The 72,089-nt window shown below is 42.0% G+C and overlaps 1 non-coding gene and 1 pseudogene across 1 annotated transcript; one reads left to right on the top strand and one right to left on the bottom strand.

Annotated features, from left to right (window-relative positions):
- Nucleotides 1-11,153: 11,153 nt before the first annotated feature.
- Nucleotides 11,154-28,680, bottom strand: LOC129644382 (calpain small subunit 1-like; annotated as a pseudogene).
- Nucleotides 28,681-49,389: 20,709 nt separating this feature from the next.
- TRNAG-CCC (transfer RNA glycine (anticodon CCC)) lies at nucleotides 49,390-49,462 on the top strand. Its single transcript has one exon. It is a non-coding gene; the product is annotated as a tRNA-Gly (tRNA).
- The last annotated feature ends 22,627 nt before the right edge of the window (nucleotides 49,463-72,089 follow it).

Genomic DNA, 72,089 nt, shown 5'->3' on the forward strand with positions numbered 1-72,089 from the left:
GGAAGTCCCATCTGATAATTCTTCTTATGGCTAGAACTTAGTCAAGTTGCCCACACTGGACACAAAAGAAGACTGGGAAATATATTTTTTATTCTGAAAAGGGAAGTTGCTCAGTCGTGCCCGACTCTTTGTGATCCCATGGACAGTAGCCTGCACCAAGCTCCTCCGTCCATGGGATATTCCAGGCAAGAGTAATGGAGTGGGTTGCCATTTCCTTTTCCAGGGAATCTTCCCAACCCAGGGATTGAACCCAGGTCTCCCGCATTGTAGACAAATGCTTTACCGTCTGAGCCACCAGGAAAGTCTTTTTATTCTGAATTGCCATCTAAATAGCTAAAACTCATGAGGTCTCTGACTAAGAAAATAATAAAGAATATAGAGTAAGGGGGGAGAATAGCAGTCTTTTCCACAGCTATGTGTAAAAACCATCTCTATAGCCTTTAAAAACTACAATTAACTGGTGTTTCAAATACCTATTGCTATGTAACAACCACTCCAAAACTTAGTGGTTTTAAATAATAATATTTTCTTATTTCTCATCATTTGTGCTTGGCTGGGCTCATCGGTTCAGTTGCTCGGTCATGTCCAACTCTTTGTGACCTCAAGGACTGCAGCACACCAGGCTTCCCTGTCCATCACACACTCCTAGAGCTTGCTCAAACTCATGTCCATCAAGTTGGTGATGCCATCCAACCATCTCATCCTCTGTTATCCCTTTCTCCTCCTGCCTTCAGTCTTTCCCAGCATCAGGGTCTTTTCCAATGAATCAGTTCTTTGCATCAGGTGGCCAAAGTATTGGAGCTTCAGCTCTAGCATCAGTCCTTCCAATAAACACTCAGGACTGATTTCCTTTAGGATGGACTGGTTGGATTTCCTTGCATTCCAAGGGACTCTCAAGAGTCTTCTCCAACACCACAGTTCAAAAGCATCAATTCTTTGGCACTCAGCTTTCTTTATGGTCCAAATCTCACATCCATACATGCCTACTGGAAAAATCATAGCTTTGACTAGATGGACCTTTGTCGGCAAAGTAACGTCTCTGCTTTTTAATATGCTGTCTTGGTTGGTCATAGCTTTTCTTCCAAGGAGGAAGCTAAGCTCAGTTGGATGGTTTTTCTAATCTACACAGTGTCTGCTGAGATCATGCGTGAGGCTAATTTCAGAGGAGAGCTTGGCCAGCAATATATGACGGCCTTGCTCACAGGTCTGGGGTCCTGGTAGGGAAGACTGGACTATTCAGAAGGCTGCAATTCCTCCTCCATTCTCCATCAGGAGAGCCAGGTCTCTCTATGTGGTGATTGAAGGCTCTTTAAGAAGCCAGGTATAAGATGCCAGGTCTCTGAAAGCCTAGATTCAGAACTGTCATGACGGTACTTCTATTGTATTCTACTGGTCAAAGTAAGTCACAAGGTTATCGTAGACATAAGACTAGGAGAAAGAGACTGCACCTTTGTATGGAAGGTGAGGCAAATGTACAGAATGAGAGGAGGAATTGCTAGTGGCTGTCTTTGGCCATTTCCCAGGTGGCACAGTGGTAAAGAATCTGCCTGCCAATGCAGGAGACACAAGAAATGCAGGTTCGATCCCTGGGTTGGGAAGATCCCTTGGAGAAGGAAATGGCAAAACACTCCAGTGTTCTTGCCTGGGAGATCCCATGGACAGAGGACCCTGGCAGGCTACAGTCCATGGGGTCACAAGAGTCGCTTGAGCAACTGAGCATAAGCACACATACAAGTCTCTGGCTTCGGTCAGATCACGACTTAGAGATTCTCAGTAGGCCAGGTGTTTGCTGAAGTTGTCTGTTTTTAGGGTGAAAGGAAGAAGTGAGGAAACTCACAGGTGGTTGTGTTTCATATGTGATAGTCCGATTCACCAGCTTCCTCTGACATCACTACCAGAATCCCAGCAGACAAAACCTTGGAGGTACACATAGAAGTACCCATAATGGGAACTCCTAGTGGAGAATCCCAGGGAAAGGGAAGCCTGGTGGGCTGCTGTCTATGGGGTTGCACAGAGTCGGACATGACTGAAGCGACTTAGCAGCAGCAGTGGTCCAGTGGTTAAGACTCCATGCTTCCACTGCAGGAGGTGTGGGTTCAGTCCCTGCTTGGGGAACTAAGACCTGGCATGCTGAGTGGCACAGCCAAAAAATAGAGAGAAAAAAAGAAAAACCCATAATTTCTGCACAGAGCAGTTCCTAAAGTGACAAAATTCCTCTCACACAGAGTTGTCAGCCGTGCAAACTGGTGTACGTTTCCCTGATAGCTCAGTTGGTAAAGAATCCGCCTGCAAGGCAGGAGACCCCAGTTCACTTCCTGGGTCAGGAAGAGGTGCTGGAGAAAGGATAGGCTACCCACTCCAATATGCTTGGGCTTCCCTTGTGGCTCAGCTGGTAAAGAATCTGCCTGCAATGTGGGAGGGCTGGGTTTGATCCCTGAGTTGGGAAGATCCCCTGGAGAAGGAAAGGCTACCCACTCCAGTATTCTGCCTGGAGAATTCCCTGGACTGTATAGTCCATGGGGTTGTAAAGTCCACGGGGACACAACTGAGTGACTTTCACTTTCACTTTCTTTCTAATGTGTGTCTTTGTTTTATTTTTTAAGATTTCTTTTGATGTAGACCGGTTTTTGAAAGGCTTTATTGAACTCGTTACAGTACTGCTTCTGTTTTATGTTTTGTTTTGTTTTGGCTGTGAGGCATGTGGGATCTTAACTCCCCACCAGGGATGGAACCAGCACCCCCTACATTGGAAGGTGAAGTATCAACCCTTGGACCGCCAGGGAATTCTGTCTAAAGTGTGTCTTTAAAATACGTGTCCCTTTGACCTAGTAATTCCATTTTTAAAGACTCTATCATAAGGACATAGTTTATCAAGTGTGAACAACGATGTGTAGTGCAGTGCTTTGTACACAGATGAGAAATTGGAAATAATTGAATATTTATTAGAAAAGAGAGCTTTATCTAGAGGCATAATAGAATACACTATAGTTTTGAAGGATAATAAAGTGTGAAAGATCTTCACCATACATGAAGTGGTAAAAGTGGCCTAAAGAGAAGACAAATTTAGACATGTATAAATTAGATATAATTTCCTTTTTTGCAAAATTGTGCACAAGAAAATGTCTAGAAGGATACTTGTTAACAATGGTCATATTATGGTTTCTATTTCTTTTTCTCAGTTGTATTTTCTAAAACATTTTTTACAGTAAATAAGCACTGTTAATGACTAAAATTATATACAACATTTAATACTAAAGCAGTTGCACAGTGCTCACTTGGCTTGGTTTATGTTTTCCAAATATAACCATGTAAGTGAGGTTTATGTGAGTTCTCTTTGTTCTCCCCAAGGAACAGAGAATTATATTTAAGCATTCCCTTTCTGGATATAATTGTAATTTTTGAGCCTTGCCATCTGTGTGGGGCTTCTTGTGTTTCTCCTTACTGGTTCAGCCTTTCAGCTACACTTTGGAATAATTATAACAGAACTAACCTTGAAGTTATCACCTCTGATAGCAAAAGAAGGCAAGATCCTGGGAGTCTGGATTTTTTATTTTATTTTTTTGCTGTGAAGCCCGTGGGATCTTAGTTCCTTGTCCAGGGATCGAACCCACACCCCCTGCATTGGAAGGCAATGTCTTAACTGCTGGACCACTTGGGAAGTCCCGATCTTAATTTTTCTTACTGTAGAAGCATATTCTTTTTAAATTCCACATCTCCTTTACACTTTTTTGTAGGTTGTGTGTAGGTTCCTCAGGGGATCCCAGGTACTATGTCCTGGGGAACCATCGGGGTCTCTATCTTGAGACATTCATGGCTCCATCTGGTCCTTATTCAGAAGGACCACTGTTACTGACAGTGAGGCCTCTCTAGATTTGGGGGCTCTCTTAGCTGCTCCTGCATCCTTCAGAAGTGGATTTAAAATTATCCCACTCTTCACAAACATCCCTTGGGCTCCTAGGAAACCAGGTGGGGCTGCAGAAGAGCCTTCACCACCTATTTCTATTCAAGTGCTCCTGCACCCTCTTGCAGTAGGGGGCGCTCTGAGGCCTTGTCTTAGGAACCCTACCTGGGACGGTCCACGGGGAGCAGATGGTCCATGCGGAGTAGCAGGCTCACTGGCTCCTGGATTCCTCAGATGTTGCTACAGTTTCTACTATTTCTGTTTTCCTTTCCCCTTCATTTCTGATATGATGAAGGGCTCTGTCTCAATGGATATGTAACCAGTTTACTTGATTTCTTTGATGCTTTTATTCTCCCACTTCAGGGGAAAAGTTGCTCTGTGTTCTACCAAATCCTTGAAGCTCAAAAGCCAAGATTTAGAAGACAGTGATAAGGTTTCACCATTACATGAGGGGTTTGTGATAGGATTCTTTTTTGTAATCTTTACCAAGCTGTGTTGGCATCCTTTTACTATATTGAGATGTCTACTGCCATCAAGAATGGACATTGTATTTTATCAATTGCTTTTTAAGTATCTATGGAGATAACCATGTATTTTTCCTTATATACCTTCTAAAGTAGTAAATCACATTAATAGATAAGTATATATTCAGTCTTCTGTATTTCTGAAGGAAGGTCTCCTTTGTCATGAATTATCAGCTTTTTACTATGCTGGTGGCTTATTGAAAGGGTCACTGAAATTCTGAAAACCTATGATTGAATTTGAGCTTTTTGTAGGTGCCTGACTCTGATCAAGTCAGTTAATTTTCATTAACTTTAGTTCCCTCAAGGGTAATATGAGTACATTCCATTTTGTTCACAAAGTAGCTGTTAGGATTAGATGACATAAGATTCTTATTTAATAAAAAGGTTGCATAAATATCATTTATTATCTAAGGTATTGAAGAGAACTGAGTGCTTATACTTATATTCCCCAGTTTGGAAGCATGAGCTATGTAGCACGGCACTAATGAGAGTGAACTAGGGCATTGAATTACTGCTTTGTGCAACTCCCCTTTTTCCAAGTGGCATTGGCTCCATCCCCCAAATGGATGAGGAACCCAAGGCACTCAGGATGATAATTAATTTTCACCAAGACTGCTTTGATGTTAGAAATGCCATCACGGCCTTGTCTGAGAGTCCCGGGATACCAACCAATAGTTCTTGGTTTGTATCTGTAGCTACTTCTTCAAGAATAAAGGCTTTATTTTGATGGGTAGAAAGAAAATGGCCCATGGGATGGTATTTTGAAGGTTGACCACTAGATGGCATTATGAACCTATCAGAATTGGTTTAATGAGGCATTTATTCACCAGTTAAATACTAATTAGTTAAAGTTATTAGTAAATGGGAAATTAGTGATAATAATAGCATCATCTTTGAGAAAGCTGCTTGTACCCATTGTTTCGAATGTCAGCTAAAGGTAGCAGTAATACACGGCTATCTAGGGACACTGTTGTTTAGCTCCACTTCAAAGTAATTACCTCTATAAGGAAAATAATTACATTATAGCAAATAGAATGGATATACTCTCAGAAACAGAAAGTCAGTGAGAAATTCTATCAAAAAACTAAACATATTTTTCATTCTCAATTGAATTGCCTTTGTGAGATAAATGAATTCTAAAAAGGGTTTAGATAAGTATATCAACAACAAGATTAAACTTGGCTTTAAAAGGAAGTGGGTAGGATGACAATGCGGAAATAATTTTAGGTTTAACTCAGTGAAGGCTGCTTATTCTGAGGTTCCTTTTGGCAATGGGACACTCAGATGGAATTTTAGGTAGTAATAATAACAAATGTTATGATGATAGTTTTTAATTATTTTAATTCATATTAAATGTTATGATAGGAAATAACTGAATGTAAGGCTAGGTCCTCTTTGATGGGGACGCTGATAGTAGCATTAACTCACCCTAAACAAACGCTGGCTTTTCTCTTTTTATTTTTGTGTTGTTTTATCTTTTGGCAGCATCTCACACAGCATGTGGGATATTAGTTCCCGGCCCCCTGCACTGGCAGCCTGGAGTCTTAAGCAGTGGACTGCCAGGGAATAAACCTCTGGTTTATTCTTCTGCTTTCCTATAATCTCATTTACCCCCTCCATGCAGCTCTACTTCCTCCAGTACACCTTTACAGGTTTCCCTTGCTATCAGAAAGTAGAGTGTTTCAATGGAACCTTTCACAAGCCACAGCGGTGTAAAGCAAAGAAGCAATTATCTTAGGACATGTCTTGCTAACAGAAGCACAGAATACATGGAGATAAAGCACAGATGCTCAAAGACAGAGTTCAAAGCCACGGCAGCTGGGTGCTGAGCGTGGTTGTGGGGAAGAAGCTTGGTAGGACCACCCTCCTTGTTCCAGGTGCCCCTCTGCCTCTACAATGCAAAACAAACGCTGAACACTTGTTTTGCTTTTTGCCTTTTATGGTCAAAGCAAAAAATCTCCTTCAGACTTCTTTCCATTAGAGAAAATAAGTACTCATGCAGGTCTTCTGTAAAAGCAGAGTGGCTTAGAGTGAACTTTTGAAAATCAGGGGATACGTGCACTGACTCTCGTAGTATTTTAAAGAATATAGCAAATTTCTCTCTCTTTTAAAAAATATTTGCTTATTTATTTAGTTAGTTATTTTTGTGGCTGCGCTAAGTCTCTGTAGCTGTGAGGGCTTTTTTCAGTTGTGATGAGTAGGGGCCCCTCTCTAATTGTGGTATGAAGGCGTCTGTTGTGAACCATGGACTCCAGGCACATGTAGGTGCAGCACGTGGGTTCAGCAGTTGCAGCTCCCGGGCTTTAGAGCACAGGCTCAATAGTTGTGGCACACAGGATTAGTTGCTCCACGGCTTGTGGGATCTTCCTGGGCCAGGGATGAAACCGTGTCTCCTGCATTGACAGGTACATTCTTTACCACTGAGCCACCTGGGAAGCCCTACGTCAATCTCTCTGAAATTTCTTGAGAAAGAAGGAACTACCATCAACTGTAAGCACAGCTCCTAACTTGTGCTCAGTCCTACTCCTAATGTTCTTATGTGCGTGCTAAGTCACTTCAGTCATGTCCATCTCTTTGCAACCCCATGGACTGTAGCCTGCCAGGCTCCTCTGTCTGTGGGATTCTCCAGGCAGGAATACTGGAGTGGGTTACCGTGCCCTTTTCCAGGGGATCCTCCCGACCCAGGAATCAAACCTGCATCTCTTAAGTCTCCTGCATTGGCAGGCAGGTTCTTTACCACTATGGCCACCTGGGAATGTTCTTATTATCATATGTTTGTGATGATGCCTATTAGGGATCTTCTTACAACTATGAAATAACAGACCTGTCATCAACAATTCCATAATTTATATATATGGACATGCTTGATAAAGAAAAGACCAATTTCTAATGGCCAGGAGGTCTGAGGAAAGAAGAAAAAGAAGGAGAAGAAATATCCCAAAGATGTAGTGCATAGCAATTCATTATCTAGAGCTGCAATCCCACAGAAAAGTTCATAAATGTCAAGGATCCTAAGAAAATATGTTTACAGTTTTCCTGGTCAAATTTTTGGCTTCAAACTTTATTTCACGGTTTTGAGGAATTCTGTCTTCACAGTTAATCAGTAAATGGTCAACATTTAAGTCATACCACTCTTCTGAAATCAACCAAAGTTCAAGTAGAATATTCTTAGTCAAGTGTTGTCAAGCTGACTGAGGGCAAGGGTGAGGGAAGGTGGGAGAGGACTGGGGCCATCACAGAAGGCACGTGAACAACAACAACTTCATTCTAGGGCTGGAGAGTTCTCCAAGTCCAGGAGTCAGAGTTCCTAACCAATGGGAGAGGTGGGAGCCTGAACTGCCCCCTTAGGTCAGTGGGAGAAAAATGTTTGGAATGTTATTTGCATAACTGTGACCTCAATTCAATATAACATGCCCGGGCAGGTAGAATCCACTCCCCTGGAGGCTGAAGTCTCAAGGGTATACTTTTACTATTTCAATGAGAGATATTCTTATCATGGGATAATGTTCTCATCTACATAAGGTGAGACTATAAGTTAAAGTGATTCATTTAACAAGAACATGTATAACCGAATGTATGCTCTGTCCCACTCGACTCTTTCTTACACACTCTTCTGTGTAAAAGAATGACTAAAATGCAGCTATCTTTTTCATCAAAAGAAATCAGATTATTTCTATTATAAGCCTCCCTCTCTCCACCAAGTCAATGTCAGTCTCCCGTTTTATCCTAACACAAAGAGCATTCAGGAGCAGGAGTGAAGAGGCCAATGGACAGAGGTACCCTGGAAAGAATCTTGAAATGTGAGGCCCACTACCACCCTTGCCTTGGAGCAACTTTGTGCCTTTGGGCCAATCAGGTGACCTCTTAAGGCCCCAGCTTCCTGGTCTGTAGAATATGGAGCTGAATCAAAGAGCTTCTCGTGCGGTGGGTTTCTACCCATTGAGCACAGTAGAGTCACTGAGAGTCTTTGAAGGAGATGAGTTCCTTGAAATAAGTAATGGTGTTTTAAACCCAGAGCTTACCACAGGCATGACATGTAGTCAGGTTGCCAAAGTAGCAAATAAACACAGGATGTTCAGGAAAACTTGGATTTCAGATAAATGATGAATACATTTTTAACATGAGCATGTCCCAAATATTTCTCTGACAACTCCACACATAACAGGAAGTCCAAGTTTGTATCTGGAATGAATTTACATCATCAAGCCTCTACAGGGGGAAATTTAGATGAAGAAGGTAAAGAGGTAGGAGGTGTGTGTTTCCATAGATTTTCAGTTATACCACATAAGGAGTCCCTTTCTCTTTCTCTCCTTTTCTTCCCCCCAAGCTTAACAGCCTTGACTGGAGTACTTTTTAAACCTTTGACAAGAATTATTATATCAGTTGAAGTGCTTTAGTCTGTGAGTAAAGTATTGTTGCTTAGTCACTGAATTATGTCTGACTTTTTGTGATCTCATGGACTGTAGCTCTCCAGGCTCCCCTGTCCATGGAACTCTCCAGGCAAGAATACTGGAATGGGTGGCCATGCTCTTCTCCAGGGAAACTTCACAACCCGGGGATTGAATCTGGGTCTCCTGCATTGCAGGCAGATTCTTTACCATTGGACCACCAGGGAAGTCCAGGGGTTGTTCTTTGGAAGTCCTTTATATGTTAAACCCTGACTCAAAACAAAGACACATCTATGTTGGTCCTAACATAACCCTTTAAACATGTCATCCTTTAGTCAGAATGATTACAACATCAAAAGTTTATGATCACTTTTCTTTTTGCTCAGAGAAAAAATTTTTTAACTCGAAGAAACCTTTTTCTTTTTCCCATTATTCACTTCAATCTTTCATGCCAAGCATATGGCACAATATCCCATGGAGTATATGTACAACAGACTTAGAAAAGCTGGCAGAATCCTCTTTTCAGAGGGGGGTTTCTTTCCTGGAATTCATCCAAATATACTTTCATTTTTAAGTAGGTTATTAGAAGGAAGGTCAAACAGATAATAATTTTCTTTTGATGCCTGATACTGCCCAAGATTCTTAAAGTGCTCTGTACTCTGGTTTTAACCTCCCATCACTTTGATCAGGCGGAGCAGGCCACCGTGCACGTTTTAGTGTGGGGAATATTTAACTAGTCTCAAGACCTGCAAAAGGGGTTTGGCCCTGATTTTTCACACAGTGTTATACGCTTTTGTTCACCATGTAAATGGGGTGTGTAACTGGGGTAAATTCTTTCACAGTGCTCCTAAAGCACACATATTAAAGAGTATTTTCCCAAAGCTTACATAAAATTCCAAGTGGTATACACAGTAAGTTTTAAATGCTACATATGGAGAAAAGAGAAGAGTAAGAAAACTGGTATTTAACGAATAGCTTTGCTATTCCAGACATGATGCTAAATGTCTGACATGTTTGAATTTATAAAATCTTGCAAACTACTTTTGGGGGATATTTTACAGGCTATTGATTCATCCAAGGTTATCCAATCTAATGAACATCAGAGACAGAATGAGAATGATTGCCAAAGGCTACTCCTGCAAAGGAAGCGATGTGGGTTTCTACAAACATACACTTGATAAGGGAGTTTTTTCTTAGTCTGTATCTTTGCTTGTTTGTTAAAATAGAGTCTCTCTTTAGGGTGGAATTGTAGAGCAGGCTTTAAATCTACAACAGCACTCTTCTGATCACAAGCAGGATATTCAAGCAGAGATCATTTCTTCAGAAAGATGTGTACAGTTTCTCCTGCTCACTGGTAAGGGTAGTCAGAGTCTCTGGAATTCCCTGCATTACACATTCCAAGCACAACAAATCAATCATTAATTATTTTCAGGAAGAGTGTTCAAAGTTCTCTTCCTTCTTTAGGTGATATGACAGAACAAAACAAAAAACAAAAACCCTGGGTACATAGTATTGGCTTGGCCAAAAAGTTCATTCTGGTTTCTCCATAACATCTTACTACCCAAACGAACTTTTTGGCCACCCCGATACTTCGGAAGCATCGGATCCAGGGTCTCCTTTGTTTACAGATCCTTTAATTTCAACACAGCTCCATCATTTCCTGAGGGCAAAGAAGGGGAAGATGATGGATTTTTGTAATGAGCGAGTAAATGGCTTTTGAACTTTCTTGACATAATTATGTAAATCTGAATCATAGTTCAAAATAACACAGGCTTAGAATCTTAAGCTGTATGTGAATTCTTCAAAAAAGGCTTGGAGGTATGCATAAGAGTTTATAGCGACTACATAAGAAAAGTTTGAACTTTTTTTTTCCCTTTTTTTAGAGACAGCAGCAACTGGGGTGCATATATTTCCTCCTGGGCCTGGCAGGCTGCGAGCAGAGCACAGACAAAGGCACTGAGGCACGTGGGCCTGAGACGGCCTGGATTTGGCCTCCCAGGTGGTAATGAAATGGATGTGTAGGGACTGAAGTGATCTTCCCAGAACTGAGAGAAGGTGTGGTGTGGAAGCAGTACAAGCGTTGAGCATGGCACAGGTGCAAGAGAGGGGGTGCAGTGGGTGTGAGATGGGGTGTGCTGGGGTGGGGTGACTCTGGGGGCACGGCCTGTTGAAGCACGTTGGGCCCTGGCTGTTGACTCGAGAAGCTGGGTTCCGGGGGCTAGGAGAATGGAAAGGCCCCTGAAGGTATGTCCGCAGACAGGATCCGCCCTGCGTGAAATGGGGAGAGTCCAAGGTAGCTCCCATAGGAAGGCGATGAGAGGGCAGGTCTCGGGCTCCCGTTCAGGAATCCATGGACAGCTGCAGCCCCTCCTGCATGTCCACCTGGATTTGGCCAGTGCCACCTCTGTCAAGAGTTCTGAAGGCTCGGAACCAGCTGGACCAGAGAGCTGATGAAGCTGTCAACACCCACGTTTTCTCCCTTATCTGAGTGGCTTCGGACGATACTGTCGTGGAGAGCCTCATTCAAGTAGAGTCCTGATGCCTCAAAGGTCCCTGGGGAGTTCCCCGCTGCCCACGGTCCCTAAACCACCAACAGTCAAACTGTATATTTCCTGCCACTTCTGAATGTCATTCCATAAGCACTGCTGCTGCTGCTGCTAAGTCGCTTCAGTCGTGTCCGACTCTGTGCGACTCCATAAACGGCAGCCCACCAGCCCTCCCAACCCTGGGATTCTCCAGGCAAGAACATTGGAGTGGGTTGCCTAATTCCTCAAAGTCCAGCTTGCTGGTCGTGACACTATCGATCACGGCCACCAGGCTGCGACAGGTGTCAATGCCCAAACGATCAGTCTTCAGATCAGGATGTTGGTTTATGATGTGGTTGAGAAGGGCTGAGAGTTCTGTGGCAGTGAGTGCCCTGTGTCTACAGTCAGCTAGGCAAAGAGCCTCGGGAACTGCCGGACTTCCTCACCTTCTGGCCTGGAGGCTGGAGTGAGGCATTCAAGGGGCGGGGTCTGGGCACTGCTGCGCAGGCGCCTCCCGGTCCCGCGCCAATGACGCCGCCCAGGAAGCACGTGGCGGTCCAGCCGGTGGCGCTCCTGCCGTGTTCCCCCAACCCACACGTCTCCTCCCAGTTCTACCCAGGTTCCACCTTCTCCTCCCTTGCCTCTGCCTCCTCTTCCCCCACACCCACCTCCGACGCGCTTGTCACCAGCACTGTGGCTGTGAGTCAAGATTCCCCCATGCTCACCGTCTGCTGCTGCGGTCACCTCTGCATCATCCCCAGGTGTTGGACTTAGGAGGACGTCTGCTTGAGAAACTCTAAAGGAAATTAAGCAACAAACTCCGGTTATCTCCAGCAAAAAGAAGAAAGAATTGAAAGGTGAAAAATATTTGCTGCCTGAAGTTTTTTTTTTTTTTTTTATGAGGCATGTGGGTTTTCATCTTTCGGTTTCCCAATAACTTAGACATCAGAGATCAGATCAGTCACTCAGTCGTGTCCGACTCTTTGCGACCCCATGAATCACAGCACGCCAGGCCTCCCTGTCCATCACCAACTCCCGGAGTTCACTCAGACTCACGTCCATCGAGTCAGTGATGCCATCCTGCCATCTCATCCTTGTCGTCCCCTTCTCCTCCTGCCCCCAATCCCTCCCAGCATCAGAGTCTTTTCCAATGAGTCAACTCTTCGCATGAGGTGGCCAAAGGACTGGAGTTTCAGCTTTAGCATCATTCCTTCCAAAGAAATCCCAGGGCTGATCTTCAGAATGGACTGGTTGGATCTCCTTGCAGTCCAAGGGACTCTCAAGAGTCTTCTCCAACACCACAGTTCAAAAGCATCAATTCTTCGGCGCTCAGCCTTCTTCACAGTCCAACTCTCACATCCATACATGACCACAGGAAAAACCATAGCCTTGACCAGACAAACCTTTGTTGGCAAAGTAATGTCTCTGCTTTTGAATATGCTATCTAGGTTGGTCATAACTTTCCTTCCAAGGAGTAAGTGTCTTTTAATTTCATGGCTGCAGTCACTATCTGGAAAGTTATGACCAACCTAGATAGCATATTCAAAAGCAGAGACATTACTTTGCCAACAAAGGTTTGTCTGGTCAAGGCTATGGTTTTTCCTGTGGTCATGTATGGATGTGAGAGTTGGACTGTGAAGAAGGCTGAGCGCCGAAGAATTGATGCTTTTGAACTGTGGTGTTGGAGAAGACTCTTGAGAGTCCCTTGGACTGCAAGGAGATCCAACCAGTCCATTCTGAAGGAGATCAGCCCTGGGATTTCTTTGGAAGGAATGATGCTAAAGCTGAAACTCCAGTCCTTTGGCCACCTCATGCGAAGAGTTGACTCATTGGAAAAGACTCTGATGCTGGGAGGGATTGGGGGCAGGAGGAGAAGGGGACGACAGAGGATGAGATGGCAGGATGGCATCACTGACTCGATGGACGTAAGTCTGACACTGATTCCACTGTTTCCCCATCTATTTCCCATGAAGTGGTGGGACCGGATGCCATGATCTTCGTTTTCTGAATGTTGAGCTTTAAGCCAACTTTTTCACTCTCCACTTTCACTTTCATCAAGAGGCTTTTGAGTTCCTCTTCACTTTCTGCCATAAGGGTGGTGTCATCTGCATATCTGAGGTTATTGATATTTCTCCCGGCAATCTTGTTTCCAGCTTGTGTTTCTTCCAGTCCAGCATTTCTCATGATGTACTCTGCATATAAGTTAAATAAACAGGGTGACAATATACAGCCTTGACGAACTCCTTTTCCTATTTGGAACCAGTCCGTTGTTCCATGTCCAGTTCTAACTGTTGCTTCCTTACCTGCATACAAATTTCTCAAGAGGCAGATCAGGTGGTCTGGTATTCCCATCTCTTTCAGAATTTTCCACAGTTTATTGTGATCCACACAGTCAAGGGCTTTGGCATAGTCAATAAAGCAGAAATAGATGTTTTTCTGGAACTCTCTTGCTTTTTCCATGATCCAAGTGTTTAATTTGCTGCTTTAAGGTAGAAATTTCCTAGATTCAATGATGATTTGTTCAACAATAACTTCAGCAACTTTGTGGTGAATGCTAGACATGGATATAGGGGGCAGACTAGAACCCTAAACTGGGATAATAGACAGAAGCTGTCACTGCATATGGAGAAGGCAATGGCACCCCACTCCAGTACTCTTGCCTGGAAAATCCCATGGATGGAGGAGCCTGGTAGGCTGCAGTCCATGGGGTCGCTAAGAGTCGGACACGACCGAGCGAATTCCCTTTCACTTTTCACTTTCATGCACTGGAGAAGGAAATGGCAACCCACTCCAGTGTTCTTGCCTGGAGAATCCCAGGGACGGGAGCCTGGTGGGCTGCCGTCTATGGGGTTGCACAGAGTGGGATACGACTGACGTGACTTAGCAGCAGTCACTGCATGAAAGAACCAGGTACCAAAATTTGAGAAAAAAGATGGGAATAAATTCTAAGGGATTTATTCTTTAGTGTGACATGAATGTCAGGTCATCCTTACACTGTCCCACCCACGTATTCTATAACTGAACAGAGAGGCCCAAGGTCCTTGAAAATTCTCCATTTTTTGCACATTTAACAATGTGCAAAGAATCTGTGAGAAACGTGTTTTTGAGTAGAGTTAATAATAACAGAATATTACAAAGTGTGATGTTGGTCCTTTAAAATGGTTTGAGTCAAAGATCATCTGCTAGCATATGGATTTCAGTTTTGCTACCCTAGAGAGATGGCTTCAGATTACAGTATTTAAAAATTTTAGTTTACTCTCTGAACTCTAATTTAATATTAACTTTCACTTAGAGAAATGTCTCTTGAAATCTAACCTGAGCCAAAGGAAAACTTTTGCTGACAATACCTTTTGCCTGGGAACGATTCTTTGCCACTTCCAGTGTTCCTGTCTTGATCCTTCTGATGTCTATTACTATTTTGTTTTTGAACTCGGTGGGAGGAGGGTGTCTCAAAGTGTGATCCATTCTTCCTAGAAAACCTCAGCATCCCCTCGAATCGCAGACAGAAACCTTCAACATCACCTTGAATTGCAGACAAGGCAGGCATACGGTAGACTTGCCTCAGTGTCAGTCTAACTCAGACCAGAGAGGTCCTTCTCTGACTGGGGACAGAGACCATTAAAAGTGTGTAAAAGCTCAGCTTGCACCCTGATTGTGAAGGAATCACCTTTGCTTACACACCTGAAAGAAGAGGGTCCCTGATGGCTCGTGAAACCAGGAAGAAACCTGACCCTGAAAATGCTAAACATATGGATTACAACTGAACACGATATTGTCCCAATATTCAGGAAACTGATGAAAGATTTTCAGTTTTATTTTAGTGTTCGTCTCCTGAAGACACATAGAGTCTCAAATAGTACTGGCCACATCCCTGATTTTTTTTTAAATGAACTTTTAGCCAAACAGCTGGTAAACAGGTTTCCTTGAATATATTCAATATCTTACTGTCTTTTCAAAGATTCCCTTTGATCATTCATTTCTCTGCTAGTCTAACTTCTTATCATTGATTTCTTCCATGGGTGTAAGGCTCATACTCCTTGTTCCCACAATATTATGCAAATCTGTAATACTCTTAAAATGAAAACCATAGTGCTCAACATGCTATTACAATAAAGACTTTTGAATGATAGTCATAAAAAGACTAATTTGGTCTCTCTCTAATTTAAAACAAGACCCTAATACATTTAAGGATTTGAGAAAAGAGGCATTGCTATTTGACTCATTCTCCCTGACCAGTCTTTGAGTTGTTAGTCTTGAGTCTGTTTTCTCTATATTTTCTTAACCAAAGTATATCCTACTAAATCTGAGAAGCAACCATCCTAGGTTAAGATTTTGATTCATGTTTCTCTCTTTTCTTTTCCAGTGTTTCTTTCTGATCGTCCCTGATTTCCCATAGCATTTAATACTCATATAATGCAAAGAGCTAACCATGTTCCCTAATGGATTCGTACGTGTACATATGGTCCATATCTTGAAACAGTTTTTAATTTCATATAGCTGTGCACTCAGCTGCTGGTTTCTACTGCTTCCAGAAACCTTGCCAGACCATCTGCAGACCTCTAATTATACTTCTGACCAGAGGGCAACTGGCAGGAATTAAGTGTTATCATCATATTCAACAAAGTTTCATGATTCCAAAGCCCTCACTCAGAAGCAGTACCAACTGGCCTTCAGAAAGAGACAGAGGTTAGGAAGGCCCCTACTTCAACTGCTGTCTTGCATTCCTGCTTCTCTGAGTCAGCAAGTATTGTTGACACTTAAGAGGAGCCAAACTCATTTGATGAGCGATTTCAGCAGCTGGGGACACAGCTTCAAGTTCAAGTCCCAATGACCATGGCAACCATTTCCAGCTTTTTTTTTTTTTTTTAAACTGGGTTTCCAAAGGACTGTGCAGTAGAAATAAGGGCAAAATTAGAATACATTTTAGCTATTGTAAATTCTCTATAGCAAAATGTGCAAACTATGCCTATTCTTGTAAATAAAGTTTTATTGGACCACAGCCAAAAAAAAAAAAAAAAAGTAGCAGAACTCAGACCCTGTGCAAATATCAATCATCAGCTGGTCAGAACAATAGGGCTGGGATATGTGAACAATAACAAAGATTTTCAAGATGCAGGCATACCTTCTTGAAATCAGGAGGAATAATTATGACAGTTTTTGAGATCACAGCAAATCATAGGATGAGGCTAACTAAATGCAGCTTTAAGGAATCCCCATCAGAAGAAAAGACCCGCTAGACTGAAGGAAGTAAGCTAGTTCAGCAGACCTTCCGTATAGGAGGTGACCTGAAGTGAGGGAGTGCAGGATTCCTGTGAAAGCCTTGCAGACCAGGGTTGATTCAGCTGATCTGAAAATGGTTGTCCCCTTTCTCCTCAATAATCCACCCCAAAGTGGCGTGATTTATCTATAATCGGTTAACTCCTACAATTTTTTTTTTTGGTTGCATGGTTTGTGGGGTCTTAGTCTCCAGCCAGGAATTGAACTCATGCCCCTTGTATTGGAAGCAGGAAAATTTAACCACTGGACCGCCAGAGAAGTCCCTACTCCTACAGTTCTTTATTCATGCCCTTCTAGCTATTTAGTTATCACATCCAGTTCCATCTCTTGCTTCCTTGTTTAACTCCCTGCATGAAGGGATGTTTTTTGGGGAAGGACACACACACACATGCTGTTGTGTTTGTTGTTTCAGGGGAGCCTAAAGCTGTTGTGTTAGTCAGAAGGGAATTTCCTGCTTTTATTTTGTGAGTGGACTGGTAGATAAGAGTGAGATGTAGGGTATGCATGACAGGAAGAAAAGGAAAATTGACAACCAATAGAGCCCTCGTTATATTATGCTGGTAAGTGATCTGATGCTATTTGGCAAGTTCAAGTTCAAATTCCAGAGACAGGTGGTTTTAGGTAGAGATGTAGGTATATGTAAAGACAAAGTATTGGACCAGCCTTCATTTTTATTTGAAAATTAACTTTATTGAGAGGTCATTTATGTACAATGTAATGCATTCATTTAAAATGCATAACTCGGACTTCCCTGGCAATCCAGGCTTCCAATGCAGAGGGTGCAGGTTTGATCTCTGGTCATTGAACTGTGATCCCACATGCTTCACCGTGAGGCCAAAAAAAAAAAAAACAACAACACTCAGTGTGTACACATGTGCAACTACTGCCACAACCATGATAGAGAATATTTTTGCCACCCTCTAAAATTTCTTCTGGCCTCTTTTCTGTCCCTCCCTTGTCCCACCCTTGGTCCCAACCAAAACAGAGCTGCTTTCTTGTCACAGCTTTTTTTGCATTTTCTAGATTTTTATAAAAATGGAATCATTGTCGTATGTTTGGCTTTTACGCTCAGTGATGTTGACATTCATTCGTTTTGTGGATATAATAGCAGTTTGTTTGTTTGTTTTTACTGTTGTATAATATTCCACAGCTTTCAGTTTATCCATAACCTGCCCGTGAACATCTGGATGGGCTTCAGTCTTTGATTGTTGTGCATATAGCTGCTATGGATGATTTCCAATTTGGGGTGATTGTGTGCAAAACTGGTATAAATATTTGTATACAAGTCTTGGTGTGGACATATGTTTTCACTTTTTTTGTGTATATACTTGGGAGTGGAACATCTGGGTCATACGTTTCATTTTTTCAGAAATTACCAAAAAGTTTTTTCTGAGTGATTGAACCATATAACTTTCTCACAAGGTATGAATGAGAATTCCAGTTGCTCAACACCCTCACCTCCATTTGGCTTCATCCATTTTTTTAAAAATTTTATTTTATTTTTAAACTTTACATAATTGTATTAGTTTTGCCAAATATCAAAATGAATCCACCACAGGTATACATGTGTTCCCCATCCTGAACCCTCCTCCCTCCTCCCTCCCCATACCATCCCTCTGGGTCGTCCCAGTGCATCAGCCCCAAGCATCCAGTATCATGCATCGAACCTGGACTGGCAACTCGTTTCATACATGATATTTTACATGTTTCAATGCCATTCTCCCAAATCTTCCCACCCTCTCCATAAGACTGTTCTATACATCAGTGTCTCTTTTGCTGTCTCGTACACAGGGTTACTGTTACCATCTTTCTAAATTCCATATATATGCGTTAGTATACTGTATTGGTGTTTTTCTTTCTGGCTTACTCCAGAAAGAAAAACATCCATTGTTTTAATTATAGCTGTTCTGATGGGTGCATGGGGGAATTTCATGGTAGTTTTAATTTCCATTTCCCTGGTGATTTAATGTAGTTTACATCTTTTCATGCAACTTGTATCCAGTTATTAGTGAAGTATCTGTTCAATTCTTTCTCTCATTTTAAAAAATTGAACAGTTTGCCTTCTTACTATTGAGTTAAAAGTGTTATTGAAATTGTCCAGTTACAAGTCCTTTGTTGAATATATGCTTCAAAACATTTTTCACATTCTTTGGGTTGTCTTTTCATTTTCTTTCGAAGACTCCAATTTTTCTTTTGATAAATTCTGATCTGGTGGTATTTTCTTTTATGCCTCATGGTTTTTGTATCCTATTTAATAAATCTTAACAAAATTGAAGTCAGTAAAAATTTCTCCATTGTTTTCATCTGGAAATTTTGTATAGTACTAAACCTTACATTTAGAGCTTCCCTGGCGGCACGCATGCTCAGTCACTTCAGTCATGTCCGACTCATTGCCACCATATGGACTGTAGCTCGCCAGGCTCCTCGGTCCATGGGGATTCTCTAAGCAAGAATACTGGAGTGGGCTGCCATGCCCTCCCTCACGGGGATCTTCTCAACCTAGGAATTGAACCCACGTCTCTTATGTCTCCAGCATTGGCAGGTGGGTTCTTCACCACTTACACCATCTGGGAAGCCATTCCCTGGTGGCTCAGATGGTAAAGAATCTGTGTGCAGTGCAGAAGACCTGGGTTCAATCCCTGGATCAGGAAGATACCCTGGAAAAGAAAATGGCAACCTGCTCCACTATTCCTGCCTGGAAAATTCCATGGCCAGAGGATCCTGGCGGGTTATAGTCAAGGTGATTATTTAGGTCTATAGTCATTTCAAGTTAATTTTTGTGTATAGTTTGAGTTGACCTTTTTTTTGCATATGGATATCCAATTGTTCTAGTACCCTTAGATATGCAAGGGGAGTTCTTTCTAGACTCTCTTCTGTTTCATTGTTCCTTATGTCTATCTTTTTGTCAATACTGCTCTGTCTTGTTTTTGTAGATAGCATAAGTTCTTCTGACACTATCAAGTTCCATCCTGTTCTTCTTTTTCAAATTGTTTTGGTTATTCTAGAGCCATCAAATTTCCAAATATGATTTAGAATCAGCTTGTCAGTTTTAGTAAAAATGCTGACTGGAATTTTGATGGGGTTTACTTTGAATCCAGAGATCAATTTGGGTAAAACTGACATCTTAACAATTGCATCTGTGAATGAATCTGTGAATTCCAGCTTATTATGAAATGAGAACCTTCCAATAAACCTATGTACCTAGATTATTTCTCTGTGTATGTGATTCTTCCTTAATTTTTTTGAGCAGTGTTCTAGGATTATTTCTCTGTGTATGTGATTTCTTCCTTAATTTTTTTGAGCAGTGTTCTATAATATTCAATGATGAGTTCTCACATATCTCTTGTTAAATATATTCCTAAGTATGTTTTCTTTTTAGGTCCCCTCTTGCAAGTAGAATTTTCATTATTTAAATTTCTGATTGCTTTCTGCTAGTATACAAAGTACAATTAATTTTTGGATGTTTGACTTTGTATTCACCAGCCTTGCTAAATTTACCTATTAACTCTAGTAGTCGTCATGTAGATTCCTTGAGGTTTTCAACACAAATGTAAATGCAGTACATCAAGCCATTTGTAAATGTAGTCCAATTTTCTTCTTCCTTTCTGCCTTTATTTGCTTTTGATGTTTCCTTTGGTTTTTCTTATTTTCATTTTATTATTTTGTAATCCGTTTTTGCCCTCGTTGCTCACTGGGCATAACCCAACACTCTGTTAAAACCCTGACCTGGGGAAATTAAGCAGAGATCTCAAACTGAGGCAGGACCAAGGGCAGGAAAATAGCTGAAAGAAGACAGAAACGCAACCAAAGGAGATACTTTGAAAAAATCTAGCTTGCTCGAGGCAAGCCTGAAGTTTTAGTCTTGCTCTGCGCTTACTGTTATTGATGAGATCAGTCACATAGAGGTCCTTTTGAGCTGGCTGGAATGAAGGAAAACAATGTGTGAGAGCTCTGAGTGGATGGGTATTAGTTGTGGCTGGAGAGCTGTATGGACTTTGAAACTTCTAGGATTTTCAAGTGAGAAGCCAGTATCAGCCATAACTCACATGCCAGTCAGATCCCAGTTCCCCTCCCGTGCATGTCCCCCCAAGCTGGAGAAGCGGTCTCTCTCTCTCTCTCTCCAACAGTATCCTCCTCACTTACCAGAGACCTTTGCTTCTGCCCCTAGCAAAAGCTCCCAGGAAAAATCTGAGCCCCTTTCTGTGATTAAATTCTGCCCATCCCCACATCTTGCCCACTGTTATGTTTTATGAAGGTGTATCTGAAGATGTTTTAAATCCCAAACAAACAGAAGTACAAACACAACAGCAAAACATAAAGGGAAAGGGAAAGTTGCTCAGTCGTGTCCGACTCTTTGCCACCCCATGGGCTATTCTCCAGGCATGGGAATTCTCCAGGCCAGAATACTGGAGTGGGTAGCCTTTCCCTTCTCCAGGGGATCTTCCCAAGCCAGGGATCGAACCCAGGTCTCCCACTTTGAGGCGGATTCTTTACCAGCTGAGCCACAAGGGAGGCCCTGTAAAGGGGAGACCATAGCATTTATTAATAGGTAGTGCTAGTGGGTAGATAAGAGAGATAATAAAAGTAAAATTAATAGAATTTGGAGACTGATTAATTTGGGGAGTAATGGAGAAAACATTGATGAGGATGATTCTTAGGTTTGGGGTTTGGGAAAATGGTGGCCAGCCAGGCTGTTTATGAGCTCTTGAACCCAAGTGGAGTACTCCTCTGTAGAAGAATAGCTCCATAAATATCCTCCCAAATGGTATACTTAGTCCTTTAATCCATCTTAACCATTTCACGAAATGATTAGCCTCCCCCTCTGCAGCTAATTTGCCACATCCTGTATAACGCCATCATTTTCTGAGTCACTAAGGCTGCAGACCTCGTGGGCACCATTGGTTCCTCCTCTCCTCACCCCTCCCTACACTTCCAATTAGTCACTGAGGCCCGTTGTCATCCTTACCAACATCTCATGAGTCGGTCCGGTCCTTCCCTTCCCCCTGTCATGACTCTTGTCTGAGCCCCATCACTTCATGCCTGAACTATTTCTTAGCTTGAATAGTTCCCTAACTTGTCTTCATACCTCCAGTTGCTCCCAGATGCAGTCCATCTGGGACCCCATGGCCAGAGTGACTTTCTGTAAACACTGCTTTCATCAGCTCTCCCAGCTCAGACATGTTCAGTGTACTCTTTTCTGGACCGATGAGTCATGCAGCATCTCCCCAGCATGTCTTTGGCATTTCCACCTAGGGAAGCTTTGCTGGGATGAGACTTTCTCCTAACATCTTCCTCTACCTCCCTAAACAGTCTTCATCCTGTTGGGCTCAGCTCTGCTCCCAGCCTCCATGAGTCTTCTGGGACCACCTGCAGCCATCTCTCTGAGCTCTGAAAGCCTCTGGCACGTCATACCAGCTTTGTTCACTTTCTTGTGTTCTTCTCTGTGTGAATCTCATCTGCCTATCTGAGCAGTTGGCTTCGTGATGCTGAGTCAATGGGCCTCTTGTCCAGCCCGTGATGCACAGGCAGTGGAGAGAGAATCAGGTTCTGATCAGCTCACTATCACTGTTACTATTATTTTTTTAATGTTTATTTATTTACCAGGTTGTGGTTGTGGCATGTGGACTCTAGTTCCCTGACCAGGGATCGAACCTAGGCGCCTTGCAGTGGCAGAGTGGAGTCTTAGGCACTGGGCCACCAGGAAAGTACCTGCTTTTATTTCTTGCTGCCTCTTGAGTTTGTGGTTGAAGATGGGTTATGCCAGTTGAGTGAAGATTTGTCTGCAGTTGCTGGTAATATCTGCGCTGTGGTAGGTCCCAGTAGTGATTTGTGCTGGGTGCAGAGATCACACTCTTTTTGACTCATGTTCCCACACCCAGACATTTTTCCTCAAGTATGTTTCTGGCTCAGAGTGACAGGATCTGGAATATCTTCGACATTAGCCATGGGTGGTGCAGAAATCAGCTGTCCTATCAGAACCTCCAAGAAGCCCTTGTTTTTAGTCTTTGTCACCAGCCCAGGTACCTCCTATGCTCTTGGTTAGCCCAGCTTTGGGAGGCTTTCAGTGCTTTTTAGAATTAGTGTGTTTCCTCTCTGGAAACTACATTTCTGGGACTTCCTTGGTGGTCCAGTAGTTAAGATTCCATGCTCCCATTGCAGAGGGCATGGGTTCGATACCTGGTTGGGCAATTAAGATCCCTCATGCCACATGGTAAAGCCAAGAAACCACATTTCCATAGCCCGAATCAGCTCCTATATGTACTGCAATAGGGAGCTTCCATATTGTCCTCCCCTCTTCCCAGCAGGGAACACCCGTTCACCCTGCATTTATGTTACCTAAATGCATTACAGCTCATAGAGTGAGCATGTGTGGGGGGACAGTGAACCCCACAAGTGACCCTATGCAGAGCGAAAGTGCTTCAGTCCAAGATGACCTGTGGTTGCACCTTATACAAAGGAGAGGCCTGTTCCGTTTTTCGGTGCCTGTGCCAAAAATTACTTTCTGTTTGCCTCTCCTTCATCCACCAATTCATTCTCCAGTCTTCTGTCCTTCTCTGTGGCTAAGGAGGGCTGCGTGGAGGTTGGACTAAAGGAGAGTACCTCCAGAGACTGCAGCTGGGAAGAGAAAGGAGCCACCTGTTCATTTCCTAGTTCCTTCCGGCTTCATCGCAGGTGTAGCAGCAGCTCCATCGTTTACGGCAAAAGGACTTGTGAGGCCTCCCGCGGCTCTAATGCTCTGGGCTTTGAGAACGCCCCCCGCTCTGTGTGTCCTTTCAGACTCCAGGTGGTGACAGGTTTCTGGTGTTGCTCCTCCTGGCATGTCAACAAGGCTTGATGGCTCCCTTCACCCCGTTTCTTCACTCAACTTCCTTAAACTCTTAATGCACCATCTGTCTGCCTCATGGCCCCTAATTGATACAATGCCCTCTCCAAGAGCACCAAGGTTCATCTTTCTTTGCCTTTATCCAGATGCATCTGGGTATATTGATCTCTCCCAGGGTGCTAACCATGGTGACTGACCCTAGAAAAATCACTTGTTATCTCAGATGAAGAAAGATTATTCATAAGCCAGACCTTAGTTCTTGATGTGAATCCAGGGTTCCTGTTGACAAACCCTGGATTGTCAGGGTTGCTGGATGTGATCCCTGTGAGCACCAGCCCCGTGAGCTTGACCCTACACCCTATGGGGTTCCCAACTAACAATAAACGATCAGGACCACATAATCTTATTTATTGACAGGGGTCCCATTGAACAGACTCAACGGCCCATCTAAAGCTCAGTGGAATATGTCTGCCATCTTCCAGTTCTGAGTTTCAGGACGTTATGACGATACCATTCTTATGATGCTAGCTAGCTTGCCACTGTCCTAGAGGGTGGCTCTGGCCGGAGTTATTCCAAGGGGAGTGATGCTTTTACACCACCACCTTCAGTGTCTTTCAGATATGATTTGTTCACAGTCCTCTTTCTGCTCAATCAGGGTGACATTCGCTCAGAAGTGTAAGAGCCACTAATGGCCTGTTTCATCAAAGAGAAGCCCTCACCAGCAAACCCTTAGCGGAGTTTGCTTGCTTTGACGCTTCCTAGCGGCCTCAGCGATGTTTTGATTATCCTTTCTGCACACATCATGTTTTTGAAATTCCCAACATATTTCCAAGTTATTTTAGCTGGGTATTTTCCTGCCAATCTTAAAATCGGCGTTCCTACTCTTGGCTTCTTCATGACGCTTGCTGATGGGAGAAAAAAGAAAAAAAAGGAGAGAAAGGATCTATCTTAAGATCTTTTCCCTCAGGAGGTAGCATAACCATCTCTTGCAGAGGGGTTTTTTTCATTCAAGTGCAGGATGTAGAAGGGCCAACACATGCAAATTTGAAGTGTTTCCAGAGCATCAGTCTTGTGACGCATGCGTAAAACAAATTAGCCAATGGGAGCAGTGCGTAAATCACTCAACAGAGCATGCCAAAAAATTCCGTTGCACTCCTTCCAGGATCTAAAACCCAAACATGTTAGCGTTCCAAGCCCTTACCTAAAATATTCTGAAGGGAAAATGAACTGTGAATAACTGGAGAAAGGAGAAGCAATTCATCCACCTGATGTGACCACCTGCTAATCAACGTTCCCACAGTGTTTCGTATCCAGCTATGAATCAGAACTCTTGAGCTAAGTTTATGGCTTAAAAAGCCAAAGATTCCTGTCATCATCATCACTGTTCTTTACCAGCGACTGGAGCCAGAATCTGCGTGAGTTGTGATGCGTCTTAAAGGATATTTGTCTACGTGGGTTGTGTCTGATTTGGGGGAGGAGCGTGGCCTGGTTCCAGAAGCTGGGGCCAATGGGAAGTGCGGTAATTCACAGTTAAAGAAAGGAAAGGCCTTACAGAGTACGGATGCGAGTTTTAGTGTCTTAACCCACTGCGCACCCATGGAAGAAAGAACTCGACATGTGTTAGGAATGTATAAGAAAAGGTAGTTCCACTCACTTTTTTCGTAAAGTGCTCTTGTACAAGACACAGCACTTTGTGCAACACGGTTCAAAAAGCATTTATTGAGGTAGACAGGAAACAATTCTTCAGCAAAATGACTGCCCTCCACATGCAGAAAGTAAGGTCAAACAGGAGGAGCCCCTGAAAACTGGAAAAAGAGAAATGGGTTCATCTATAAAAACCAGTGCCTTGAAATAGATTAGGGGGCACACAGTCTGGCACTGAGCTGCAAGATTCAACATAGTGCTTTATCAGTTTGCTAAGGCTGCTGTAACAAAGCACCTGGACTGGGTGACCTAAAACAACAAGCATGTATCGTCTCAGAGTATTGGAAGCCAGAAGTCTGCAATCAAGATGATAGTGGGGCCACGCTGCCTTTGAAATGTGTAGGGACATCCTTCCTGGACTCTCCCTAACTCCTGCTGTTTGCCCACCATCACTGGCATGCCCCAGTCTGCATCACCCCGATTCTTCCTCTGTGGTTGGATGGTGTTCTCTGAGGGTCTTTCCTCTTATAAGGACACCAGTCATATTGGGTCAGGGGCCCACCATACTTCAGTATGACTTGATCTTAAATCTGCAACAACACTGTTTGGAAATGAGGTCATGTTCTGAGATACAGGCACTTAGAATGTCAACATCTTTTTTTTTTTTTTTTTTTTTTTTGTGGTGGGGGGACACAATTCAGCTCACAACAATTTATATATGGAAATATGGCGGGAATAAAATTTCCAAATTAGGAATTTTCATCTTTGTTTCTTTTCTCCTTTTTTCCTTCCCTTCCTCCCTTTCATTGTCTTTTTCTTCCTCCTGTTTCCTTTCTCCCTCCTTCCTTCCCTCCGTCTTTCCTTTCTTTCTCATCTTCTCCTCATCGCTCCCTTTTTTTCTTTTCTTGTTTCCTTAGCTATAGCATCTTGATGAGGAGGGACGAACAGAACTAGAAGACACTGAGTTGGTGTATATAAGAAAAGGCTTGTCCATCAGTTCAGTCGCTCAGTCATGTCCGACCCTTTGTGACCCCATGAACTGCAGCACGCCAGGCCTCCCTGTCCATCACCAACTCCCAGAGTTCACTCAAACTCACGTCCATGGAGTTGGTGATGCTATCCAGCCATCTCATCCTCTGTCATCCCCTTCTCCTCCTGCCCCCAATCCCTCCCAGCATCAGAGTCTTTTCTAGTGAGTCAACTCTTTGCATGAGGTGGCCAAAGTACTGGAGTTTCAGCTTTAGCATCATTGGCTTGTCCATAGCCAGAGTAATATGACTCACAATAAGGACAGCCTGTCCGTGTTATTAGGAAATCTCACACACAGCATAATGGAATTTTGAAGATGGAGAAAGAAGATTTGGAAGTGTAATGTGGGTGAGAGGGCTAAATGTGATTTTCAGAAATTGGCTGTGCTTCTAGGAACAGCCATCCTTTACCACCAGTGAGAGCATCCTGAGTCCATAGCTGTGTTACACTTCACGAGTTCGGAGTCACATCTGTATTCCATCCAGATGTGTCACTGATGAGGCAGGCTCTGTGCAGGGAGGAAACAGGACTGATTTGGCTCATGCTATGTGAAGCCTGGGGATTAGCATGCTACATAAATCTGATGGGGGTTCTCCAGTAATGGAGGCATGATAACAAAAGACAGGAAAAACTAAATAGTGGTCAGGTTTCTTCAGGCACAGCCCAGAGGACAGACAAGCTTTTCTGATGGATTTTAGAATCATGGCTCCCTGAGATTTCACTGCTGGTCCAATAGTTGAGAGTTCGTCTTCTAATGCAGGGCCTACGGGTTTGATCTGTGGTCAGGGAGCTGAGACCCTACCTGCCTCTTGGCCAAAAGACCTAAACTTAACACAGTAGCAGTATTATCAGTTCAGTCGCTCAGTCGTTTCCGACTCTTTGCCACCCCATGGACTGCAGCACGCCAGGCCTCCCTGTCCATCACCAACTCACAGAGTTTACTAACTCATGTCCGTTGAGTTGGTGATGCCATCCAACCATCTCATCCTCTGTCATCCCCTCTCCTCCTGCCTTCAATCTTTCCCAGCATCAGGGTCTTTTCAAATGAGTCAGCTCTTCGCATGAGGTGGCCAAAGTATTGGAGTTTCAGCTTCAACATTGGTTCTTCCAATGAACATTATATTATATTCCAATGAACACTATAACAAATTCAATAAAGACTTTAAAAATGATTCACATAAAAACATCTAAAGGAAACCATACTAACATGGCTCCTCTGTAACAGACAACCATGTCTTATGCTTCCTCAGCTGAGAACGAGTCCTTCACATCACCCAAGCGAGCCCACCTGTTCTGCTCCTATGCTCATGAAGCAAACTTCTCACTTCTAGTTTTCTCCTCCAAGCAGAGAATCTATTAGTTGCGTTGACAAAAATATTCTCTTCCCTTCAGAGTTTAACACACTTTAAGGGCAAGATTCCAGGTATTTTAGGCTTTGTAGGCCGTAGCAGCTCTGTGACTGCCATGCAGTTCTGCTGCTCTGAGGGGAAGGAAGCCCTAGACACGTGTGAACCTTGGGACTGGGCGAGCTCGTGTGACGTGATTTACACAGACGTCAGGCAGAACTAACAAGCCTTAGTTCGCTGACTCTGTACTAGACCTTAGGACTATAATTTTTTTTTTTTTAATTTTTAGTGAAAATCTGAATTTCTGTTTTATATATAAATGTCACTTAGTTTGGTTAATGCACATTGCCTTTTTGTCCCCCCAGGAAATTCCAAGGGTTGAATTTTATTTTTTAAATTTGAAATCTTTTTTTAACTTTTATTTTTGTGTTGGAGTATAGCCGATTAACAATGTTGTGATAGTTTCAGGTGGACAGCGAAGGGACTCAGCCACACATATACGTGTATCTATTTGAATCTCTCTTTTATATGTAAATCTCACTTAGTTTGGTTAATGCATACCACCTTTGAGAAACAGTTCTATCTTCAGTGGGCTTCCCTGGTGGTTCAGTCAGTAAAGAATCTGCCTGCGATGCAGGCGACTTAGGTTCGATCCTGGGTCAGGAAGATTCCCAGGAGGAGGAAATGGCACCCCACTCCAGTGTTCTTGCCTGGGAAATCCCATGGACAGAGGAGCCTGGTGGGCTACAGTCCATGGGGTCACAAGAGTTGGACACAACTTAGTGACTAAGCCACCACCACCATCCACCAGGGTCAGATTATCAGGTGCGGTTAATTCACACACTCGTTAAGCTTGTAAAGCATCATGGCAACAGCATGCTGGTTTCTCCCCAGCCTCAGCATACAATTTTATATCAGTGATTTTCTCTTTTTGTTTTTTTTTTTTTCACTCTGTGGGGCCTCACGAGATGAACTAGTTTTGTAAAGGACAGTGTGAGCCTTAGAAATGTGAGCTGACAGAAATGAAAACTGGAAGCAAGGATGAGTATCCAGGATTCCCAGCCTTAGGTGTGGTTTCCCAGCCTTTGAACTTGGCTTCTACAACTTATCATAGAAGCTGGAGACCTGGGACTTTAGTCAGTAGGCAGCAGTTACGTGGTATTGATGATGATGGTGGTGAGTAAGCCAATGGCTTGGTGCAAAAGGCTGTCAGGACTTTCCATAGTTTGTATACTGTCTTTTAAAAATTTTAGGTACTTCCCTGGTGGTTCAGTGGTTAACAATCCATTCTCTCAGTGCAGGGGGTCTGGGTTTGATCCCTGGTCAAGGAACTGATCCCAATGCCACAACTGAAAAGTCCTGCACACACAACTTAAGACCTGGCACAGCTACATAAATAAATAAAACAGAATATTAAAAAACTTTAAGTGCTGTAAAGAAATGATGCTTTTGAACTGTGGTGTTGGAGAAGACTCTTGAGAGTCCCTTGGACTGCAAGGAGATCCAACCAGTCCATTCTAAAGGAGATCAGCCCTGGATGTTCTTTGGAAGGAATGATGCTAAAGCTGAAACTCCAGTACTTTGGCCACCTCATGTGAAGAGTTGACTCATTGGAAAAGACTGATGCTGGGAGGGATTGGGGGCAAGAGGAGAAGGGGACGACAGAGGATGAGATGGCTGGATGGCGTCACTGACTCGATGGACGTGAGTTTGAGTGAACTCCGGGAGTTGGTGATGGACAGAGAGGCCTGGCGTGCTGCGATTCATGGGGTTGCAAAGAGTCGGACATGACTGAATGACTGAACTGAACTAAACATTATTATCCATGTATTTATCTAAGCCTGATGCAAACCTATGTTTTGGCTTTACCACTAGTTCAGGTAACAAATTCCATGTGTTTCTCTCCTAGAAATCAGGAGCATTCCAAGGGTGTCCTTTGCAAAAAGGTTCTTTGGGTACTTCACATACCCCAACGCTTCTAAGTAATACAGATATACAGTGGTTTTCCACCATTTTAGCCACCCAAACTTGCTAAAACAATGCATGGGATCTTAGATAAAATTGGTAACAAATGCACTGGTCTACTTGTAGACCATTTAATTTTCCCCCATACAATTCAACCTCATATCACACACAGTCATTTTTTTCTTTTAATTTGGCTTCCCGCCTCTAGAATACCGGCTCCACGAAGGCAAAGCCTTTGTCTATTTATCGCTATAGTCAAATGCATAGAAGGCCTCCAGTGAATATTGTTAAATAAATGAGGCAACGTGTGAGGTGAGGTCCTGATGCTCACCTGAGTCTGAGGCTTCCTCTGTGATTCCCTTTCTCTCATCTGGTACCCAACTTGGGCATGCTCCATGAAGCCCTTCCTGGGATGTAAGGTGGAGTTTGATTGGCATAGAGCCTTGAAGTAAAGCTCACATGCATTTTATCTTATGGGGGCCTCTTGACCACCCTAATATGGTGCATATTATTACCACTTTCAATTTGCAGATGATAAAACAGACTTGGTCACAGTCACATTGAGGAGAAATGTTAAAAGCTGTAGCACCGAGACAGCTCCAAATACACTCCACCAGAATTGCAAGCTCCTTTGACTGCAACTTATGGGAAGGGATTTTAAATTATACCCCAGAAAATATACACTCACACGCTTAGACAGTTAAAGCAAAACTTCTATAAAAGAATGCCCTTACTAATGTAATACACTCTGATATTTTTCTTCTGTTTAATTTCAAAAAAAAATTCTAATTGCAACCACAGACTGAAAAACAGCGTTGTCTGACATCCAGATTTTCTTGCATAATTTCCTCTCGTATCGTCTTTGCTCTTCATTTTGAAAATGAGAGGGTAGTTGCTTTCTTCTCCTGCCAGTCTTCCCAGTCTCTCTCTGTGTGAAGTCAGCCAGTCCGGGGAGCAGGGCAGTTTCCTTGAGTTGAAGTCAGGGCGCACAGAATGGCCAGGACATTCATCATCTGAAAGGGAATGGACAGCTTTCACAAGGACGAAAGCAATTCTGATCTGAAAGCCTGGACGTGTCGGGTAGGAAACAGTTAAGAGACTAGTCAATGCCTTGAGCTGCCAAGACCACCACACTGTTCCTCCAAAGATTAGACAGAGAACAGATGTGGGGTAACTCGAGTCCTTCAGAGGAAGATAGCAACGACGTAAATTAACCTTGTCTCGGGCCTGACAGAGGGACCTCATGCTTTTTGAAGTCTTCAGAGTGAAGCTGTGTTTTATGAGCCCTTCAAGGTTGTATACCTTTATCCAACAGACCGAGCTTAATTAGAGCCGCTTGTTTACTGGTGGGAGGGAAGCGAGGCCAGTGGGGGCTATCAGGGTGACTGCTCAAAAAACCAACGAAGGAGCCTGCAAGATGGGTGAGGTTTCCTTGAGTTCTCTTCAGCTTGATAAGACTCCCTTCACCCCTGGAGATGACTTTGGTCTATTTTTTCCAAAACTGGAGAAGCAAAGAGGTGAAAACGTTCCATACGCCCGATCCTCTGGTTTGGAAGGATTGTAGTCACCGTCTCCCGCGAGGCTGGTTTTTCTGGTGGATGGAGAGGTGCACCCACATCCTGCTGCTGGAGGACAGACCTCCGGGACCCTCACCCACCTATTGACACAAGCCACCACCTGGGATGCAGCCGAGTTTTATCAGCGAGTGTTTACCCGGAGGCTTTGAAGAGGGCCTGGTGCTTCAGCTCCCTGAAGATAAATCCTGTCTTCAGGAGCGGCCCAGCTGGGGTGGGATTCGAGCCAGGGATTGCTGTGCTAAGGGCTGGGTCCCAGAAGAAGATACGGGATTTGGCACATCACTGATAAGAGCCTGGGGATCGGAGGCCTGCTAGGAAGTCCTGGTTGGATTCCTGGAAGAATCTGCGAAAGGGCAGGAGCTGGGCCTGGTGGGCGGCACATGGGGGTGCTGGAGTCCACACCAGGTTTCCCTGAACATCCACGGGAGTGCCTGGGCTCCTGGGAAAGGAACAAGAGGATTGAGCAAGCCTGGGGGTGGAGGGCAAAGGGGGGACAGGAAGCTGCTGTGTCTGAGGGTCCCCGGGCTTCTCTGAGTCCTTGGTTGATGTGCGGGGTTCCAGTGGTCAGGAACTGATCAGGGAGGACAGACCTGGGTCCCAGAGCCGTGCTTACCTTGTCAGGGGCAGCTCTCTCCCACCATCACCTTCAAACCAGCTCTTTGGTCCTATGAGGAGAGGATACAGATTCACCCAGGCCAGCCCAGGGCCCACCATGAACTGGTGGATCCCAACCACAAAACAGCAGAGGCTGCCTCTTCTCTCTGGTGGGAGAGCTGTGTCTTCTTTTCATTCCCAGGGCCAAGGTTTTTTGTGGGTGGGGGAGCCTGCATTCTGGTTGTGGATTCTAAGGACCCCTGAAACAAGTCCCTGCCTTAAACATCCCTTCCAGACTGCCTGAAATGACACCTACAATTTGAAAATTTAAGTGTTATTAAAGAAAATAATTGGTCTACAGGGAGATGTGAGAGCATTGTTAACTGTTCACATCCTACTGTGCTCTTTGCTCATCTTCTTACCATTGGGCTGAGGTCTTCACAGTTGAAGGGCTGGAGGACTTTCTGGGGAAGGGAAGCAATTTGGAGTAAGAGGCATTGCTGGGAAAGGCAGTCCAGGAGGATGTCAGCTTGAGGTCTTTGATGAATCTGGGTGTTTGTGGCAGGGAGGGTGGTCAAGGAACAGATTTTAGAAGGGGAAGTGTCTAGGAGAAGCCAACGAGACAGATGAGGAAGGACCAACAGAACCCTATTGTGATGACTCGGAAACTGTCCCTAAGGTTTACCTGCCCCTTCTGTTCCGCTAGCTCTTAAATCCTGGCAGGGCTTTAGTGTCCTTCTATGTGAGATGCTCTTGCCCAGGGAAACCTTTCTGCTTCCTGACTTTCAGCCTGGAGTCTAGGCGACACCCTTGTGAGCAGTTCTGAGCAGACTTTGCAGTGAGCTCTTCTGAGTAGGGACCACTCGTGATTCTTGTGTGCATCACCCCCACTCAGCTTAGGAAATGCAGAAGGTACATGATAACGTTTGCACAAAGGCTGATCCACCAGTGGAGGGGGTGTGCCAGGTGCACGTCTCACACCGGTATGTGGCCCCAGACCTTGGTCCTTGCTCTTCCTCCTGGTGTTCTTCTCAAACCATCAGATCAGTTCAGTTCAGTTCAGTTGCTCAGTCATGCACGACTCTTTGCGACCCCATGAACCACAGCACGCCAGGCCTCCCTGTCCATCACCAACTCCCAGAGCTTACTCAAACCCATGTCCATTGAGTTGGTGATGCCATCCAGCTATCTCATCCTCTCGTCCCTTCTCCTCCTGCCCCCAGTCCCTCCCAGCATCAGAGTCTTTCCCAATGAGTCAGCTCTTGGCATCAGGTGGCCAAAGTATTGGAGTTTCACCTTTAACATCAGTCCTTCCAGTGAACACCCAGGACTGATCTACTTTAGGATGGACTGGTTGGATCTCCTTGCAGTCCAAGGGACTCTCAAGAGTCTTCTCCAACACCACAGTTCAAAAGCATCAATTATTTGGCTCAGCTTTCTTCACAGTCCAACTCTCCCATCCATACATGACCACTGGAAAAACCATAGCCTTGACTAGATGGACCTTTGTTGACAAAGTAATGTCTCTGCTTTTTAATATGCTGTCTAGGTTGGTCATAACTTTCCTTCCAAGGAGTAAGCGTCTTTTAATTTCATGGCTGCAGTCACCATCTGCAGTGATTTTGGAGCCCCAAAAAATAAAGTCTGACACTGTTTCCACTGTTTCCCCATCTATTTGCCATGAAGTAATGGGATCAGATCAGTAGGTGCCGCCTAGTCATCCCTCCAGACTCAACTCAAATGCCATGTCCTCTTTGTAGCCTTTTCTTTCTTCTTCATGTGAGTATGCTCGTGTAAACACCTCATCACATATGTCACAGTGGATTATCATTGCTGACTACTTTTGTAATCTTACCCACTTGACTTTGACCTCCTTGGGGTCGTTTGTATCTTATTTCCAGCACACAGCACAGTACTTGGCACCTAGCAGACTCTTAGTAACCTTTCAGTGAATTGATTAGACCTTATATAAAATTGGCTTCCTTGGTGGCTCAGACGGTAAAGAATCTGCCTGCAATGCAGGAGACCCCTGTTCAATCCCTGGGTTGGGAAGATCCCCTGGAGAAAGGAATGGCAACCCACTCCAGTATTCTTGCCTGGAGGATCCCATGGACAGAGGAGGCTGGTGGGCTACAGTCCATTGATTTGCAAAGAGTTGGACATGACTGAGTGACTAACACTGCTGCTACTGCTATATAAGATTACTTTCAAGGGATCTCACCAACATTCCCAGTGGGTTTTCAGCCATTGTAGGGCTCAGCAGCAGAGATAAAAACAACACCTGGGTTGGAATACGAGGAGGTCTGTCTGCTCGTTTCAGTTTGCCACAAAGAGCTCACTCCCTCTCCTCACCAAGTCAAGTTCCCTTGACTTTCCTTCTAAACACTTTCTGGACTTGGCATCTGAAATGGCAGGTGATTAATTTGGCATATGAAGAGCTGACATGCATTTCTAGGACTGCCGAGTAGTGAAGGATTTTCAAGAAATAAGAGTCTATACAAGGATTGCAACTCGAAGCCATAAACTAAGAGGCCCTCTGATTGTGATGAAGCCATGCAGCTGGGAGGCAGATGTGCTGGGCTGGCCTCTTGAGTGGCAAAGAGAAGCTGGACTGAGGACTGAACAGGCAGGGGGCATGTTGGTTTCACGTCGGTTTCTGCCTCTGGACAGATCCAGCCCTTCCCTGCTGAACCTTTCAAAAGGGATCCCTGCTTCCCAAGAGCTGAGGCAGTTGGTGGGACAGGTTTCTGCCGAAGTAAAAGACCCGTGTTAAAGGTAGGGTCAGAGTGTGGGTCCTGGTTTACACAGATATGCACAGAGTGTGGAGTGTGAGTCTCCTGCTGTGGTCATGCTTCATCCTTGGTTTGGGGGGAAACTGCCAGTGTTTCCCTTCTACAAGACTTGAAGCTGGGCTTCCCTCCCTTCCTTCCTCTTCACTTTTTTTCTCTCTTTATTCTTTCATTTTCTCTTTTCTTTCTCGCTTCCTTCCCTACCTTGCTGCATTCTTCCCTCTCCCCGCTCCATTCCTTCCTTCCTTTCTTCTCTCCATCATCCTCCTGTATTCATTTTTATTATGACATATAAAAATATACATAGATTAGTGAACATACTGTAACAAACCCCCCATGTTCCTGTCACCCAGACTCAATAGCTGTCAACATTTGGCTCCCCCCTCGTATGTCCTGCAGATCACAGACTGGATGATGTCTGAGGTCCCTTCTTGCTCTAAGAAGACAGGACTCTTTCTTCATCTCGCTTGTTCCTGCACTATCTGCTGTTTCTCCACCATAAAGAGTATACACAGGGGTACACGTGTATTCAAAACGCAATGGCAGGTCTAAAGCAAGAGTAGTCAGTATGTGAAGGGTGTTTTTTTATCTCTCCCTACCCCCCAGTTTTTATCAATGCCCTAAGGCCATCCACATAAAGATGTAATTTACTGTAAAAGGATTGTGCGTTCTGTGCAAATGCAGCTTCCAGAGAGCTCCTAGCTGCTGCTTCCAGCAGGATGGCTGCTCCTAAGTCACTTCTGTATAGGAAGTCCGGTGTAACCACCAGTAGTGGGTGATCTCAGTGTCCAGCTTCTAGAAGCCAGATATCATGGCCACTTACTTTAGCTTCAAGAGCTCATCTCTTGGCTTCATTTTTCGTTCTCAGAAGATGTCTCTTTAATTGCCTTGGTTCGTGAAGAGGGCTACTTAAATTTTTTACTTTTTTCTTTTACTTTCTTTTCCTCCCTTTCCCCTCCTTCTCACTTCTTATGATCACAGCAGCTATTATTGAGCATTTACAACTTTTAAAATTAGGCTGATTCGAGTTCATTAATGTCTTCGCAGAATTCAAAAAAATGACTTTATATATGTGGCCTTTGATCTTTCCAGCCATCTGTGCAGTTAAAATGCCTCTGCTTAAGCAACTTGGCATTTTTCATACCGTCTTGATCATTCATACTTTTTGTAAATAATGTCAGTGTTTCTTAGAAAACTGAGCTACGAGAAAAGTGGGTGGGAGGTACATGCCACTTCAACATTTTGCCATTTGTAACTTTCCACTAGTCCTTTGAAGAGGTGTACATTAAGATAGCACTGTGTGTGGTTCTTCTATTACATGTTTTACCATTCATTAATTCTCAGATTGAAAACCAAGTCACAGAAGAAAAAAATGACTAGCGTTGCAACTTAGTAACTATCAAGTTTCAAATCAAGGTCAGAATGTACTATGCATGTGATGTATGTATATATGAGTGTACATCCAAATTCTGTGTCCCAGAATAAATTAATACATGAGGTAGAGAAAGTCCCTCCATTAATTGAATTGCATGTTTCTATAAGAATTACTGGCTTGAGTTTGCAGTTTCACTTTAAATATGCTAATGAGTAAATTAATGTGCGTTTACATTTTTATAGCATGTGTTCCACTTTGTCTCAGCTCTGGACTTCTAGAACTTTGGGGGAGTCATGTAAGCTCTCAGGAATCTTGTTCTAATGCGTTGGAAAAAAACAAAGAGGACAAAAATACTTCTACCATTTCTTTTGCCTGACATGATGTACTTTTTTTTCTTCTGTTTTAAACTTTTATTTTATGTTGCAGTACAGCCGATTAACAGTGTTGTGATAGGTCCAGGTGGACAGCAAAGGGACTCAGCCCTACGTATACATGTATCCATGCTTCTTCAAACTCCCCCACTATCCAGGCTGCCAGGTAATACTGAGCAGAGTTCCCTGCTATACAGTGGGATCTTGCTGGTTATCCACTTCAAATATGACATGCTACACTTATGTTTGGCAAAACTAATACAATTATGTAAAGTTTAAAAATAAAATAAAATAATAAAAAAAAGATATATGCACCCTCCCCCCAAAAAAAAATCAACACATGGAGCCAAGTCCATTTTACCAGGTGCTGATAACTCCTAATAAAGACATATGCATTAAAATAAAATAATTAAGTTGCCTGAAAGCTACAAGTGTAAATACGACCGTAAGTAAGAGATGTGCATGTTTATCTTTTCTGCTGTGGCTGCTTAGCTTCCAGGTACGGTGCCTCACGCACATGCGTTTTGAATGTGTACACAGAGTGAGAATTTGGCCCACTGTATGAAAATAAAGCACAAGTATTTGGTATTCAGCTCTAAAAAATGTTGGAAGATTTTTTTTTCGTTCTTCTCAAACGAGTGTTGCTTGGGGGAGAAATATGACATGCCAATTAAAATGTAGACTTTTTTCAACAGTTTTGACTTTTTTTTCCCTTCAGAGCTTCGAGGCATCATGTCAGGTTCTCTGCTGCCAGTCACTTTCCATAATTTTGCTATTTATTTCCTATGAGAGCTGTAAGCTGCGTTCACATGCAGCTGCATACGGCAGCCTCCTGGTTCAGCCCAATCAACAGGTGCTCCAGGAAACCAGGTTGTTCTCAGGACACAACCAGACCCATGTTGACATAGAAACCTCTGCTCCTTTCCAAACTTCTCACTGCCAGACATCACAGAATTTCACCAGAAAATAGATAGTAGCGAGGATTAGGGAATATCACTGAGCCCCACATAAGAAGGCAGGTCATCATTCATTAATTTACTTCATGAATATTAACTGAGCCCTTTCTTTATCCCAGGAACTGCTCTAGGAGAAGGGCATATAAAAGTTAAAACAGATGCAAATTCTAAAAAAAGAAAATAAGCAAGTAAAGAAATGATCGAGATACTTTTGATGGAACTAGATAAAAAAAAAAATTTGAATTTAGGAGGTGTGGCAAGAGGCTGAATGGTCACTTTGGAGAGCTGGTTGAGAATGACCAGTCTGAGGAAGTTGTATGAAAGTTGAGGATTGGAGGTCAGGAAGGACGCAGATCAGGAAGGAGAGAATTCAAGTGCAGGATACAGGGAGTGTGGAGGTGCTGAGAGAGAAAACGCCTGATATGTTTGAGGAACAGAGGGGAGGTGGCAAGTTAGGAAGGTGTGAGTGAGAGGGAGTATGTACGTCAGAAGGCAGAGCCTGGAGGGCTTCCTAGAACCAGAGTGAGAAGTTTGGATTTTGTTCTCAGGATAATCAAAGTGATTGGAAGATAGGATCTGAATCATTGTGCTACCAAAAATGCATACATACACATGCATACATACATAAACACATAATACATACGTATATACATACATACACGCTAAGTCACGTCAGTCATGTCTGACTCTGTGCGACCTTATGGACTGTAGCCCGCCAGCTGTCCATGGGATTCTCCAGGCAAGAATACTGGAGAAGGTTGCCATTTCCTTCTCCAGGGGATCTTCCCAACTCAGGAATCGAACCTGCGTCACTCACGTCTCCTGCATTGGCAGGCAGGTTCTTTACCACTAGTGCCGCTTGGGACACATACAGACATAAATGGAACTGGAAGAACCAAGGTATCTAGAATGACGCATTAGGATTGAAAGTTCTAAATTCATGTAGTTTTGGAGCAGATTATTAAGAAGAATCTGGAGAGTGGCATGGCAGCCCACTCCAGTATTCTTGCCTGGACAGTCCCATGGACAGAGCAGCCAGGCAGACTACAGTCCGTAGGGTTGCAGAGAGTCTGACACGACTGAAGCAACTTAGCATGCATGCATTAAGAACAAATGTTCACACTGAGGGAACTAGAATTGAGACACATGTACCCCAATGTCCATCGCAGCACTGTTTACAATAGCCAGGACATGGAAGCAACCTAGATGTCCAAAGGCAGATGAATGGATAAGGAAGTTGTGCTACATATACACAATGGAATATTACTCAGCTATTAAAAAGAATACATTTGAATTAGTTCTAATGAGATGGATAAAACTGGAGCCTATTTTACAGACTCAAGTAAGTCAGAAAGAAAAATACCAATACAGTATATTAATGCGTATATATGGAATGTAGAACGACAGTAATGAAAACCCTATATGCAAGACAGCAAAAGAGACACAGATGTAAAGAACAGACTTATGGACTATGTGGGAGAAGACGAGGATGGGACCATATGAGAGATTACCATTGAAACATGTATATTACCATACCTAAAATAGATGACCAGTGCAAGTTCAACGCATGAAGCAGAACACCCAAAAAGCTGGTGCTCTGGGACAACCCCGAGGGCTGGGGTGGGAAGGGAGGAGGAAGTGGAGGGGTGACACATGTATATCCATGGCTGATTCATGTTGGTGTATGGCAAAAGCCACCTCAATATTGTAAAGTAGTTAGCCTCCAATTAAAATAAATTAATTTAAAAAAGAACAAGTATTCATAACAATGTCTGGAGGAAAGTGAGACTTGGCAGTGAGACTGAAAATGGCTAATTTTGCAGCAGGGACCTCACCCCCATCCTCCACTCTGGCAGCAGAAAGAGAAGTAAATATGTGAAGGTCCATTAGATGAAAAAGAGCACTGTGTGGTCCACCGGACGTCAGCCGGGAAGAAAGAGGTCTCTGCCCTAGAGAACTCACAGCGTCAGGCAGCTTGGGGAAGGAGTGGACCCACATGCCTAAAATATGGTCAGTAGTAATAAAAGTTGGCCAGAAGCAGCGCAGAATCTAAACTCTGTAGCAAACACGCAGTTCTCATCCTTCCCTTCCCCCTCTCTTTACGATTTAATACTTGGCAAGAGAAGGGTCACTTGACAGTATTTATTAGCTCATTAACTGTAAGTGTCTTTGCTTTCAGGGGAGATATTTTTTATAACAATTCTATTCTTTTCTACAAGCTTCGCTGCAGGTGTAAATGGAATAGAAAACACTAGCTCTCTCCTGGCACCCAAGAGCTATAACTAAATATTACTTTTTCTCCAGCTGGTAAAAAGGAACATGATCGGACTGAGTCTGGCTTGGCTGACTTATATGAGGCCAACTAAGCAAAAAATCAGCATTCCCTGTGCATGGGCAGTGCTTTCAAGATGGTGAGCTCACTATCCCATTTCCACTGTTCAGACCCCTGCTCCCAAGAAAAGGGAGTGGAAACAGAATTAACACACACCAAGGGCTTCCCTGGTGGCTTAGATGGTAAAGAATCCGCCTGCAATGCAGGAAGCGTGGGTTCGATCCCTGGGTTGAGAAGATCCGCTGGAGGAGAGCATGGCAATCCACTCCAGTATTCTTGGCTGGAGAACCACCATGGACAGAGGAGCCTGGCGGGCTACAGTCCACAGGGTCACAAGAGTCGAACACGACTGAGTGACTAAGCGTGCACACAAGTGCCAGATACTAGGACCTTTGTATACACTGAAAAGTGAAGTGAAAGGGTTAGTTGCAACATTGTGTCCAACTCTTTGTGGACTGACCAAATGATACCCACTGACCAAAAAACACCAAAAAAAAAAAAATCCATTCACCCATTCATTTCCAGTGTTTGCACAGACTCTTGTGTCCCCCACCCTTGACTAACTCCTAATTCTCCTCTTAAACTTATCTTGGGAGTTCCCTGGTGGCCTAATGGTTAGGATTCCCTGCTTTCGCTGCCATGGCCCAGGTATGATTCCTGATCACAGAGCAGTGAGATCCCGCAAGCCGTGGGCATGGCCAAAAAAAGAAAGAGAGAAACAACTCAAGTACCAGCTTTTCTGGGAAAGTTACCTTCCCTCTCCCAGCACCAAGCGCAGCTGTTGTTGTTGTGTCCGTTCCACCCTGAGTTTGTTTGTCCAAGTGCTAGTGTATTTTTACCTTGAAAGCAGAGATTTCGTGTCACTCACCTGTGTTTTCAGTGCCACTTTCACTTCACGTTTCAGTGTATATAAAGGTCCTAGTATCTGGCACTTGTGTGCACGCTTAGTCGTTCAGTCGTGTTCGACTCTTGCGACCCTGTGGTCTGTAGCCCGCCAAGCTCCTCTGTCCATGGTGGTTCTCCAGCCAAGAATACTGGAGTGGCTTGCCATGCTCTCCTCCAGGGGATCTTCTCAACCCAGGAATCAAACCCATGCCTCCTGCATTGCAAGCTGCCATTTTACTGGGTTCCTGAGTTAGCTGTTGAATGAATGAGTGAATCATGAGTTAATATGATGAGATTATTATTATTAACTAGGCATCTATGATGTGCAACAATATTTCATACCAGCTCTAACGCTGGTTGCCACTGATTTGGTGATACTTGAATCCAAAACCCTTGGTACAATGACAACAGTAGAATCCTCAGGGAAGACCTCAAAAACCAAATCAATTTCTTTCTCCTTCTCTCCCATCCTCTTTCCCTTCTTCTCCACCCCCCTACCCTATCTGTCTCTCACACACACCTTTTCTCAGATCAGGGGATCACAAAAGCATCCCATTGTTTTGCTATGGGATGAACTTCTGAGGTTAATTGATGTAGGTCTCATTTGGAGTAGACATTATCTCTCCATCTGTTCAGTTCAGTCATTCAGTCGTGTCCGACTCTTTGTGACCCCATGCACTGCAGCACACCAGGCCTCCCTGTCCATCACCAACTCCCGGAGTTTACCCAAACTCATGTCCATCGAGTTGGTGATGCCATCCAACCATCTCATCTTCTGTCGTCCCCTTCTCCTGCCCTCAATCTTTCCCAGCATCAGGGTATTTTCAAATGAGTCAGCCCTTCACATCAGGTGGCCAATTGTTAGAGTTTCAGCTTCAACATCAGTCCTTCCAGTGAACACCCAGGACTGATCTCCCTATCTCTCCATGACATCCATCTTTAACCAAGGCCCTGTAAACTTTTAAAGAAAATGCGAGCTTTTGGAGGAGAGGTTGGCCAGGCTTTGAGAACTGTCCCATAGGACCTGGAACTGAGAGCTCATATTCCTGTGAGTCGAGCAGATGGGTAGCAGAGTATGATTAACCATGACAGGCCAATTGGTTAAACTTTTCATCATTTTTGAGCTTCAAAGTTAATGCTTATTGAAAATGAATCCAGCCATTCCAGAAGGTGAGAATACAATATATTTAAATAGAATCATCACAGAATGTCAAAGCAGGAAGTCTTTCCAGGGTTTTGAAATAACTTGATTTTCTATGATAATTAATTGAATTCTCCACTTACCCTATTCCCTTTGACTGGAAGTCTGTGGATTCAAATTTTTTTAAAACAATGAAAGCATTAAGGATTATTTAACTTTTCTCTACTAATGGGGGGGGGCCTCAGAAAAGGATGAGTCTGTTCTGCTTTATCCTGTCTTTATGATCAAGGCGGCGCTTATGAGCTCAGCTGAACAGAAGAGAAAATGACTTATGATTCAGAACTGGCCCTGCAATTGGTGGGGATGGTGTAAAGAAGAGAGTAAATGGGGTGCTGATGATATTAGAGAGACTGGCTTTTCAGAAGAAAGCATTCATTTTACAGGTTTGGGGAGAATTTACGAGATGGTTAATATTGGCAATCATAGCACGTTTTGTACAAGGAGGGCTTTGAACAGCAACTGACCAGATGCCAACAGATGTGAAAGGGGATAGTGCTTTGGATGTGAAGTGCTGTCCGTATTTGCACGGGGGCAAATCAGAAGAGTCCCTCTTGTTCAGTGGACGCTGAGGACCAGTGGCTACAGTTTTACAAATTACCAGCCAGTAGTTTTTCCTTCAGAGCATGCCTTAGATTACCTTTCAGGATTTTTTTCTTCCTTTCTGAAGGAATGTGCCCTGTAGCCAGAACAACTTTCTGTCCCAGAATTTTGAGAACCGTTCTGATTTAAAATAATCTATCCTGTCGTTCGCCCCCTGCATGTGAGATTGTGTGACCAATTTGGGGTTCTGTAAGCATGGTCACCATCGATTCAGCCATTCCAGCTGAACAATTGCATTCCATTAACTCTCAGACGATTCCATCATCTAGTGGTCGCCTTGGCGCCCCCTCCGGCTTGGACCCCATGCGCTATTGTTCTTCAGGATCCGAAAAGAGGAGAAAAAGAGGGCAATACTCTTACCATATTACAGGAATACTACTCCAATTCTTTAAGTGTGGACAAAGTGGGTTTTTTTTTGTCACACAGTTCAAACTGTAGAAAAGTTAAAGGAAATACAACCAAGCAAACAAAAGGAAAACATCTCAAACCTACCAACCAGACATCATTCCCATTTTAATGTACGTATATATAAACACATTTTAGATATCTTTTTTCTTAACAAAACATGTGATCCTAATGACCACGTGTAGGTTTGTCAACCTATTTCTCATTTAGCAACGTCTTACAAACATCTTGGTATATCATGAAAAGTATATTTATGTCATCCTTATAATCACTGCCTAGTCCTCTGTATTAAAAATATGCAATAAATTACCTTAAGCTCCTTGGATGTTGTTATTTTGATGTTTTGTTGTTATACGCAGTGCTGAGAAAAGGCATGATTTTCTTCACGGAAAGTATTTGGGTGGTGATATGGGACTTGGTCCAGCAAGTCTGCAGATCTTCCTGGAAGCTGCCAGGAATGATAGCTTGCTGTAATGTCTGATAGTCTGGTCATTTTATGCCCAAACACATCAATGACACACTAACGAATTCCACTTTAATCTTTATTATCATTTACCATTGGCTTCCCGTGTGTTTCTCAAGGATTCTCTGGTGTCCAGACCAACTTTGTTGATCATCCCGTTGCCATTATGTTTTTGGCTGATGGGGCGAGCGTTGCTCTGAGGTCAGCCTCTGGTTGCGTCTGTCTGGATCACATTTTCGGGTGATGCATCATACACCATGTCTGCTCCCTGGCTCCAACCAACAAGACTTTAAAGAGACTAAAAAAAAAAGGCTCAGAAAGTTTCTTGGATATCAAACAGCTCTTATAAAAATAACATTTTTATGACTTAAAATGTAAATGAATCAGAAACATATGGATTAAATTTCCTTTGAAATACCCAAGGGCTTAGACACTGAAGGGAAGAGCGCTTGCAAAATGAGTTAAATAGAGTTGTGCCAAAAATAAAACACTTGAAAAATTGCTGGGGAGGTTTCGCTGACCCCTAAGGTGCTCAGCGGCCTTCCAGTCTCGGTTTGAAAAGTCCTTCGAGTTAAACTTTTGGGTCACTCAAGAGAAAGCACTGAGGACGCGTTCAATGGGTATCTGGCTCTCGAGGTAAAGAGTTGATGTTAGAAAGTCAGATTTGGATCAAATGTACTTGAAACACGCCTGCCTTCTTCAGTATCTCGCAGTGTCCCCCTCCAGCTGTCATCCTGCCTGGCCGGTGTGAAGGATGTTCCAATGGGACCCAGACTCTGTTGGGGAAAAGATTGATAGGATCTCTCGATCAAGTCCAAATTCACACTCTGTTCTTCCCTTCCCTGCCCGTCACTCCAGTCTTTCCCTCCTCCTGTGCCCGAGGTCAGGAATCATAGAGGCAGAGCCTAAGATGGGGATTCTTGTGTAAGTGGTTTATTGAGCAAATGCTCCCTGGAGAAATCTGTAAGGAAGTGAGGGAAACGATTGGGTGGGGGCAGAAGGTAAGGCAAGATGTGGGTACTGCTGGCACCTAGTCTCAGCCAAGTTCCTCAGAGAGCTCTGAAGCCTGAACGGCTCCTCTGAGTTGTCCAGAGTTTCCATATTTGGAACCTTGAGGTTCCAACCTCAAGTGGTCTTGAGGTGGCTTATCAGTCAGTCATTAGCATCAGCTGCCCCTGGAGTGAGGATGTAACATCCCTGGAGTTGAGAGTGGGGCAGCTCCCATGCCTCTGCTGTGGGCAGTCCTTGAAAGCATTTCTCTAGGCAAGAGTAAAAGTGTGGGTCTTAGTGGGCCACACCCAACACAGTTGGGGAATCGATGTAGTTTCACATAAAAGGGATCTGGTGGGGATTAATGGTGTCCACCATATCCCTCTTCTCAGAGCTTCAAAGACATCTTTAAATTCACTCTCTCTAGCTTCCCAAATATTCAGATTCTTTCATTTTTTTTATTTGCAGTTTTTTCTAGCCTTTATCTTCTTTGCATATTTCCCACTGCAGTCATGCTCATCTAGACTTCATCATCCTCAAAGCTAGATTACCTTCTTCATTTCTCAACTGAATCCCCAGCTTTAGAATATCCCCTAGTCCAGGTTTTCTCACAGATGGCTGGATTACTGTTATCCTCCAAAGACCAGTTTCAAATGTTGAAGGATCAACTGTAGTTCTTAAATATCTATGGAAACATGTCTCAGTTGTTTTTTTTTAAGATGAAGGATATGTTAAGATCATGGTGTACTCTTTGGAACCCCATTCAATGCTAATGTAGTAACTTTAATGAAAAATTTGCTATATCTTGTTTTATAATAAAGTAGGTTATATGGAAGAGTAAAGTTTAAGAAAAATTATTGGCAGATAGAGTCTATCAATTAAGCTTTAATTTTACCTATGTGTAATAATATGTAAAACCCTTAGACCTGCTAAGTTACTTCAGTCATGTCCGACTCTTTGAGACCTTATGAACTGTTGCCCACCAGGCTCCCTGTCCAGGGGATTCTCCAGGCAAGAATATGGGAGTGAGTTACCATGCCCTCCTCCAGGGGATCTTCTTGACCCAGGGATTAAAACCTCGTCCCCTGTGTCTCCTGCGTTGGCAGGTGAATCCTTTACCACTAGCGTCACCTGGGAAGCCTGTTTAAGATCGTATTTAAACCCAAATCAGGTTATTAGTGTCTTGCGTATATTTCTTCCCAGCATGTTGACAATAAAACCCAGTCTTTTTCAAATTATTTTGCAAATTAGGTTGCTACTTAACATTGAGCAAAGTTCCCGGTACTGTACAGTGGTCCTTGGTGGTTGTCCATTTTGAATACAGCAGTGTGTACATGAATAGATGCATATGTATCAGTTCAGTTCAGTCACTCAGTCATGTCTGACTCTTTCCGACCCCATGGACTGCAGCATGCCAGGCTTCCCTGTCCATCATCAGCTCCTAGACTTTACTCAAACTCATGTCCATTGAGTCGGTGAGGCCATCCAACCATCTCATCCTCTGTCATCCCCTTCTCCTCCCACCTCCAGTCTTTCCCAGCATCAGGGTCTTTTCAAATGAATCAGCTCTTCGCATCAGGTGGCCAAAGGATTGTGTTTCAGCTTCAGCATCGGTCCTTCCAATGAATATTCAGGACTGATTTCCTTTAGGATGGACTGGTTTGATCTCCTTACAGTCCAAGGGACTCTCCAGAGTCTTCTCCAAAACACAGTTCAAAAGCATCAATTCTTCGGCGCTCAGCTTTCTTAGTCCAACTCTCACATCCATACATGACTACTGGAAAAACCATAGCTTTGACTAGATGGACCTTTGTTGGCAAAGTAATGTCTCTGCCTTTTAATATGCTGTCTAGATTGGTTATAGCTTTTCTTCCAAGGAGCAAGCATCTTTTAATTTCATGGCTGCAGTCACCACCTGCAGTGATTTTGGAGCCCCCAAAATAAAGTATCTCACTGTTTTCATTGTTTCCCCATCTATTTGCCATGAAGTGATGGGACCAGATGCCATGATCTTAGTTTTCTGAATGCTGAGTTTTAAGCCAACTTTTTCACTCTCCTCTTTCATCAAGAGGCTCTTCAGTTCTTCACTTTCTGCTGTAAGGGTGGTGTCATCTGCATATCTGAGGTTATTGATATTTCTTTGGGCAATCTTGATTCCAGTTTGTGTTCCTCCAGCCCAGCATTTCACATGATGTACTCTGCGTATAAGTTAAATAAGCAGGGTGATAATATGCAGCCTTGACGTACTCCTTTCCCGATTTGGAAAAGTCTGTTTTTCCATGTCCAGTTCTAACTGTTGCTTTTTGACCTGTATACAGATTTCTCAGGAGACAGGTAAGGTGGTCTGGTATTCCTGTCTCTTGAAGAATTTCCCACAGTTTGTTGTGATCCACACAGTCAAAGGCTTTGGCATAGTCAATAAAGCAGAAGTAGACGTTTTTCTGGAACTCTCTTGCTTTTTCGATGATCCAGAGGATGTTGGCAATTTAATCTCTGGTTCTGCATATGTATAACTGAAACTAAAACAACATTGTTAATCAACTATACTCCAATATAAAATAAAAAGTTAAATAACAGTCTTTACGTTGGTCTGGAAACACACCACAGACCTGCCATGCCTGTGTTTCGAAACTTGGCTCCATCTGCTGCCCAACACATGCTTCCAACACGTGGGCTTCCTTAATTCCCTTAGTGCTCACCTCATTCATACCTCGGGGTCTTTGCATCTGCTGTTTTCTCTATCTGGAAAGGTCTCCTCCTCCTGCTCCCCCCTACCCCACCACCCTGCATGACTAGATCCATTTTTAGGCCTCAGTTTAAATGTTTCTTTCTCTGAAAGTCATTTCCTCACTGCCTCATTCATGCATTCATTCAACAAGTATTTATTGAACACCTACTCTGTGCCAGACACCTTCTAGTCCCAGAAGAAAAAAAAACAAAGACAACCATCATTATATTATAGAAAGGCAATAGTCCTTGACCTCATAGAACTTACATAAAACAGAGAAAGAGAAACCAAGATAAGTAAGTGAATTATACGTGTGTGTGTGTGTGAGAAAATAAAGATGAGAAGGAAATAAGAAGTGCTGGAGAGGAATGATTGCTAGTTTTACTAAAGAGGTCAGAAAAAGCCTCTTTAAAAGAGATCTTTCTTGGAGCCAAGACCTGAAATAGCTCCAACAATCCCACTATTTATTCTGCATTTTAGTCTTTTGTGTTATATCCCTCCTCAGAGCTACTTATTAAAATAGATAATTTTCCCCCTTTTTTCCTTGGTCTGTTTCCCCCACTGGGCTGTAAATTTAATTAGGACAGAAGCAGTCTGTCTTGTTCACTATTATAGTCCCAGCCTGTAACACTGTACCTGGTACCTAAAAAGTATTCAGTATCTATTTATACAAGGCATATGTGAAGCTATTACTGAATCAAGTATTAGAAATCAGTTACTTTTGAAAGCAACCTATCATACTGGAATGAGATGAACTGCCATATGTGAAAGATTGCATAGTGACAAAAGCTAAGAAAGGCAAAATGAAGTGTAATAAATTGAACCATAATGTGGTCTCATACTTTTAGAATAGAGATGGAGCATAAATAAAAGAGAAACACTTTCATTACCATCTCAGCAGTGTTGTGCATTCCATCATCTTGCTACAGAAGCCAAAAAGAGAATCATGTTCCACTTCTGAACCTCTGGCCTCTTTTATCTCCCCACTATCCCACCCTTCCTCCAAACATAAAGAAAAGGTGTCCGCACCAGATCTTCCAGGTCTATCTCACTTTCCCCAATGAATGCCGAAGATACTGAGAAGATAAAGACTGAATGTGTACACTGATTCATTTAGACCATTTTGGGTATGGATGGGGATGAAACCAGTCAGACTGCTTGTACATTGTTAAATAGTTAACGGTCTGAATTACAAAATCACCCATAGATCTGGCAAGAGGAGTCCTTGCAGTGGGCCCTGCACTTCAGAGAGCCTCACTGTGCTTAGTTGAACTCCTTCTGATGGGGCAGGGTCTTCGGGCTAAGAAGACCTGTTTATACAGTGACCATCTCTGGGCACTGGGATCTCAGAATTCTTTGCCCAAGCACTTCCTGGGCCCGTGCTCCTGAAGAGCAGATGGCAAAGCTGACGTGCCTATCCCTACACCCAAGAAACCATGACCAAAGATTGGATAGTCGTGGGGAGAGTACAGAGCTGGGTGGCTTGAGTGTCCACATGGACACTCATAAGGTCCCTTGCAGCACAGGATGGAGCCAATTCAGGAAAAGGAAGAAGAGATGCAAGCTGCGGTCCAGGTCCTGGGCAGAAGGAGACTGGCTCTCTCATTGCTGCCACTAGCGGACTTAGAATTCTGAGGAATCTGGGAATTCTCTACATCTGAATCTGACCTTCTAATCTTGACAGTGTGACATCAGTAGAGGTGGAATATCAGGGATTCCGTGTGGGTCAGGGTGGCTTGACTTGGATTGAGAGCCTTGAAGCTCATGGCATGTAAGTGTCTCCATTTGTGCCAGCCTCAGGCAAAAATGTCTAATACCTTTAAAATTTTTTCTCCACACTTGTGATGGACTAAGAGGGAAACTTCGTGCAGTCTGGTAGCAACTCAATCTAAGGGTGCGACAGACGGAATATTTGTTGAATTCTTATTTCCCAATGGGATGGTATTTGGAGGTGGGATCTCTGGGAGGTAATTAGCTCATGAGGGTGGAGCCCTCTTGAATGGGATTTCTGCCCGTATAAGCAGTAATGTGAGGATAACAGCAAGAGGGTGCAAACCAGGAAGTGGACCCTCACCAGACACTGAGTTGGCTTACACCTTGATCTTCTACTTCCTAACCTCCAGAGCTGTGAGAAATAAACGTTTGTTGTTTAAGTACCCACTCTACAGTGTTCCCGGGTGCTTCCCAGGTGGCGCTAGTGGTTAAGAACCCACCCACCAATGCAGGAGAAGTAAGAGATGCAAGTTTGATCCCTGGGTTGGGAAGATCCCCTGGAGGAGGGCATCCATCCTCCAGTATTCTTGCCTGGAGAATTCCACAGACAGAGGATCCTGGCAGGCTACAGTCCATGGGGTCACAAAGAGTCAGACACAACTGAAGTGACTTAGCACACACCATGATGTTCTGGTTGGGATCAAACCCAGGTCTCCCACATTGCAGGCAGATTCTTTACCAGCTGAGCCACCAGGGAACCCCAACAGTACTGGAGTAGGTAGCCTGTCCCTTCTGCAGCGGATCTTCCCGACCAGGAATCAAAATGGAGTCTTCTGCATTGCAGGTGGATTCTTTACCCACTGAGCTATTGTGGAAGCCCCAGAATGTTCTGTTTTAAGCAGCCTAAACTGACCAAGACAAGTGGAGATACATCTTAGGAACAAAAATAGAACCACAAAGAACATTCAAAATTTGGATACCTGGGACTTCCCTGGTGGTCCAGTGGCTAAGACTCTATACTCCCAATGCAGTGGGCCCAGGTTCGATCCCTGGTTAGGGAATTATATCCCATGTGTCACAACTAAGACCCAGATGCAGCCAAATAAATACATAAATATTTTAAAGAAACCCACAAAATCTGGGGACCTGAGAGGGACCCTGTCTTTGTAGAAACAGGCCTACAGCTGGTGAGTACCAGCCATAAGCTCCTGAGTGTCACACCCAGTGCTGGGAGAGCTATGGAATGTGCCCATGGAGGTATCATTTCTTACAAATGCCTGCAATCTTGCTGAGGTTTGGGTTTCAACCCTTTTCCTAGACTCCATTCATTGTTCACTCTAGGTGGAGAATCTTGAGAATTAGAAAGTATCCAACTAATATCCTAGTGTTATTCTAAGGAAGACCAAGAAGACAAATTAGGAAGTTCTAAGCCAAGAAGTCAAGGGAAGTACAGTGTCTTGTAAATTATTCTAATGGATGTATTCAGAAAGAGTAGTTATGAATTCATTTAGATTACTGAGGAAAAATGATCTAGCAAATCGGATTCCAGGTGGAGCAGGAAGGTTCACAGTTTGGTCAGGGCTTTGCTAGACACTTAAGATACGTGAAATATTGTCTTATTTCATGTTTCTTTGATAACTAGGGATATTTAATATCTCATAATGTTTATTTATAGACCAGGTGCGTTTCTCTGTTGTACACTGTCCATATTTTTACCTGTTGACATATTGGGGCATTTAGAGTGTTTCTTATTTGTTTGAATGTTTTAAATATTTTGTTTCTCTCTTAATGTTATGCATTTTTAATATAGACAGGGTTTACATTTTATCAGTTTATAATGTAAATTTTAAGGGCTTGTGACTTACCTTGTAAAAGTCTGCACATCAATTAGGACAAAAATACTCCTTAGGCAAAATTTGGTCTTTTGTCTAGGTGTGTGCTATGTAGTTACATATCTATCTTTTTTTTTTCCAATAAACTTTTTAATTTTAAGATAATTATAGATGAACATTCAGTTGGAAAAAATAATACAGAGAGAACCTGTGCACCAGTTTTGCTTACGGTATCTTTAGTAAAACTGTAGTCGGTATCACAAACAGGATATCAACATTGATACAGGCAGGATGCAGGCCATTAGCATCAGCACAGCGCTCCCTCAGGTTGCTGTTTTGTACCCAAACCCCACTCTCCCAGTCTTCCCCCTCCCTCATTGTCAACATCCACGAAGCTGTTGTTCATTTCTACCACTTTTTCATTTCAAGAATGTTGTTCATTTGCCAAGTTGTGTCCAACTCTTTGGGACCCCATGGGCTGCATGGGCTTCCCAGTCTTTCACTGTCTCCTGGAGTTTGCTCAAACTCATGTCCAATGAGTCGGTGATGCCATCCAACCATCTCATCCCCTGTCTCCCCCTTCTTCTCCTACCCTCAGTCTTTCCCAGCATCAGGGTCTTTTCCCATGAGTAGGTTCTTCGCATCAGGTGGCCACAGTATTGGCAGCTTCCGCATCAGTCCTTCCAATGAAAGTTATACCAATGGGATTGCATAGTATGGAATGTAAGACTGGCTTTCTTTCATGTGGCATAACTTTCTAAAGATTTATTCAGATTGTCCTGTGTATTAATAGTTTTTCTTATTCAGTTTTGGGGTAGACAATCACACCGTTTCCTTTCTTACTTGTACATCAGTATTCCCCTTTCTTGCTTTATTACACTGGGTAGAACTTCTAGCACTATGCTGAATAAGAGTGGTGAGAGGGGATAGCTGCCTTTTCCTGAGCTTGGTAGGAGGAAAGACTTCATTCTTTCATCATTAAGTATGATGTTAGCTGTAAGTTTTTCATAGGTATTCTTTATCAAGTTGAGGAAGTTTGCCTTTATTCCTGTTTTGCTGAGTATTTTTCTCATGAGCAAATGTTGGATTTGGTTAAATCATTTTTCTGCATTGATTAAAGTGACTCATGTGATATTTCTTCTTTAGTGTTAATATTGCATATTCAGTTCAGTTCAGTTCAGTCACTCAGTCGTGTCCGACTCTTTGCAACTCCATGAATCGCAGCACACCAGGCCTCCCTGTCCATCACCAACTCCTGGAGTTCACTCAGACTCACGTTCATTGAGTCAGTGATGCCATCCAGCCATCTCATCCTCTGTCATCCCCTTCTCCTCCTGCCCCCAATCCCTCCCAGCATCAGAGTCTTTTCCAATCAGTCAACTCTTCGCATGAGGTGGCCAAAGTACTGGAGTTTCAGCTTTAGCATCATTCCTTCCAAAGAAATCCCAGGGCTGATCTCCTTTAGAATGGACTGGTTGGATTACCTTGATTCATTTTTGAATATTGAACCAGTGTTACATCCACAAATAAATCTCAGTTGGACATACTTGTTTAATTCTTCTATGTACTGCTGAATTCTATATGCTAATCTATCTTATGGAGAAGGAAATGGCAACTCATTCCAGTATTCTTATGTGGGAAATCCTATGGACAGAGGAGCCTGGCGGGCTACAGTCCATGGGGTCACAAGAGTTGGACATGACTTAGTGACTAAACCAGCACCAATCTGTCTTTAACAATTTTTTTGTGTCTATATCCATGAGAGATATTGGTCTATAACTTTCTTTTCTTATACTTGTTATTTATGTCAATTATTTTCATAATTTTATTTATATTTTTTCTTTATTTTTTCATGTATAGAGGTTTGCATTTTAGCAATCTATACATTTTGGTATTAGAGTAATACTAGTTTCATGTAATGAATTGAGACATGTTTTTTTCCCCTTCTATTTTTTCAAGGAGATTGTATAGAATTGCTTCTAAATCTTCTTTATATATTTGGTAGAATTCTCAGGAAAACTATTTGGGCTTGGAGATCCCCTTTTGAGGACTTTTTAAGTCATGAATTCAATTTTTAAAATTACTTATAAGGTTATTTATTCAAATTATGTATTTCATATTGAGTGAATTATAATAATTTGTGGAGTTTTTTGTCTAAGTTGCCTGACCCATGTGTAGAGTTATTCTCTTATTATGCTTTTGATGTCTGCAGTATTGATTTCTGGTATTGGAAATCTTTTTTTTTTTTGCTTTGAGCAGCTTATTTAAAGTTTGTCAAGTGACTGATTTTTTTCCAAAGAACCAGTTCTTTGTCTCTTTCTCTATTGTTTTTTCTGTCTTCAGGTTCACTGATTTCTGCTCTTATCTTTATTTTCTTGCTTTGGTTTTATTTATAATTTAGATTATTGTTACGACACCTTCCTCTCTTCTAGCGTAGGCACTTGGTGCTGCCGATTTCCCTTTTACTTCTTGCTTCTGCTTTAAATGTCTCCTTCAAATTTTGATATGTTTTGTTTTTGTTTTCACTCAGTTGAATATACCTTTTATGTTTCCTTTGAGGCATCCTCTTTGACTCACATGTTATAAAAATACCTATAGTTCAATTTCCAAGTGTTTGGAGATACTTCTTTTAGCATTCTGTTATTGATTTCTAGTTTGACTCTTTAGTGGTTGGAGAACGTGTTCTGTAGCATTTCAGTGCTTTTCAATTTGTTGAGGTTTGTTTAATAGCCCAGGGTCTATTTTGGGGTATGTTCTGTGAGTACTTGAAAAGAATACATATTCTGCTGACACCAGGTGGAATGTTCTGTAAATATCAGTGAGACCCCACTATCTCATGATGTTGTTGAGTTCATTCTCGCTGATTTTTCCTGTCCAGTTGTCTTTTTAGTTGTTTAGTAAGGGATGATGAAGTCTCTACCTGGAGTGAGTAGATTTTGGATTGTTATGGCTTCTTCCAGATCTATGAGTTTTGCTTCACATATTTCCCAGCTCTTTTGTTTGCAGCACACTACTTTATAATTGATATGTCTTCTGGGTGGATGGACAGTTTTGTCATTTTGTAATGTCCCTCTCTATGGTGTTGGAGAAGACTCTTGAGAGTCCCTTGAACTGCAAGGGGATCCAACCAATCTATCCTAAAGGAGATCAGTCCTGGGTGTTCATTGGAAGGACTGATGTTAAGGCTGAAACTCCAATACTTTGGCCACCTCATGCGAAGAGCTGACTCATTTGAAAAGACCCTGATGCTGGGAGGGATTGGGGGCAGGAGGAGAAGGGGATGACAGAAGATGAGATGGCTGGCTGGCATCACTGACTCAATGGATATGAGTCTGAGTGAACTCCCGGAGTTGGTGATGGACAGGGAGGCCTGGTGTGCTGCGATTCATGGGGTCGCAAAGAGTTGGACATGACTGAGTGATTGAACTGAACTGAGTGTCCCTCTCTGTTGCTGGCAGTTATTCTTGTTGTAAAGTTCACTTCAATATTAATATAGACGTTCTTGCTTTCTTTTTTTTTTGATTAATATTATCATGATATATATTTTTCCTTTCTTTTATTTTCAAACTGAGTATATCATTATTTTTAATGTGAGTTTCTTGTCAGCACCATATAGCGTCTTATGTTTTTTAATCCACTCTGCCAGTCTTTGTCCTTTAAGTGGTTGCTTTAGTTATTATATGGTGTGTGTGCAATTTATCTTAGTCTACTGGTGTGTCATTTTACCTCTTACCTCATGTTCCTTTACCCTTTCTCATTTGCAATATAATTGTCTTAAGTCTTCTGTCTGCCTACACTTAGAACCATACCAGACAGTGTTATAATTTTTACTTTAAACATCAGTCATAATTTAGAAAATATAAGAGAAGTTCCAGTACTTTGGCCACCTCATGCAAATGAGTTGACTCATTGGAAAAGACTCTGATGCTGGGAGGGATTGGGGGCAGGAGGAGAAGGGGACGACAGAGGACGAGGTGGCTGGATGGCATCACTGACTCGATGGACGTGAGTCTGAATGAACTCCGGGAGTTGGTGATGGACAGGGAGGCCTGGCATGCTGCGATTCATGGGGTTGCAAAGAGTCGGACACGACTGAGCAACTGTACTGAACTGAACTGAACTGAGACCTGTTGTATTTACCCAAATATTGCTTCCCATGTTTTTTCTTCTTTACTGAAATTCCAAGATCCCTTCTATCGTCCTTTATTGTGTGTTCAGAGAACTTAATTTAGCCATTCTCTTTGGGTACCTGTGCTGGTGACAAATTTTAAATTTTTTTCATCTTTGAACGTCGTGATTTTCATCTCATCCTTGAAGGATATTTACAGTTGATTTCTTTCAGCACGTGAAAAATATTGTGCCACTTTCTCCTGGTCTTCATGGTTTCTGACAAAAAAATCTGTCCTCATTCAACTTGTTTCCCCCTATAGGTAGTGTGCATTATTTTCTGGCTACTTCCCATATTTTTTACTTTTTCTTCAGTGCATAGAAGTTTAATTGCGATGCCCTCTGATGAGAATTACTTTGGTATATCTTATTTGGACTTCACCTAGTAGGCTACAGTCCATGGGGTCACAGAGAGTTGGACACGACTGAGTGACTTCAGTTCAGTTCAGTAGCTTCTGTAGGTGCTCCACGGGTGGCTCAGACGGTAAAGAATCCGCCTGCAATGCAGGAGACCCGGGTTCAATCCCTGGGTCAGGAAAACCGCCTCGGGAAGGGAATGGCAACCCACTCCAGTATTCTTGCCTGGGAAATCCCATGGACAGGAGCCAGGTGGGCTTGACTGAACAACTAACACTTCACTTTAGCTTGTTGAACCTGTAGATTTAACCCTCTTGCAAAATGTGAGACGTTTTCAACCATTATCTCCATCAAATACTTATCAACTTTTCCCCTTTCTCTTCTCTTTCCAGCAGCCTGATGACGTGAATATTAGATCTTCTGTTGTAGCTCCACAAAGTAGGAGGCTCTGTTCATTTTTCTCTAGTCTATTTTCCGTCTTGTTCAGACCGGGCAATTTCTGTTGCTCTGTTGCCCTGCGCTCTTGCCTCTGTCAGTTCTGCTCTGCTGTTGGGTCGATCCACTGAGCTTTGCATTTCAGTTATTGCATTTGTTCCAAACATGTTTGTAATTGCTTGATGACGGATTTTTACCATGGCTACTTTAAAATCTTTGTCTAATAATTGTAACGTCTTTGTCATCTCTATGTTGGAGCCTGTTGACTGTCTCTTTTCATTCAGTTTGAGATCTTCCTCATTCATAGCATGACAAGTCATTCTTGATTGAATCCTGGACATTTTGTATCATGAGACTCTGGCTTTTATTTAAACCTTGTGTTTTAGCTGGCTTTGTCTAACACTGCTCTGGCAGCAGAAGGTGTTACTTCCAGGTGGAGGTAAAAGCAAGGTCCCCGTTCAGCGTTGTTTGCACCTAAGTGGGTGGGCTTGGGGGGTGTTGGCTGGGGTTGGGGTTGGGGGGTAGAGGGTGGTCCTTGTTACTGCTGGACAGGCTTCATATTCTATTCTTAGCAGTACCTTGACTGACACTATGGTGGGGCTGATTTCATAGCTGAAGGATGATATTACATGTCCTGACTCTCCAATTAAGCTATTAATACAACAAACAAGGCAAGAATATACAATGAGGAAAAAATAGTCTTTTTAAAAAGCAATGCTGGGTAAACAGAAGCTACTTGTAAAAGAATGAAATTAGAACATCTTCTCACACCATGTACAAAACAACAACAACAAAACTCAAGATGGATTAAAAACCTAAATATAAGACCTGAAACCATAAAACTCCTGAAAGAAAACATAGGCAGTACACTCTGACATAGCTCTTAGCAACATCTTCTGGGACTCTTGTCTCCTCAGGCAAGGGAAACAAAAGCAAAAATAAACAAAATGGGATCTAATCAAACTTAAAAGCTTTTGCATAGCAAAGGAAACCATCAACAAGGCAAAAAGGTTACCTACTGAATGGGAGAAGATAGAAGGTATTTGCATATTATAAGGGGTTCATATTGAAAATATATAAAAAATTCTTACAACTCAATTTCAAAAGTCAACCAATCACCTAACCAAACAAAGACCTAATTAAAAAATGGGTAGAGGACCTGAACATGCCTTTTTTTCCTGGAAGATGTACAGATGGTCAAAGGACACATGAAAGGATGCTAAGCATCAATAATCAGCAGGGATATGCAAATCAAAACCACAATGAAACATTACCTCACACTTATCAAGATAGCTATGATCAAGATGACAAATATGTGTTGGTGATGCTGGGAAAGATTGAAGGGGGAGGAAAACGGGACAACAGAGGATGAGCTGGTTGGATGGCATCACCGACTCAATGGACATGAGTTTGAGCAGGCTCCAGGAGTCGCTGATGGACAGGGAAGCCTGGCGTGCTGCAGTCCATGGGGTCGCAAAGAGTCGGACACGACTGAGTGACGAACTAAACTGAACTGATGTGTTGGTGAAAATGTGGATAAAAGGCATCATCCCGCACTGTTGGTGGAGATGTAAGTTGGTGTAACCATCATGGAGAACAGTATGGAGTTTCCTCAAAAAAATTAAAAATAGAATTACCATATGATCCAGCACTCCCACTCCTGGGTATATATCCACAGAAAACAAACAGTAATTTGAAAACATATGAACCCCAATGTTTAGAGCAGCATTATTTATAATAGCCAACATATGGAAGCAACCTATGTGACCATCAATAGATAGATGGATAATGAAGATGTGGTATATATATACACACTGGACTATTACTAAGCCATTAAAAAGAATACAATTGAATTGAAAAAAACAAAAAACATTTGCAGCAACATGGATGGACCTGGAGGGTATTATGCTTAATGAAATAAGTCAGACAGAGAAACATATATATGTATGTTTTCACTTAAATGTGGAATCTGAAAAATAAAGCAAATAACCAAATACAGAGTCACAAATACAGAGAGAAAATTAATGGTTACCAGTGGGGAGAAAGCTATGGGGAGGGGCAAGATAGGGGAAGGGGATGAATGAGTATAAAATAAATAAGTTGTAAGGATGTCATATGCAGCCCAGGGAATATAGTTCATATTTTATAATAACTCTATATCGTGTATAATTTATAAAAGTATTAAAAGTATGACTATGTTGTACATATGAACCTAATATAATATTGTAAGTCAAATATTCTTCAATTGAAATAAAAGTCCTGACTCTCCATTAGGCTTCTTCTGACACCACCAATTAAGGAGAAGAAGAGATAGGACTTCCTGGTGGTCCAGTGGTTAAGAATCCGTCTTGCAATGCAGGGGGCACAGATTGATCCCTGCCGGGAACTTAGATCCCACGTGTAGCAGAGAAACTGAGCCCTCGTGCCACAACTACTCTGTGTGCTGCAACCAACACCCAAGGCAACCACATAAATAAAAAAGTTTTTTTTTTTTTTTTTTTTTTTACAAAAAAAGAAGAAGAGATAACTCATTAATGCTGGGCAGGAGTTGAAATCTGGGGACTTCATGGGATCTCTCCTACCCTGCTGGTAGGGCTCTTTACCTCTCAGTGGAAAACAAAAGCCATGGCTCGCTTTTTAGACACGGCTTCTGCAAGATGTCTACAAGATGGGACACCTTGGTGCCAGCTCTGGGGATGGAAGTTTTCATTGTTGTTTTGTGTTTGGCTGGAGTAGATGATCTCAACATTTTCTCTTTCTAGGCTGTCTCTATCTTCTTCCTTTGGATATAGATAACAGGCTTTTGTTGGGGATAGATTTTTTTTTTGTCTGTACTTGGCAGTCCCAGACTGCTAGCTTCTTTAGCTCCAGTAGTGGGATGTAAGAAGCAATAAACAAACAGACAAACAGACTCAAAAAGCCCATTAATGTAACTCACCACCTTATCATTCTGCAGGTTCAGAGATCCCTAGCCTGTCTGCCTTCTTTGTACTTTTCAGAGTCTTCTTCTGTTTGCTTTGTACACAATGTCCAGGATTTTTAGTTGTAATTGGAGGGACGAATAGGAAGAAGTACATTGACTTCATGTTCTCTGAAGGGCAGTTCCTTAAATCTTCTTTTATTTCTTTCAGTTGGTTTGTCGGTATTTTATTTTTATTTTACAGGTGCCCCATAGTTCTTGTTAAGTCTATAAATAGCATGTGATATTGTTACTATTTCTAAGCTGAGTCTCTGTGGGCTCTAGAACACTTGAATCCTCCAGCAGTTCTTAATTTCTTGGAAACTACAAGGAGAGTCCCAAGAAACACGTGCATATATGAAAAACATTCCAGATAGAATCACATTTTATTATCCGCTGGGGCTTTGACTCAACAACCCCGTGTAAATCGGTGTTCTGGTGATTGGGGCTTGAATGCATGTGAATCTTTGAAACAGTGGAGGCTTAGTTGTGGCTTCATTAAGCCCAGGGTGAGCTTACAAGGTGCCAGCATACAACCTGGCATCCTTACTAGCTGGGTGACCAGGAGAAGGTTCCTGAGTGTTTCAGGGCCTCTGTTGATTTACCTGTAAGGTGGAGATAAACAAGTACCACCGGAAGAGAAACCTGCTGTCATTCTGAAATGTGCCTCCCTATAGATAAGGTGTCCATTTTCTCTGGTTGTTGTCCAGATTTTGTTTTTTTTTCGGTCTTTAGTTTTCAGAAGTTTATTTATGATGTGTCTCAGTAAGGAATTTTTTGGTTGATCCTGTTTGGAGTTCTCCCAACAGTTTTAGAACTTTGAACTGTAGCTGATTTACAATGTACACCTGTCAGTTTCAAGTTTAGAGCAAAGTGATGTAGTTATATATATTTATTCTTTTAAAATACTTTTCCTTTATAGGTTATTATAAGATTTCAAATGTAATTCTGTGTGCTATGCAGTAAGTTCTTAAATCCTCGTTGTTTATCCATTTAATATATAGTAGTGTATATCTGTTAACCCCAAAGTCCTAAGTTATCTCCCTCACCTTTCCCTCTTGGTAACCATAAATTTGTTTTCTGTGTCTGTGAATCTGTTTCTGGTTTGTAAATAAATTCATTTGTATTATTTTTTAAAATTCCACATATAAACGATGTCATATGATATTTGTCTTCCTCTGATTTACTTTGCTAGTATGGTCCATCCATGTTGCTGCAAATAATATTTCATTCTTTTTTTGACTGAGATCTCTCAGCTTCTTGACTTTGTAGATTTAAGTCTACAGTAGGATTAAGTATGTTACTATGCATACAGCATTTATAACTATCTCATAAGAACAATATAAATGTTAGCCACTAACATAATTCATACTCTTTTTCTCAAGGTAGCGCATAAAACAGAAGGCAGTATAGTGTGGTCGAAGTCTACCATATGACCCAGAAATGCCACTCCTGGGCATATACCCAAAGAAGAACATAATTATGAAAGATCTATGCACCCTAATGTCTACTGCAACACTATTTACAATAGCCAGGACATGGAAGCAACTTAAATGTCCATCAACATAGAAATGGAAAAAGAAGATGTGGTACATGTATGCAATGGAATATTACTCAGCCATAAAAAAGAACGAAATATTGTGCCATTTGCAGAGATGTGGATGGACCTAGACACTGATGTACACAAGAGTGAAGTCAGAAAAAGAAAAACAAATATATATTAACCTATATATGTGGAATTGAAAAAATGGTACAGATGAATGTATTTGCAAAGTAGAAATACTCAGATGTGGAAAACAAATGTATGGATACCAAGGGGGAAAAGGGGAGAGTGGGATGAATTAGGAGATTGGGATAACATATATGCAATACTATGTATAAAATAGGTGACTATGAGAACTTCCTGTATAGCACAGGAACCTACTCAATGCTCTGTGGTGACAAAGAGGGGATATATGTATACATACAGCTGATTCATTTTGCTCTACGGCAGAAACTAATGCAAAATTGTAAAGCAACTAAACTCCAATAAAAAAAATCTATCCTTCCCATTGATAGCAGTATCTTCTAACCTTTTGATCGTGAAGACTGTTTATTTTCCTTGGTGCTTTTCCTTTGAATATGTGAGCAGTTCCCTAATGTCACTGACACTGAAACCTTCTTCATTATGTGATAAACAAATAAAGATTCTAATTTCTTTGTGGTTGTTCTATATCTTGTCACCTTACTGCTCTCTCTTATTTACTCTAGGAGCTTTTTAGTTGATTATTTTGCATTTCTGGATGGCCAATTATTTTTTATGTAAACAATAATAATTTTACTTCATATTTAGTAAATAAAATTATTATGTAAAATTATTATGAGACTTACTGTGCTGCCCAGACTTTGAAAAACAGATAATTTTCTGTGTTCTCTTTGCTTTGATTTTCAATATAGTAAAACATCTATTCTCTCTTTCCATGTCAACAACTTCTTTCATGTAATTATCACCTCTTTTGCTTTTCATCCAGGAAAGCATCTCCTTGCTCATGTTTTTTTGTTGTTGTTGTTGTTGATCCCAACATTTTTATTGATGGTTTTATTGCTGGAAAGATATCTTAAAAGTAATTTCCGATAATGATGATATGTGGAGGAGACTTATTTTTAGACGTTGATGCTCCTTTATTACAGAATTAGAATTATCAGAGAAGATGAGTCAAAATATTTTCCTATCATTTTCTGGCCCATCTGCATTTGTTCTGTGCATAAGTAAAGAAAACTCTACAATTTTTCTCTGTCCAATTCCTTGGGGCTACAATTACTGAAATTTCAATTAATAATCTTTCCTCTCTTAAACTTACTTTCCAGCAGAGTTGCAGTTTCTTGCCTTTTCATGTATCTTTATGATCTTTCGAGAGAAATTTAAAGATAGTGTATCAAGCATCAGTTTAACACATATACCCTTGTACCAAATACTAACTTGTAACTGTTACTCATCTGTGTGAACGTATCTTTCCAGACTCAGTTTTATATCTAAATTGGGGGAGGATGAGTGAAATAAAATTATTTATGATGTTTTCCATTGCTAATGTCATCTTTTATCATAGGCTTATGGTAACAGAATGAAAGTGAAAGTCGCTCAGTTGTGTCTGACTCTTTGCAACCCAATGGACTATATAGTCCATGGAATTCTCTAGGCCAGAATACTGGAGTGGGCAGCCTTTCCCTTCTCCAGGGGATCTTCCCAATCCAGGGATTGGACCCAAGTCTCCCGCATTGCAGGTGGATTCTTTACCAGCTGAGCCACCAGGGAAGCCTAAAAATACTGGAGTGGGTAGCCTATCCCTTCTCCAGCAGATCTTTCTGACCCAGGAATCGAACTGGGGTCTCCTGCATTGCATGCAGATTCTTTACCAACTGAGCTATCAAGGAAGCTCAATTATTTATCAGAAGCAAACAAGGATGGGCTTGTCCAGGATTTGAACCCAGGACCTCTTGTGCCCTAAGGGAGAATCATACCCCTAGACCAACAAGCCACATGTTAATAGGAAATGTTTAAATTGTGAGGTAAATATAATGCAATTTAAGTAATGAAGAGTATATAAAAAATATTCAGTTCAAACTCATGCAACCCCCAACACTCAACTCAAAGCTAAATACCTGGGTATGGTGTAACAATTCTGACAACACGGTGCAGGTATACTGGAATCGAACAACTAAGTACAGAGATAATGGATGAAAAGACCCTGTTTTCTTACTGTTGGGGTGGAAGTTTGCAGATAAACAAGAAAAGGAGGCTAGAATGATTCATGTAGTAATAGATTAGCATTAAAGTCACAGACATAAACTTGTGTTTAGCTTAATATCAATGAAGATGGTTACAAATAGAAAAAGACAGTGATATATGTACATACACCAATTTATACAACACATATATCAGATCAGATCAGATCAGTCGCTCAATCGTGTCTGACTCTTTGCGACCCCATGAAGTGCAGCACGCCAGGCCTCCCTGTCCATCACCAACTCCCGGAGTTCACTCAGACTCACGTCCATCGAGTCAGTGATGCCATCCAGCCATCTCATCCTCTGTCGTCCCCTTCTCCTCCTGCCCCCAATCCCTCCCAGCATCAGAGTCTTCTCCAATGAGTCAACTCTTCACATGAGGTGGCCAAAGGACTGGAGTTTCAGCTTTAGCATCATTCCTTCCAAAGAAATCCCAGGGCTGATCTCCTTCAGAATGGACTGGTTGGATCTCCTTGCAGTCCAGGGGACTCTCAAGAGTCTTCTCCAACACCACAGTTCAAAAGCATCAATTCTTCGGCGCTCAGCCTTCTTCACAGTCCAACTCTCACATCCATACATGACCACTGGAAAAACCACAGCCTTGACTAGACGAACCTTTGTTGGCAAAGTAATGTCTCTGCTTTTGAATATGTTATCTAGGTTGGTCATAAACAGCACATATATTGGGGGTCCAAAAAGCTCATTTGGGTTTTTCCATAAGATGTTAGTTATTGAGAAATTTGAATGAACTTTTTGGAAAACCCAATAGTTCCTTGCTCTGTCAACTGGAAGGGCCTGGGGACAGCACCCTAGGAGCAGTGAGCATATCTAGCATCCAGATTTGGTTTTTAATACCATCCTCCAATAGACAGAATCTGGGCTCCTTGGAGAAATGGCTAATTCCAGGATTGGGGCAGAAAATATTTATGATAAGAAACCTGGAACATCTTTTAGGATAAAAATGTAAGGAAGTGTAAAAAAAATAAAGCTATAAGGATGAGGGTGCATCAGAAGGATGTGGGAGTTGGACCATGAGGAAGGCTGAGTGCCAAAGAATCGGAGCTTTCAAATTGTGGTGCTGAAGAAGACTCCCGAGAGTCCCTTGGACTGCAAAAAGATCAAACCAGTCAATCCTAAAGGAAATCAACCCTGAATATTCACTGGAAGGACTGATGCTGAAGATCCAATACTTTGGCCACGGGATGGAAGAGTGGAGTCACTGGAAAAGACCCTGATGCTGGGAAAGACTGAAAGCAAAAGCAGAAGAGGGCAGTAGAGGATGAGATCATTAGACAGCATCACCGATTTAATGGACATGGATTTGCGCCAACCCCAGGAGACAGTGAAGGACAGGGACGCCCAGCATGCTGCTGCAGTCCATGGGTCACAAAGAGTTGGATATGACTTAGCAACCAAACAAGATCAAAAGGACACCAGCACCAATGGAAAGATCTCTCAGTGGCCCAAACTGGAATAATTTCTGCAGCAAAATAAGGTAATAGAGGATTATAACTCAAAGTATAAAATAAGTATCTAAGAGTCCATATTGATAGAAATAAAATATTGAGTAGGGAGTCTAGACAAATCTCCCATGCTGAAGAATTCAAAATAATTTATGTAGATGCTCAGCCTTCTAGTAAGTGGAGTGTAGGTCTCCTTAAGGATGGTCTATGGATAGTGACTTCTTTCCAAAGAGAACAGAGAGGGGAAAGTAACTCTACAGAGGAGAACCTCGACAAGGTAACCTCAGCCAGGTGATCAAGGTCAAAGTCAACAGTGAAGAGTCATGGGGTTAATAGGTGCCCTAGATATGATGTGATGAGAAGAGCCCTTCACCTCTGTGATCTTCCTCCCAAAACACACAACTCCAGTCTGATTGTAAGAAAAAAACATCAGACAAATCTTAAGTGAGGAAAATTCTACAAAATACTGGATTAGTTAGTATACCTCGAAACTCTCAAGGTCATCAAAAACAGGAAAAGTTTGAGAAACTGTCACAGCCAAGAGGCCTCTAAGGAGACAGTACAATTAAATGTAATGTAGTATTTTGGATGAGCTCCTGCAACAGGAAAGGATGTCAGGTGAAAACTGAGGAACTACCTATAAAGTATGGACTCTGGTTAACAATGCATGCATGTTAAGTTTCTTCAGTCATGTCTGACTCTCTGCGACCCTCCTCTGTCCATGGGATTCTCCAGGCAAGAATACGGGAGTGGGTTACCATGTGCTTCTCCAGGGGACCTTCCTGATCCAGGGGTCGAACCCGTGTCTCTTACATCTATCTGAATTGGCAAGTGGGTTCTTGACCACTAGTGCCCCTGGGAAGCTCCCTGGTTAACAGTAATGTATCAGTATTAGTTCATTAACTGTAACTAATGCACCATACTAAAGAATAGAGAAATAATATTAAATAATAGAGAAAACAGGCTGTGGTACATGTAAAGATTACATTATCTTTGCAGGGTTTTTTTTTTTTTTTTTCTGTAAATCTAAATCTATTCTAAAACAAACCAAAAAAATTTTTTTAAATGAGTGAATGGAAGGAACACTAAAGAACAGGAAACAAGGATAGAGATTTTTAAAATATTATATAATGAAGGAAACTTTGTGGAAAATAATAAATTTGATTAGTTTAAAAGTATAGACTAGAATCAATTATTCTTTTATTTTCATTTGCAAAAATAGATGCAAATAGAAGGCAAAGAGTTTGGACACTGTGTAACTAAGTCAGCATGTGGCCAATAGCGTTGATTTCAGTTCATAGCTTATAATCACAATAATCAGACCACAGCTGATGAGCCAAGCTATTGGAACTATTTTTCCAATAGAGTAATTACTTTAATTCGGACCAGGGAACTATTTGGGGGAGGGAGGGTGTGTGGTTAGGATAGTACATAGACCCACTGAAGTTATTAATTAGTTTACACAGCTATGGCCAAAAAGCATAGGAATAATGGGCTTTTATGAGGGAAATAAACCAATAAAAAGAGGATATGAGTAGTTTTTCACAATTGTGCTGATCTGATTACTGAAAAGTGTATTTTGAATTCGTTTTGGTATTGAATCATTGCAAAGCAATGCTTTTGTCATCTAATTGTTAATTGCTTTTCATGATGCAGATAAATGATAATCAACTTATTGCATTTGCAAATATTTCCCAGCAATGTGATGATGAAGTGATATTTTGCATTGTTTCTTTTTATTAATTTTCAAGGAATTTTTACATGCTTAATGATTTATTTTTTGTCATTTGGAATAAAAGGTTTTTTCCTTTTTCATAGTTACATCTATTAATTATAAAATTTTAAAATATATTGAAAAAAAAGTTAACCATAATCCCATCATGTTAACTTTTTAAATATATTTCCCATTAGGCTTATTTATATTGAACTACAATTGTGACTACAGGTATATTCAATTCATGTCTGACTTAACAGTTGAGTATAAGGATTTTCTCATGCTGTTTAAAATTTTTAATAGCCACTATTTTGAGTATGATAAAATATTAAATCACTTGTTACATGATTTATTAACTTATTAACCTATTAGATGTTTATAGGTTTTCCCCAGTGATATTTTATTCACCCATATACATTCCAATATCAGAAGAAGAGGCCCGATCCGCTGATTTTTTTCTGTCTCTGTGTATGCTGTGACCGGAGTAGTCTTACATTTGAAATTCAGGAAAGATAATGGGGTCTGAACAGTCAAGCATGCAAGTAAAATACAAAGGTATTTTTTAAACTACCACCTTCATTTCAAATCCCATCCATTTAGCCTCCCAAAGATGAGGCATGTATCTGGTTAGCTATGTAATAAAATAGCACACATACTGCGTTCTGGACATCACAGGACAGTTGCCCATCAAACTAGACCTCAGGCCGACACCAAGACAACATTGTAAAGCAACTTTAAAAATAAAATTAAAAATACATTTTCAAAAATGCCCAATTTAAGAAAAATACATATTGAGAAAATAAAATATAAACCTAAATCTTAGAATGTAATACCTTAAAATGTAGAATATAGTGTATCAAATTGGGGTTAAAATGAAGACATTTTAATGTTTCAGAGAAATTTTAATTTTGATTGACATGATAGAGAAGAATGAAACTTAAGACACATTAAAAAAAAAAAACAAACCTAGACCTCGGACTTCAGCTTCCTTTACACTCAGAGTCTTGTCCTCTCTGAGACAGCTGTCTGAGCAGCCTCTGTTCACACTGAGTTTCTGAAACTGAATCTGTGACTGTGACTGGTGGGCCGAGATCATGTATGCCAACAGACTCCAAGTCGGGATTGTCAGTTTCCTACGAAATCAAAGGATAGTAGTTACTGCTGGCAGAAATCTCTATTACTGAAGATTCTCCTTTCATTAGAGGACAATGGCTTTTTCCTTAATTTCCCAGTCCTTCATATCCACTCTGCTGCCATCCTGGAAGATGGGGGTGTTTTCATGAATTCCTACCTGATTTCTATGCCACTTATGTGCACCCTTGTTAACCCTTGATGTCACAGAAAGTGTTATAATGGCATGCTGGATTGGGAAGAATAGTCATTTCTCAGGCCACCAATGTATATCGAATGCATTGAATTTAGCAAGTCTCTTGTTGGTATGAAATGCAGGGTAATAGACCTCAGATCAAACTCATCAGTCAAATAATACTTTGAAAATATAGTTTTATCAGTCTTGTCATCACCAACCAATTCATATTTAAACAGAACTTGGGATTCTTTGGGCTTCCCTGGTGGCTCAGATGGTAAAGAATCTGCCTGCAATGTGGGAGACCTGGGTTCAGTCCCTAGGTTGGGAAGATCCCCTGGAAGAGGGCATGACAACCCACTCCAGTATTTTTCCTGGAGAATCCCCATGGACAGAGGAGCCTGGCAGTCCATGGGGTCGTAAAGAGTCAGACATGACTGAGTGACTAAGCAGATTCTTTGGGGGCAGCCATCATGATGATTCTTCTGGAAGTGTCTCTTGTTCCTCACCTGGCTAAGTGCAAATGCATTTTTTGCTTGATTTTTTGATTGGTTTTTACATGATCTCTGTTAATGATGAAACTGAGAACATTTAAAATGTCAAATATTGCAGCATGAAGATGCCTTTGATCTAAAGTTGGTGAACTTTCTTTTGAATTGAAAACAATTCAGTTCATAAATGGATGCCTCATTTATAGATATCTAATTCATTCATTCACAACATATTTATTGAAAACTGACAGTGTGCCAGTCACTGTTCCAAATGCTATGAACAAAGCAGGTAGGAACAAAGCAGTCATGGAGTGTATCTTTTCACAGCCCAGAATCAATGAACCCCACTGCCTTCTGAGGTGAAGTTGGTAATACTGAGAAGATCACTATTGCTGAAGAAGGAATCTTGACTAGACACTAGAAATTCTTTACATCCCCACTCTGGATTCACCTCCACTTCCATAGAATGAACAGTTACTGAGACAACAGAGGCATCAAGAGCTTCTGAAATGAGACAGGGAACCCAGGGAACAAATTCTGCTGAGGCAGGGCCAATGAACAAATTCTACATTTTGTGTGTTGGGAGCAGGGGAGTTTATGGGCCAGAGGGAGCAAGGAAATTATTTTTCAAAAACAAAGCAAAAATACCTGCAAGACTGAATAAGATATACTCTACAAAAAAAAAAAAAAAAAACAGTAATGTGTAAGAAAGAGAAAAACAAGGCTTAAATTTCAAAGAGATTTGGATGCAAACCAGAGATTTAAATCAGAACAAGAGCCAAATAATGCTAGACTGGAAACAAATCAGAATGATAGGTTTTATGGCTGCTTTAAAACTATGAAGTTGCTCAGGATTTGGGAATCTTGTTTTTAGTTTGGAGGGTGGATGAGAACAAGGAGTCACCAGTACTTCAGAAATTTAAAAAGGGTCACTGGGAGTGAGGAAAACTTATGGAATGTTAAGGACCCAGTACTGTCAGATTGGATCTTTTAATCCAACAAAAGCAATTACTAAATTTACCAGGTTCATTCTCTGCTTCATACTGCCCTTCAAGGATGAGAAAGAGACCAGAGCCACAGCTTTGAAAGTATTCTGTATCTTGTCTGGATGGGAATAGGAAAGCCGTTAGAGAGCCTGCCAAACGTATGGGAATTCAAAGGGGAGCTTAGAAGAAAAGAAAATAGATTGACTGTGTCCAAAGAAGACAGAAAAATAAAAGAAAAAAAAAAAAGAACTAGGATTGAAGACAGACGTAGAACATATTAACTTGTACTCCTTGAGAAGCTAGTTTCTTATCCCATCCTTGAAGATATTACATGCACAATTTAGCATGATTGTGTTGAAAGAAGACAAAAGGACAGGTTATAAAAAGGGCTTGGGGGAAATTAGGAAAATGTGGAGCTTCATCTATCTTCCTGTCATTAAAATATTAGAGTTTATTTGGAATGACTAGGAAGCCCCGGTGGCTCAGTGGTAAATAACCCACCTGCCAGTGCAGGAGACCCTGGTTCGATCCCTAGTCTGGGAAGATCCCCTGGAGAAGAAAATGACAACCCACTCCAGTATTCCTGCCTGGAAAACCCATAGACAGAGGCGCCTGTCAGGCTACAGTCCATGGAGTCACAAAGAGTTGGTCATGGCTTAGAGACTGAACAACAATAATTGGAATGAAGCAACACGAGTTGTGAACTTGGTTAAATGAAAGGAAATGGATTAAAGTGTGGTTTACTATTTGGTTTCCAGGTTGCCTGTGGAATTTTTGCCAAACTATATGCATGAATTCCCAACGTAATGCTCTTCTAGCAAATTTCTGGAAGACAGTATGGGCTGTGCTCACTGAATATGTCTTGGTGTTCTCTGTCTGCTGTTTATATCTTAACACATCAATAACTGTTTTTGTTATATACTAAGATTTTACTCTTTTAGATGAGGATAACTCCAATCATTTTCCCTTGAAATTTGAAGTAAAAACATTATAAGGCATGAATAAGTAATTCCTTCTGAGTTATATCAACCGATGATCTAAATATGCATCCTGAATGTGTGAAAGAGTATTTTGGAAAGATCCATGCCTGCAAAACATTGATATGTGAACAAAAACCTCTCTGTTTTCCCCCATAAGGGGAGATCTTTTTAATGGTGCTTTCAAGCTGAGAAAGATAGGAATGGTTTCCTGGTTCATCAGCATTGCATGGATCCAAATATTAGCTGGATATGAAGAGTGAGGTCACTAGATCTGAAACAAGAGGTTTTTTTTTCTTTTTCTGGATCCTTAAGGTCCCACTGCAACCTAAATTACACACAGACGTACATACATACCATTTCCAATGACATCAGTTGAAACTTCCTGTGAGCAACTGGGAAAGAGACTTGGCCCGGAATTCCAAGAAACCCAACCTGAGGTTTTAAACCATAGGCATTCCCAGTACTTTGTAACTGATTCAATTACCAATGAAATTATTGTCGTCCCTGGTTCCAACAGCAAACTAAAGGGAGAATTGAATTAGAAAGGAGAAACATTTTGTGGAAAGAAAAAAACAACCCACATTACTTTGTGAGAACATTTCAGGAGGACCCCAAGGAGACAGAACCCCAAGGTGCTATTCCCAAGATCTGTTGGATTACCTGGAAACAGATGTTTCGTGTAACTAAGGTGGTGACCACAAGTGAGCAGGAGTGGAGAAATGGAGTGAAGGAACCAACACCTCCTCTTTCCTTCAGTCTTCTTTCCACCCCCCTTCCCCCGAAACCCAAGCTTGATTTGCTATTTGGCTCGAGGAGCAGAAGAGGACAGAGGAAGTCACAGTGCATTTCCATTTCTTGTCCAGTTTCCAGTCCCATGTCAGCAGAGCTAAACCTTGGATGGCCTAGTAGCATCCCCACGGAGGGCTGTTTGGCAGAGAAAGGGAAGGAGCTGGCGTTGGAGGACAGCCGTCTGCAGCGCTCAGCCCGCAAGCTGTCTCTCCCCTCTGACCCCTGTCAGTACTACAACAGGGAGAGCAAGATAAAGAACACTCCCGTTCTCATCAAAAAGACAAGAGTTTTGTGTACAGCAGGCAGCAGACACTGCCTCCTTGGCCAGTGTCCAAGCTGGCTGCAGAAATTCATCTGCAACAAAACAAATCAGAGCTGCCCTGTGACTTGAACCATAGGAAGCGCAAGTCCACCTACACAGCAGATTCTCCAGGGCTGACGAATGTCAAAATTAGTAGATTATGGGGCCAACTATATGGAAATGTATATATATATATTATAATGTAACACCATCACTGACGCTTCAGAATGCTTGTTTCTACCAGACTTTGGATTGCATGATAATGTGAAGTCATTCAATGGCCCACATTTATCTACTTTTGGAAAATAGGGTTCTGAATCCCAGGCTGTTGAACAGAATTGCCTGTGGTAAAGCCAGCTATTTCCAAAAGTAGCCAAGCCAGGAATTCAGATCTCTTGCTGGCTATTCCAGGCTTAATGATTCACCTTCTATAGACACGGTGCTTGTCCTGGTGTTGATATGCCGTCCAGAATAGTTTGGAGCAGATTATCCTCAGGACATTTATGTCCTCAGGTAGGAATTTACTGAGTACCATCTACTGACAAGAGATGAATATGAGGGGCGTAGGTTCCTCAAGATTTCTAGAGAAATCTGTGGATCTACCAAGGCTTGCCACTGTGTCCAAACAGCCTTGTCTGAAGGCTCTATTTCTTACTGAGGTAGCCTGGACATTTTTTTCTGGAGGAAACGCCAAAGAAAGTCTACCATTCTAAAAAATTCTGAAGAATTTCTAGACTTGCAAAGAATATCCGCAGTGTTGTGGAAACTCTGATTTCCAACTGAACTCCCACAGAACTTCTTGGAGTTCTGAGACTTGTTTTAAAATAGCACATGGCAGAGAGTAAAGTGTAGGCACAGTCTCTCTCTTTTTTTTTTAAAGAGCTAAGTAATATAAGAAAATTTAAAAAGAAGCTATAAATAATTTTGAAAATGAAATCTGAAATCTCGGTGCAATGGAAATGTTTAGAGTAAAAGATACCTAGAATGTAGTTCAAATGGGACCTGGGTAAGAAATGAATAAGGCTAAATAATTAAGTAGGATGAATGAGATAGCATCACTCAGTGATTAAGACTGCAGATTCTGAAGTCAGACCTACCTGACTTGGATCCATATTTGGTCATTCATTAGATATGTAGCCTTAGGAATATTACTTAAAACCCTTTCACTTAAGATTTTCATTTTTTTTAAATTTTATTTTATTTTTAAACTTTACATAACTGTATTAGTTTTGCCAAATATCAAAATGAATCCACCACAGGTATACATGTGTTCCCCATCCTGAACCCTCCTCCCTCCTCCCTCCCCATTCCATCCCTCTGGGTCGTCCCAGTGCACCAGCCCCAAGCATCCAGTATCGTGCATCGAACCTGGACTGGCAACTCATTTCATACATGATATTCTACATGTTTCAATGCCATTCTCCCAAATCTTCCCACCCTCTCCCTCTCCCACAGATTCCATAAGACTGTTCTATACATCAGTGTCTCTTTTGCTGTCTCGTACACAGGGTTATTGTTACCATCTTTCTAAATTCCATATATATGCGTTAGTATACTGTATTGGTGTTTTTCTTTCTGGCTTACTTCACTCTGTATAATAGGCTCCAGTTTCATCCACCTCATTAGAACTGATTCAAATGTATTCTTTTTAATGGCTGAGTAATACTCCATTGTGTATATGTACCACAGCTTTCTTATCCATTCATCTGCTTGTTAAAGTCAGAGATTAACAAACCAATCTCAAAGCTGTTCATCAGGCTTTTCAAGGACATGAAGTGTGTACAAACTAAATATGAAGCCTAGTACAAATTAAGTGCACAATAAATGTCGTTTAAAGTTATCTTAAAATCAGTCAAAAGTCTGAAAGGAAGTGAAGAGAAGGTGCAATTTATTTGGTGGGCAGTAGCAGGAAGCAATTTACATATAAGCAATATTATGGAAAAATGCCCAAGGATATGGAGCCCATATTATCTGAAAAAACAAATTAGCACACAGGGCTAGAGAGTGGGAGACGTGACTGCCTATTGCGATTGCCAGAGGACATCAAGGAAAGGCCATTTCTACATGAAAGTGTGAATTATATTTGCAGAGGAGACAATTCTTAGGCTGAGGGCTATGGGAAATTAACATCTTCCCTTAGGCT

Source organism: Bubalus kerabau, chromosome 2 (assembly GCF_029407905.1).
Source record: "Bubalus kerabau isolate K-KA32 ecotype Philippines breed swamp buffalo chromosome 2, PCC_UOA_SB_1v2, whole genome shotgun sequence".
Lineage (NCBI taxonomy): Eukaryota > Metazoa > Chordata > Mammalia > Artiodactyla > Bovidae > Bubalus > Bubalus kerabau.